Below are 72,089 nucleotides of genomic sequence, written 5' to 3'. Positions count from 1 at the left end.
CCCATCGACTGGAAGACATGGGATGTATTTTTCTAGGGATGGGGATTCCATGATCACTTCAGGAGAAGGATGGAGGTAGTTGGAGTCTCCCTCCTAGGGGGACAGAATCATCTATCTGTCATCTGGACTGAGAATCATGAAAAGTGTGCTGCTTGTCTGGAGCTAGAATTCAGAATATGATGGAGAGTCTGCAGAGACTCCTCGAGCCCTTGGACTGCTACCACTTTCCACTTATCCATGTGGGCATGAACGCTACTTCCAAGAATGACCTTGAACGGATCACTGCAGACTGTGTGGCTCTGGGAAGAAGGATAAAACAATTTGGAGCACAAGTGGTGTTCTCGTCCAGAAAAATGGAAGTAAATGTGTGGTTACGCAGGTGGCATTGTCACACCCTGATGGCCCCCTCCCTCAAGGGGTCCCCTGGGGTAGGCAGATCAGTATTGTATATATATTGTTAACGCTGTTGCAAGCATTGCAAGGCATTTTGGGGAAGGGTCAAAGGTACGTGAGTGGGGAGTGGAAGTTTCCTTTGCAGATCACGAGAGGCCGGGGAGGGAGAGGGGGAAGGAAAAAGAGATCAGAGAACGGGTTAACTCAACACTTCAGCTTGCTCTGTGTGAAGATAAGACTCTGGCCCCGGCCCAAGGTTATGGGCTCGACAAGAAATCAGCAGCTGCCCTGTCGTGAGAAGAAGAGAACTAAGTTGAGCAGAGCTGCAGAGATAGCAGCGAGAACAGTGAGAGCAAATGAGATGGTGACAGCGAAGGCCAATAGAAGGGAAAACAAAGTCTCCGGAGTTGGGATGTTTGGAAAACAGAGGAGGCCACAGCAAGCCGGTTTGGACTGGCACAAAGAGCACCAAAAGCAGAGGTCCCTGAGTGGAATGCCCCCCGAAGGAGCCCAGGACTTAAAACCCTCCTGAGAGCTGGAACAACTCGGAGATCAACAGCGGATCCTTGGACGACCTGGGTCCAGGACACCACTCCCATCCACCCTTCCCCCCCTCTTCTTCTGATGTTACACCCAGGCCTGGACAGTCTCAGGTATTGTGTGTGTGAGTATGAAAATGGGTTAGCGCTTGGGGCACTAACACTTTCTTTCTTCCCTGAGTGACATGGGAGCATTCCCAGCACTCTCTGCTGTTATTTTATTATTTTATTCATAAAGCTTTAAAACTTAGCCACTTGATGTGTTCCGTATCTCCTCCCCAAATGATCCTAAGGCATCAGCCTGATCAATTGATGCCCCAGGCAGATTGGTAACGAAAATCTGTCACAGTGTCGGTGAGAGGGCTTTGGCTTCTTAGACATGAGCTGATGTTCCAAGAAAGAGGATTACTGTGCTGGGATGGGCTCTATCAAACACTGAGAAGAGCATCTTTGGACATCGTTTGGCTAACTTGATAAGGAGACATTTAAACCAGGTCCTGTGAGGGGTGGCTGGATTTTTGTCACCAATGGACATCCAGACTCAATGACAGAGGGAAGGGGCTAAATTTCTGGAGAAGGGACTAGAAATCATAAATGCGTTAGAAAGGCAACAAGAAAAGCAACAGGGAAGTCTGCAAAATATCTTCGATGCCTGTATGCAAATGCAAGGAGTATGGGGAACAAGCAGGATGAACTGGAAGTCATGGTATATGAAGAAAATTATGACTTAATTGGCATTACAGAGAGACATGGTGGGACAATTCCCCTGACTGGATTACCAATGTTGAGGGATATATCTTGTTCTGAAAGGATAGGTAGGGGGAAAAAGGAGGAGATGTTGCACTGTACAGGGCTGTCTCTGGGGGGTGTGGGGCCCAGGACGGAAGTGATGGATTTGTCTGTTTCAGGACCAACTGCACTGGCCAATTACACCAGCCCGCAGGGCCCCCAAAGCACGGGGCCCAGAGCAGTTGCCCTGATTCGCCCTACCCAAGGGACGTCTCTGGTGCCATATATCAAGAATATATACACTTGTTCCAAGGTCCAAGAGGAATTGAGCGACAGACCTACTGAGAATCTCTCGGTGAGGATGAAAAGGGAAAAGAACAGTAGGGATGTTATGTTGGGGATCTATTATAGACCACCAAATCAGGAAGAGGAAGTGGATGAATTATGGTACAAACAGGTAACAAGATTAGCTAACACACATGAGCTAGTATTAATGGGAGATTTTAACTTATCGGATATCTGTGAAGACTATTAAAGCAAAACATAATATGTCCTGAAAATTCTTAGTGTGTATAGGGGACAACTTTCTGAATCAGAAAGTTGATGAAACAAGTAGGGGTCATCCATTTTGGAACTGGTTTTGACCAACAGGGATGAATTAGTTGCAAACATGAAGATGGTCGGGAGCTTGAGAGGAAGTGGTCATGATCTGATGGAATTCAAAATCCTATTGAAAGGAGGATATGAGAAGAGCAAAACAAGAAATGAAACTGGACTTCAGAAAGGCGGATTTCAACCGACTCAGAGATATAGTAGGCAGGGTCCCATGGAAAGATCAATGAGGAAGAAAAGGAGTTGAAGGGGGCTGGAAGTTCCTAAAAGATGTAATACTGGAGGCTCAACATTGAGCTATTCTGACACAGAAGAAAGAAAAGAAGAGCCACAGAAGGCCAATGTGGCTGCACAAGGAGCTTTTTAGTTATCTAAAAACCAAAAGGGATATGTACAGGAAATGGAAGGAGGGGCATGTTACCAAGGAAGTATATATGGGAATAACATGAGCATATAGGGATAAAATCGGGAAAGCCAAGGCAAAGAATGAGTTACACCTGGCCAGGAATGTTAGAGACAACAAGAAGGGGTTCTCCAAATATGTCAGACAAAAAAGAAAGATCAAGGACAGTGTGAGTCTGCTGTTCAGTGGAGAAGGTGAGCTGGTAACGGAAGAAGATAGGAAAGCAAAGCTGCTCAATGCCGACTTTGCTTCAGTCTTCTTACAAAAAATAACATGTGACTGGATGACTAGCGAAGTTACTACAGACAATAAAGGGGAAAGGATGCAGAGAAGTAAAGAACATATCAGAGATCTTCTGACCAATTTAAATGAATTCAAATCAGTGGAGCTGGATGATATTCACCACAGGGTACTGAAGGAATTAGTGGAAGAAATCTCAGAGCCACTGGCAATAATATTTACAAACTCATGGATGACAGGAGAGGTCCTGGAAGACTGGAGGAGGGCTAACATAGTGCCCATATTTAAAAATGGGGGAAAGGAGGAGCCAGGGAACTATAGACCAGTCAGCCTGACTTTGATACCTGGGAAGCTACTAGAGCAATGTATAAAACACTCAATTTGCAAATTTTCCATCTAGCAAGGAGGAAAGGCCATTTAATACAATTTAACTCCTACTGTTTGTTATAGCTCATGTAATGCAGCTTCCATTATGTGAAGCACTAATGGCAACACAATATCAACTGCTCTGTGACGATGCTTTGCATTATGCTGCCTCGGTGGAAAATTGCTAAACAAATCATGTGAGCGGTCAAAAAGTACAATTAGCTTGAAGATCATGAATAATTCTTGTATCACTATATAATGCAGCAGCTGCAGGTTATGTCACATTGTAGTTGGAGATGCTGTACGGCCAATTCACCAAAGGAGAAAGGAAACAGGGAAGCCAAAAGAAAAGCTTTAAAGACATCCTCAAGATAAACATCAAGAGATGTGGCATCTACACGATACACTGGGAGACAGTAGCCCAGGATAGGGATAACTGGTGAAGACTTGTCAGAGAGGGAATGTCCACTTTTGAGGAAAATCACCTTGCCCTGGTCACAGAAAAATGCCCGAAAAGAGAGGAAAGACGACTGTCACGCAGCAATCGTGGCCCAACCCCATCTTCCAACACCACCTGCAATGTCTGCCAATGAGCCTGTAGCTCAAAGATCAGACTCCTCAGTCACCAAAGGACCCACAAAAAATAAACACCTGTGAAAGAGATCATCCTCGACCTTGAGGGATCGCTGACAAATTGGAGATGTAAATGTTTATGCTGGGCACTTGGATATTATGCTGACAGTCTCTATATGAGGAACTAGCTAGATTAGATGGACAGGCAGTCCACAGCTAGTGATAAAATTCCCATTGATTTCAATGGGAGCTGGCTCAAGTGCTCATATTACAGAGTGGGCATCTGGGTATATAAGCAGTTTTGTAGGTATATTGCTACAGTGTTTAGTAAGTCAGATGTACACAATACCATATAATAAATATCAGCACTAGGATATTCTTATATTCACATTCATAACAACCAGAATTTCAAGCATAGCTTCATTTGCTTTCACAGTTGCTAGGATGCACAGAGGTGGAAATGGAAATTGCAGAATCATTGCTTTCATGCTGGAATTTATCTAATTTCCTCAGGGTAAAACAATTGTCCAGACATCAGCTAAATCCTCTCTCTAAATCACCAGTATCCACTAGGCTGTTCACACTCAGAAGCCCTTGTATAAGGTGCTTTGTCCTTTCCACTCCTATTTTGTGGAGTGGAGGTGGTGTTAGCACCCCTAGTTTAAATATTCAGTATCTTGCAGGGTTAAGGACCTTAATCAGGCTTAATAGATGAGTAGCTTTAAGAAGAAAATACATCTATATTAGTAATATTGATAACTGGAACTTTTGATTGTAAGATTAGGATTAAGATTTAGAGGATGAATCCAGTCTGATTTCCATGGTAAATCTAAATAACTGAACATTAACTGTGATAAGAACAAAGAACCCCCCTTCATTTTATTTATGTGTGAACTTAATTATTTACTTTATGGAATTCCATATGAATCATAGGCAAACAAAACCAAATGTCAAAGCTCAAAGAAAAGTGGAGCAATAATCATATACAATCTAAAGCACAAAGATAAGGAAAAATATGAAGCCTGTATCCAAATTAAGGTTTTGGATAAAGTCAAAATTATTAATAAATATTTCAAGGAAGAAGTACAGGCAATGATAGTGGAGAAGGACCATAATTCATAGAACTCAGTGGAATGTCCAGAATTACAAGAAGGTCCTGTTAGTGGTCTCACTGCCACACCTATGTCAGGGGTATTAATCAGCCAAGTACAATTCATGCATATCCCTGTGGTATTAAATTTGTCTAATTGGCAAATAAACGAATTTAGTTACTGTAAAGACACCAAAGTGGCATCTTTTTTCTCAGTACTCCTTGTGGATAAGATCACTGCTTATCAACAATGGGTACAGGACATTGCTAATTTGGGTTTGGAGATACACAGCAATCTGTATGCTCCTAGAAAAAAACAAAAAAACAAATCCTTTAGGAATTTTAAATAGGATCACAAAATTGTTTGGCACAGGAATGTCAATTTGAAATAAGGTAAATTAAAAAAAAATCAAAAAGCATATCAATTACATAATCCAAAAAAATAGTGTGACAAAGTTCCTGCTCTACCTTGGCGGGTCTCGCGCTTATTGGCGGATTTGCTCGCCTTGGAGCTTCATGGCAGCCCTCAGCTTGGCCGTTTTTCTGAATTCACAGTCCAGGTCGACGACTCCTGTGTCTGACCAGGAGTTGGGAGGATTTGGGGGGAACCCGGGCCCGCCCTCTACTCCAGGTTCCAGCCCAGGGCCCTGTGGAATGCAGCTGTCTGGAGTGCCTCCTGGAACAGCTGTGCGACAGCTACAACTCCCTGGGCTACTTCCCCATGGCCTCCTCCCAACACCTTCTTTATCCTCAACATAGGACCTCCCTCCTGGTGTCTGATAATGCTTGTACACCTCAGTCCTCCAACAGTCCATGTTCTTACTCTCAGCTCCTAGTGTCTCTTGCTCCCAGCTCCTCACACGCACACCACAAACTGAAGTGAGCTCCTTTTTAAAACCCAGGTGCCCTGATTAGCCTGCCTTAATTGATTCTAGCAGCTTCTTGATTGGCTGCAGGTGTTCTAATCAGCCTGTCTTAATTGTCTCCAGAAGGTTCCTGATTGTTCTGGAACCTTCCCTGTTACCTTACCCAGGGAAAAGGGACCTACTTAGCCTGGGGCTAATATATCTGCCTTCTATTACTCTCCTATAGCCATCTGGCCAGACCCTGTCACAATAGCTAATCAAGTAATTGATCCAATGTTAAAAGGAATTTATGGCTTATCAACTAAAAACAATTTACAGTGTATAATATACATAAAATCACCAGATTGTTTAATAAAACTCAAAAAAAAAATCCAATGAATTGGTAAACTATAATAATGATCATTATCTTGGAAAAAATTGTGTTCAGCATATACAAAATATGTAATCAACACCATTAAAAATACGTTACAGTCTTGAAAACTAAAAAAGGTACCAAAATGCATTAAAAACCAACACATTTTGATTTGGTATTGCCCACCATATGTTCAAAAGCGTGGAGGAAAAAAAGTTGAATGCCAAATGAAATGTAAAAAAATATAATTCGGGGCAATTGGAAACTTGGAATCTGTGACACCACATCCCAATCATAATACATGTTATTTAAGGAAACCTTGTGACATGTCATGATCCTTGTATGTTTCATTCACTCTATCGTTACCAGTGTTCAATCCAAATAAGAATGTGTTTGACCAATTAGCTACTGAGCAGTCCATAGGCCATCTAAAAGATGATATTTACAAGAAACAAATGCAAGTATCTTCACTGATAGTGTATCATCACAATACCTAAACATGGAGAGTTCCACAGATGGCTTGTTGCTCTCAAAAGGAGCATCAATCGATCTGTAGGTGTAATGTGTTTAAGATAATAACTCCACTATGCGGTCAACTTAAAAGGTACCAATGAGATTTACTGGCAGTAACAGCAACACAAATTTCATGTCCAGTACAACTAGCTAAATGGAAATCTCCTATAAAACAAATAGGCTATGCGGGAAAAGGGCAGTATTGCATGGTAACTAATCATAAAAAATTCTATCATGGTCAACATAGATATATGGTCACAAATCCAAATATTTGTTTCAAGCCACAGGTGCCTACAACAGTTGTTCACACAACAATATCTCCGATAACCATTTTATTTTTAAAAGTGGGTATTTTAAGTAACCCTGATCATCAAAACTTGACTAGACAAAGTAGTCCAGTTTTTCATGCATATATACCACCACTAACCTTACAGCTAAAACAATTGTTAAAAAAATTCACATTTAATTAAAATTAGTAATAACGTGAATAAAGCAAATCAAGCAGTTAAAATTTTAAATAGTGGCATTTCACAAAATAGTACACCTGAAAAAATGGAAATTACATGAAAAGAAGAGATTATTGGTCACAGTATTCTTACTATGTGAACCATCCTTGCTGTATGTTGCATGAAAGAAAAACTGAAAGCAATGCGCACAAGAGGGGTTAACTCCTTGCCGCATATGACTCCGCCTGTTTCCTTTCCCTTGTTGTCAACTGTTACAGCCCCTGCAGCAGCTAGAGCTAATACAAAAAAGTATATAAAAAAGTAGAAACTTATTAAAAAATGCAAAGTATAAGTCCACATCAAGTTCCAGAAGCTCCATATAATTATAACTATCTACCACAATGCAAAAAAGTAATTATTTCACCAGTTTAAAAGGTCCCTAAAAACCCTTAATCCTTATAAAATAATGGCATGCAAATAAAGCTGTTAAATTTATACCTAAAGATTATATGTAAGTTGCATATAAAATTTAAGTATTATATTAATTAAATTTGCTATGTGCTATTGTATTAATCACTGCTGTCATATATATGTGACAGGGCTCTTATTATCTAATCATCACTTGATAATGAGATAATTCTCACCATCAAGGGGAGGAATCAGAGTAGTAGCCGTGTTAGTCTGTATCCGTAGCCAGTGATTTTTTAGTATCCATTTATCGTGTGATGTTATAATTAATCAATATGTTATATTCATTCATTGTATGTTAATTAGAGTTGATTTGTAGAATTATAAAAGTATAAGATTAATCAGTATTTCAAGGAATCAAGTATTAGACATAAGTGAGACAAGCTGAAACGCAGGATCTGTAGGCCGAAGCCTGCCAAGACTCTAGCTTAGCTATTTTAGGCCTTCGAGACAAGAAATGATCGCGCAAGACAATAACCAAGAAATAACCCCAAAATGATGGGAAAGAGGCACTAATTGGTAACATTGTAAAAGCATAGGTGGGAAGATTAAAATTAAATCATAAAATGCTGTAACAACAAATATTGTTTCTAACACGTGCTCTAACTGCAAACAAAGGTGGTACATAAATGTTGACAAGAACCTACCCAGCCTACTGAATTTGGGGTCCCTTGTGTTTCCAGGGGACACAAACCAATAAGAAAGAGAGGGTTGACATTTTCATGTACATGGGCAGAATTTAGGTATAGACAGAATCACAGTATAAAAAGGGGTGCCCAGAGCAGGGAAATTGGGCTTCCTATGGGAAACTCCAGCAGGGACCAGTCTCATATTGATGGTCAATCCATAAGAGAGCCAACAGACTCGAACACCATCTGGGAGGATGAGAGTATGTCTGTGGATATAACTGGTTCATTATACTTATCTATAGGAATTGTGTATGCTGTGACATTTATAGCTTTGTGTATGCTGTGACATTTATAAAATTACAAAAAGATAGACGCTCTTGTAATTGTGTGTGTTATTTGCCTATGGTTTCATGTGTTCCTATGAACTCTAAATCTAGAACCAACAGAGGTGACGCTGCTGAACTTGAGACTGTAGCCACCAGCGCTGAACCCACTGAGATATGATTAACATTAAATAAAATAAAAGGCTACACTCGTGTCCTTCACGTTGGAAGCCCTCTGACAACTGGCACCTTCAATGAAGAGGCCAATAATTAAATCCTTCCATGTCAGGACTGAGGAACATTAGCAAAGCAGCATGAAGAGCACCTGAAAATGTCTCTCTCTTCGGTTAAGACCCCTCTCCATGACAGGAGTGGATCTAACTCACACTGCAGCAAAGAGAAACAGTAGCCCAGATGACTCCTTGCATGGAAATACCTATGATATGAGCCCAAAGTGTGATGAAAACTTCCTGAGGAGAGCTTCACAATGATCTGGATAGATCATTCCATTAAGGATCCTGGGGTTTATCCCCTGTAGAAATAGAAAGGAGACTTGGCCTGAAAACCCTAGAGAAACTTGGAAACCTCCGCAGGGAGGCCTGGTGCTTCTGTACAAATGTTCAGCGCCCCCGTATATCTTTTCTCTGAATCCCTAGCAGCATGGCCATACTTTGCAAGGGTCTCTGGTATCCCACCAAAGAAGGATCTCACAGCATGGATTGACTTTCTGGAAGAGTTCATAGAGCTCCTGCTTGAATAAATTGTTTAGGTTCATTCCCCCTGTGTTTGGTCAGGGAGAAGAATGATATGTCCCTTCTATACCTATCCCCTCCCTGCCTGTAGATCCCCATGGAATCTGCTGCAGAGTCCAAGGACCTGGGGAATATTATCATAGAGGATGCCTTCATGTGGGCAGATCTGCATGTGAAGGGTGGCCTCTGTGCACGAATCTTGGTGTATAATCCATCCCTATGAACTCACAAACAAATCTGTAGCTTGTTCTAGGCCAAAATGGTATAAATAGGTGTAACACTGGCTATTAACACATCCACTGTCAGTCTGCAAGACATTATGCGTGCCAATTACCCTAGATGTATTGACAATGTGAACAGCTGTCCCAAAAGGTGACTAGAACTGCCAATCTTCTGGCTCTGATTTATTTTTAATTTCAGCTTTTTTGTGTCTGGTCTCTTCATCTTTATAGCTCCTTTTGTGCAGCGTAATTTCCCACTTTCAAATTATATTGTATCAGATTATGTTTGGCTTCTAAGAAATCAATAAACATACTAATTAAAAAATTTTTTGGATAGCTACACATTCTACAGCCTACCACAAAATACTGAGTCCGACCTCCTCTCACAGCTGGTACATCAGAGCAGTCAGAGACTGCTATTTCCCAAGCCCGGCTACACCAGACTTTTTTTTTCCTCTGAACAATGCCTCCTGTCTCTGCAAGTAGTCTGACAGCAATATGCCATCAGTCTCTGTAAAGTGACTTCCCCCCCAGGATTGACATCAGTTTAGTGAAACCCCCTGTTACCAGTGCTAGATGTGGGTCAAAACCCCGGTATTATGGGGAGGAATATTATTGGATGTGAAACAGCATTTGTCTATCAGCCAAATAATACCCATGCAATGTAAAGCTTTCTTTCAGGCGATCAATCATGTTAACATTAGGTTTCAGAGTAGCAGCCGTGTTAGTCTGTATTCGCAAAAAGAAAAGGAGTACTTGTGGCACCTTAGAGACTAACCAATTTATTTGTGCATAAGCTTTAGCTCACGAAAGCTTATGCTCAAATAAACTGGTTAGTCTCTAAGGTGCCACAAGTACTCCTTTTCTTTTTGTTAACATAAGGGATGAGCAACAGGAGCTGGATTCCAGCTCCCTCAATTATTTGGATTCAACTAATCTTCCCTCTGCCTGCACCAAAGTTCAAGGATATTCAGATCTAAGGTTTGGGGATCAGGTCACTCTCTGAGTAAGACAATCTACTTCTGCTCCAGGTAACATAAGTTGTGTGTGCTCCAGGGCTTAGTGGATTAGTTATAGATACTGCAGTCTTTCAGTTCTAAATCATTAGTTTCCAGGAAGCCTAGGTCGACTGTGATCAATCCCATTCGATACCTGCTTGAGGACTATTGAAATGAGTTGTACACCAGACCACAGTGGAGAATTATTATTGTCATGCTCCCAAAAACACAATCATAGTTGATATTCTTTGGCAGACTGCATTGAGAGAAGGGCTGACTGAACACAGGAGATGAACTACACTCTGACCCACAGGTCCAGGCTACATTAGAGAATTGCCTTTGTGGTGATGCCTATCATTTGGCACCGAATGGGCTAGTGGCCACTTGTGACTACTTGGATCAGTGCAACTACTAACTTATGCAGAGTATCTGATTCTATTGGTACTTTGTCCTCCCTAATTCTTACACTGTGAGCTCTCTAGGGCACAGACCGTCTGTGTAATTTACATTGAGCAATTAGTACAATGAGGCCCTGCCCTAGGTGCTACTGCAATAGACATAATAAATTATACCAGCTGAATGGTTGCTAATTGAATCAGTGGGATAGCACTATTTGAATCACCAGTGGAGCAGTAGCCCCACACTAGTCATGCTGGTTTGGGTTAAGGATCATTGCAGTTTTGCCCTGCATTTCCATTTCCATAATACTACACGGTATTGCATTGGAATTGCCTCTCTATGCTGTACCTATGCTAGAGTTTCTGAGGGTGGTCCATTCATTCAGGGCTGAGACACACTAGGTGTGAAGAAATGCGCACTGCTACCATTACATGCTGTGCTTGTTGTAGGGCTAAACACAGGACTCAGGTCTCCAGCGTTGCCATTCCCTCCCCTGTCATAAGCCCAACAGTCACTTTAAAAATACTGTTTATAAAAAGAAAAATAAATTGAAAAACAATCCAGCTGTACAGTTAGCTGCTCCAGTCCTCTCAGAAACTAATTCTCCCGCCCTCAAAAAATCAATTTATTTGCAAGAGGTTGGTTTTACTCTGTTATTTTTTAATGCTCTGGATACTCAAAACTTAGGAGCTATTTCTCCTCAACTCTGCTTTGAGAATTAATTAGATTTCCAAGAATTTCAAGAGCTAAAAAGCATGACTAGTTACTAGAAGAATAAATCTGAATTTAAGGACACAGAGGAAGCATGAAAACAAAACTTCTGATACTGCAGAACTCATACATCAATTGCAAGTATTTAACCAGAAGAATTTGCTTATTTCTATTGAAGCTTTGGAGCAGGTGGCAGTGGGATCTTGCCAATTTAGGGGGCATGTGGTGATGAGGCTAATTTGCCTGTACCCGACAGAGAAGAACAGCTCGGTCTAATAACATTTTTCTTAAGAAAAAGAAAATGGACAATCTCTGTCTTTACCACAGATTGAAGAAATAAATCAGAATTACTAGCAAGTTGTTCTTGACACAGATACAAAAACAACAGGCTGGAGACCATCTCCTCTGCTTGTAAACTCATGCTGTGATCTTGTCAGCTCTCAGGAGCTATGCAAGGTCAAGCTGGGTTAGTTCTTACAGAGAGATGTTTAAGTAACACCAGGGTGCTGCACAGTGCAGTAATTGTGCCCACAAGGCTGGGTAGGACAAAGAACGTCTCTGACTGAGCCACAAGGTCCCATCCCCTTGAGCCTCCCAGTGCTTACTTTGTTGCTGTCTGTCCTGTGTTCAACCTATCCTTTCCAGGACTCCCCCAGGTTTCCCAGCAGCAATCTTTGCCTGGTGTTTGAGGTCCACATTAATCTCCACAGTAGTGCAGAGACCAGCAATGGGATGGGAAGAATGGCTAGATCCTCTTCTATCAATGATTCTTGGCTGCTGGTCACTGGTTCAGCCACTGCCACCGGTTAGGGAAGCCGTCAGGGCTACCCAAGGCTCCCATGGGACTTGTGGCAGGCAACAGCCAAGGAATAGTGAGGACCCAAGACTGCCCAAGCCATCCCCTCTCTCTTGGAACACACCCTGCCTGCCCATGACACACCACAGAATACCCCTTGCATTGGGGATGCCATAGGAAGGGAAGAGTAGAGACACATCTGCACCTGCTGGGGATGCCCAATTTGCCATATGTATTTTAAGGGGTGTGGGGAGGACACCTTACAGCTGCTGTGCAGCATAAAGTGGCTGCAGAGCCCCTATGAATCGCCTTGTCTCCAAAGGCCTCTCTCCTCATCAATCCCTTCATCCTTCCTCATCACTCCCACCTCCCCACCACACCCCACTGGTTTTACCTCTACCTCTGCCACAAAATGCTCTCGCTCTGCCCTCCCTTCCCTCCAAAATTCACGTCTCTGTTGTCCTTAAACATCCCTGTTCTCCTTCTCCCTGTCTCTCCTATTTGTCATCCAGACCCCTTCACAATCTTCTCTCTCCCTGGCATTCTCCCGCATCACCAAATCCTCTTCTCTGCCCTTCCTTCCCAACAAATCCCCTGTGCTCCCCTAGTTTCCGACTCCTCTCTCCCCATCCAATACATCCTTCCAAAACTGCCTCACAATATTCTCTACCCAGACATAACCCAGCCCCACCTACCTGTCACCAAAAGCCATCCCAAACCCATCCCACTCTCCTCCTCGCGTTTCTCGTCCTCTCACCTTCCTCCACATATTCTAAGTTTCTCCTTCCTTTCCTTTTCTCCCCTTCTCTCTTCCTTTCAAAGGGCCAAATGTCTCCTCTCTCTTTCCTCATATCCCATATTCATCTCTCCCTGCTCCCAATTATCCTCCTTTCCCCCCAAATGCCTCATTGTGTCTTCCCACACTCCTGTCTCCCTCCCCATCCCACATTCCCTCCTACCTTTCCTTCATATGCTGCTCTCCCTTCCCTTCCAAGATCTATTCTTCATATCCTTCATGGTGGGAGAGAAGGAGATGGTGCTTCAGCTGGGCTGGAAGCCAGCAGCTCAGTATCTTCTCTGCACCTGGCTCAGCTTCCTGCCTATCTGAAATGCTCCCTCAGCTCTGCACTCATATCTGGTGGAGCAAGGCAAGGAAGGAGCTGAGCTGGCTCTAGTGAGCCAACTTCTGCCTGCCCTGCAAGGGGACTCAGCACAGGAGACTGCAACTGCCAGTTCCTCCTCCCTGCCCAGCCCTAGGCAGCCAGCAGAGGAAGGGAGAGAAAGCCAGTGCTGTGCTCACCATCAGCTTCTGAATCCTCTCTCTCCCTCTTCTAGCTGGGGGCTGAAAGTTGGACAGGAGAGGAACTGGAATGTATGAAGGGAGGTGCCTTGTTCCCTATCAATTACACTCATGGCGCTAGAGGAAGTGCTGTGTGTGTGTGTGATGTAGTAGGTGGAATTTGTTACTCTGAGTCAGTGCTAAGTCCATGGCCCAGTGTGGTGGGAGGGACACTATGCTGCTCGAGAGGGTCTCCTTCAGATAAGGTGTAAAATGAAACTCCTGCTAACATTAGTTATCATTAAATCATTAAAGTTTCCATGCATCTAGTCATTACAGTAGGGAGCTTCAGCAGAGTTACAAACTGATTTACCTCAGCTGGGCTCTGCCCCACCAGAATTCCTCACCACAAAAGTTCGGCTATCATGGGGCAAGCTCCTGAGGAAGCTTGTAGAAGGAAAGTAATATGGATGGGGGGTGTTCAGCTGTTGTGACCTGCACTGGATGTGCTATGTTTGTCTTTCTTCCACAGGACAGAAGCGACTTTGTATGTACAAAGTGCAAACTGGTCTCCATATTGGAAGAGAAGGTTCAAGGTCTGGAGCAACAGGTATCGACCCTGCGTTGCATAAGAGAAACTGAAGATTTCCTGGACAGACGTCAGGATATGCTTCTACGGGCACAAGGTTCTGAAGATTCAGAGCAGGCTGCACAGCGGGGACAGGAGGCCGGTGAAGAAATTTGGCATCATGTGACCTCCAGAAGAAGAAAGGGGAACGTCCATGTACCAGCAACGCAGATACGGGTAAGTAACTGTTTTCATGTTCTCTCCACAGGTACCAATGCGGAGAGTGGACCAGATGATACGTCTGAGGGAGGGGAGCAGAAGGAGACTCCGCCAGTTGGAAGGCATGAGATGCACTGTCCTAGGGTTGGGGGTTCCACGACCACCACTCCCAAGAGAAGGAGGCGGGTGGTGGCGGTTGGGGACTCTCTCCTCAGGGGGACTGAGTCATCTATCTGCCGCCCCGACCGGGAAAACTGAGAAGTCTGCTGCTTGCCAGGAGCTAAGATTCTCGATGTGACGGAGAGACTGCCAAGACTCATCAAGCCCTCGGATCGCTACCCCTTCCTGCTTCTCCATGTGGGCACCAATGATACTGCCAAGAATGACCTTGAGTGGATCACTGCAGACTACATGGTTCTGGGAAGAAGGATAAAGGAGCTTGAGGCGCAAGTGGTGTTCTCGTCCATCCTCCCCATGGAAGGAAAAGGCCGGGGTAGAGACCGTCGAATCGTGGAAGTCAATGAATGGCTACGCAGGTGGTGTCGGAGAGAAGGCTTTGAATTCTTTGGGTATGGGATGGTGTTCCAAGAAGGAGGAGTGCTAGGCACAGACGGGCTCCACCTAACGAAGAGAGGGAAGAGCACCTTCGCGAGCAGGCTGGCTAACCTAGTGAGGAGGGCTTTAAACTAGGTTCACCAGGGGAAGGAGACCAAAGCCCTGAGGTAAGTGGGGAAGTGGGATACCGGGAGGAGGCACGAGCAGGAGCGTGTGAGAGGGGAGGGCTCCTGCCTCATACTGAGAAAGAGGGGCGATCAGCAGGTTATCTCAAGTGCCTATACACAAATGCACAAAGCCTGGGAAACAAGCAGGGAGAACTGGAAGTCCTGGCAAAGTCAAGGAATTATGATGTGATTGGAGTAACAGAGACTTGGTGGGATAACTCCCATGACTGGAGTACTGTCATGGATGGATATAAGCTGTTCAGGAAGGACAGGCAGGGCAGAAAAGGTGGGGGAGTCGCACTGTATGTAAGAGAGCAGTATGACTGCTCAGAGCTCTGGTATGAAACTGCAGAAAAACCTGAGAGTCTCTGGATTAAGTTTAGAAGTGTGAGCACCAAGGGTGATGTTGTGGTGGGAGTCTGCTATAGATCACCGGACCAGGGGGATGAGGTGGACGAGGCTTTCTTCCGGCAACTCGCTGAAGCTACTAGATCGCACGCCCTGGTTCTTATGGGAGACTTCAATCACCCTGATATCTGCTGGGAGAGCAACACAGTGGTGCACAGACAATCCAGGAAGTTTCTGGAAAATGTAGGGGACAATTTCCTGGTGCAAGTGCTGGAGGAACCAACCAGGGGCAGAGCTCTTCTTGACCTGCTGCTCACAAACCGGGAAGAATTAGTAGGGGAAGCAAAAGTGGATGGGAACCTGGGAGGCAGTGACCATGAGATGGTCGAGTTCAGGATCCTGACACAAGGAGGAAAAGAAAGCAGCAGAATACAGACCCTGGACTTCAGAAAAGCAGACTTTGACTCCCACAGGGAACTGATGGGCAAGATCCCCTGGGAGAATAACATGAGGGGGAAAGGAGTCCAGGAGAGCTGGCTGTATTTTAAAGAATCCTTATTGACGTTATAGGGGCAAACCATCCCGATGTGTAGAAAGAATAGTAAATATGGCACGCGGCCAGCTTGGCTTAACAGTGAAATCCTTGCTGATCTTAAACACAAAAAAGAAGCTTACAAGAAATGGAAGATTGGACAAATGACCAAGGATGAGTATAAAAATATTGCTCGGGCATGCAGGAGCGAAATCAGGAAGGCCAAATCACACCTGGAGTTGCAGCTAGCAAGAGATGTTAAGAGTAACAAGAAGGGTTTCTTCAGGTATGTTAGCAACAAGAAGAAAGTCAAGGAAAGTGTGGGCCCTTTACTGAATGAGGGAGGCAACCTAGTGACAGAGGATGTGGAAAAAGCTAATGTACTCAATGCTTTTTTGCCTCTGTCTTCATGAACAAGGTCAGCTCCCAGACTACTGCACTGGGCAGCACAGCATGGGGAGGAGGTGACCAGCCCTCTGTGGAGAAAGAAGTGGTTCGGGACTATTTAGAAAAGCTGGACGAGCACAAGTCCATGGGGCCGGATGCGCTGCATCCGAGAGTGCTAAAGGAGTTGACAGTTGTGATTGCAGAGCCATTGTCCATTATCTTTGAAAACTCATGGTGATCCGGGAAAGTCCCGGATGACTGGAAAAAGGCTAATGTAGTGCCCATCTTTAAAAAAGGGAAGAAGGAGGATCCTGGGAACTACAGGCCAGTCATCCTCACCACAGTCCCTGGAAAAATCATAGAATCATAGAATATCAGGGTTGGAAGGGACCTCAGGAGGTCATCTAGTCCAACCCCCTGCTCAAAGCAGGACCAATCCCCAATTAAATCATCCCAGCCAGGGCTTTGTCAAGCCTGACCTTAAAAACTTCTAAGGAAGGAGATTCTACCACCTCCCTAGGTAACGCATTCCAGTGTTTCACCACCCTCCTAGTGAAAAAGTTTTTCCTAATATCCTACCTAAACCTCCCCCACTGCAACTTGAGACCATTACTCCTTGTCCTGTCATCTTCTACCACTGAGAATAGTCTAGAACCATCCTCTTTGGAACCACCTCTCAGGTAGTTGAAAGCAGCTATCAAATCCCCCCTCATTCTTCTCTTCTGCAGACTAAACAATCCCAGTTCCCTCAGCCTCTCCTCATAAGTCATGTGTTCCAGACCCCTAATCATTTTTGTTGCCCTTCGCTGGACTCTCTCCAATTTATCCACATCCTTCTTGTAGTGTGGGGCCCAAAACTGGACACAGTACTCCAGATGAGGCCTCACCAATGTCGAATAGAGGGGAACGATCACGTCCCTCGATCTGCTGGCTATGCCCCTACTTATACATCCCAAAATGCCATTGGCCTTCTTGGCAACAAGGGCACACTGCTGACTCATATCCAGCTTCTCGTCCACTGTAACCCCTAGGTCCTTTTCCGCAGAACTGCTGCCTAGCCATTCGGTCCCTAGTCTTTAGCTGTGCATTGGGTTCTTCCGTCCTAAGTGCAGGACCCTGCACTTATCCTTATTGAACCTCATCAGGTTTCTTTTGGCCCAATCCTCCAATTTGTCTAGGTCCCTCTGTATCCTATCTCTGCCCTCCAACGTATCTACCACTCCTCCCAGTTTAGTATCATCCGCAAATTTGCTGAGAGTGCAATCCACACCATCCTCCAGATCATTTATGAAGATATTGAACAAAACCGGCCCCAGGACCGACCCCTGGGGCACTCCACTTGACACCGGCTGCCAACTAGACATGGAGCCATTGATCACTACCCGTTGAGCCCGACAATCTAGCCAACTTTCTACCCACCTTATAGTACATTCATCCAGCCCATACTTCTTTAACTTGCTGACAAGAATACTGTGGGAGACAGTGTCAAAAGCTTTGCTAAAGTCAAGAAACAATACATCCACTACTTTCCCTTCATCGACAGAATCAGTAATCTCATCATAGAAGGCGATTAGATTAGTCAGGCATGACCTTCCCTTGGTGAATCCATGCTGACTGTTCCTGATCACTTTACTCTCGTGTAAGTGCTTCAGGATTGATTCCTTGAGGACCTGCTCCATGATTTTTCCGGGGACTGAGGTGAGGCTGAGTGGCCTGTAGTTCCCAGGATCCTCCTTCTTCCCTTTTTTAAAGATTGGCACTACATTAGCCTTTTTCCAGTCATCCGGGACTTCCCCCGTTCGCCACGAGTTTTCAAAGATAATGGCCAATGGCTCTGCAATCACATCCGCCAATTCCTTTAGCACTCTCGGATGCAACTCGTCCGGCCCCATGGACTTGTGCACGTCCAGCTTTTCTAAATAGTCCCTAACCACCTCTTTCTCCACAGAGGGCTGGCCATCTACTCCCCATGTTGCGATGCCCAGCGCAGCAGTCTGGGAGCTGTCCTTGTTAGTGAAGACAGAGGCAAAAAAAGCATTGAGCACATTAGCTTTTTCCACATCCTCTGTCACTAGGTTGCCTCCCTCATTCAGTAAGGGGCCCACACTTTCCTTGACTTTCTTCTTGTTGCCAACATACCTGAAGAAACCCTTCTTGTTACTCTTGACATCTCTTGCTAGCTGCAGCTCCAGGTGCGATTTGGCCCTCCTGATTTCATTCCTACATGCCCGAGCAATATTTTTATACTCTTCCCTGGTCATATGTCCAACCTTCCACTTCTTGTGAGCTTCTTTTTTATGTTTAAGATCTGCTAGGATTTCACCATTAAGCCAAGCTGGTCGCCTGCCATATTTACTATTCTTTCGACTCATCGGGATGGTTTGTCCCTGTAACCTCAACAGGGATTCCTTGAAATACAGCCAGCTCTCCTGGACTCCTTTCCCCTTCATGTTAGTGCCCCAGGGGATCCTACCCATCCGCTCCCTGAGAGAGTCGAAGTCTGCTTTCCTGAAGTCCAGGGTCCGTATCCTGCTGCTTACCTTTCTTCCCTGTGTCAGGATCCTGAACTCGACCAAATCATGGAGCAGGTCCTCAAGGAATCAATTCTGAAGCACTTAGATGAGAGGAAAGTGATCAGCAACAGTCAGCATGGATTCACCAAGGGCAAGTCATGCCTGACTAATCTAATTGCCTTCTATGACGAGACAACTGGTTCTGTGGATGAAGGGAAAGCAGTGGACGTGGTGTTCCTTGACTTTAGCAAAGCTTTTGACACTGTCTCCCACAGTATTCTTGTCAGCAAGTTAAAGAAGTATGGGCTGGATGAGTGCACTATAAGGTGGGTAGAAAATTGGCTAGATTGTCGGGCTCAATGGGTAGTGATCAATGGCTCCATGTCTAGTTGGCAGCCAGTATCAAGCTGAGTGCCCCAAGGGTCAGTCCTGGGGCCAGTTTTGTTCAATATCTTCATTAATGATCTGGAGGATGGTGTGGATTGCACCCTCAGCAAGTTTGCAGACGACACTAAACTGGAAGGAATGGTAGATACGCTGGAGGGTAGGGATAGGATACAGAGGGACCTAGACAGATTGGAGGATTGGGCCAAAAGAAATCTGATGAGGTTCAACAAAGAGAAGTGCAGAGTCCTGCACTTAGGACGGAAGAATCCAATGCACCGCTACAGACTAGGGACCGAATGACTAGGCAGCAGTTCTGCAGAAAAGGACCTAGGGGTTACAGTGGACGAGAAGCTGGATATGAGTCAACAGTGTGCCCTTGTTGCCAAGAAGGCCAATGGCATTTTGGGATGTATAAGTAGGGGCATTGCCAGCAGATCGAGGGACATGATCGTTCCCCTCTATTTGACATTGGTGAGGCCTCATCTGGAGTACTATGTCCAGTTTTGGGCCCCACACTACAAGAAGGATGTGGAAAAATTGGAGAGAGTCCAGCGGAGGGCAACAAAAAATGATTAGGGGACTGGAACACATGACTTACGAGGAGAGGCTGAGGGAACTGGGATTGTTTAGTCTACAGAAGAGAAGAATGAGGGGAGATTTGATAGCTGCTTTCAACTACCTGAAAGGTGGTTCAAAAGAGGATGGCTCTAGACTATTCTCAGTGGTAGCGGATGACAGGACAAGGAGTAATGGTCTCACATTGTAGTGGGGGAGATTTACGTTGGATATTAGGAAAAACTTTTTCACTAGGAGGGTGGTGAAACACTGGACTGCGTTACCAAGGGAGGTGGTGGAATCTCCTTCCTTAGAAGTTTTTAAGGTCAGGCTTGACAAAGCCCTGGCTGGGATGATTTAATTGGGGATCGGTCCTGCTTTGAGCAGGGGGTTGGACTAGATGACCTCCTGAGGTCTCTTCCAACCCTGATATTCTATGATTCTATGATTCTATGAATTACCTTCCCAGGATACCGTTGATAGGCAATGTTTTCCCACATGCAAGCCCTGAGGCCCAGATCCTCAAAGGTATTTAGGCTTCTAATTCCCACTCATTTACTTTCAGAAGATCTGGCCCTGAGTCCAGGGATTTAAAACAAAGATAACTTTTTTGGGGGTGTGTGAGGAAAATGGGGAGTGGGGAAAGAAGGGGAACAAAGTATAAACTTGAGCAAGCCAGCAATTAATAGCTCAACAATATCTATTAGGTGACACTTCCATCCATGAGGGTATCTTGGAAAGACAAGTAAGTCCTCCTCTCACAATTGTGAGTTGCTAAGTAGGCAATGCATTAGTTACTTCCATCTTCCCCTTCTCCCCACTCACTGTTTGTTGTCTAGGATTGGGGGAGTCCAAAGATTTGGGCAGATCCACCTCTGAAAACACTGTCAGTGTCAAATCCTGACCATAAAGTGAAAAACATCATAATCTTGCAAAGTGACAACATACATGTTAATAAGAGACTGCACTATATTGCCTAGACCCAGTCACTGGACTTGGGTCAAGGGTACAATGATATTAACACTTATCACATGATAGGGGTCAATATCCATTGATTCCAGTCACTGCTGTTACAGGATACTGAAGCTTGAATTCAGAAGATAAGCTAGAGAAAGGAGATGAAACAAATGGATTTTATTGGATAAACATAAGCACCATGAGAGATACTAATAGGATACCCACAAGAATGAATGAAGAGAAAGCTATTCACACAACCCATAGGAACACTGTTCAAAGACCTCAATGTTAAATCAGTGCTTGGCTAGGACATCAGCAAAGCTGATGATTTATCTTAAGAATATGAATGCACTGTATTATTTTCCATAATTTCTTTGGTACATGCATACTTTCCATTAATAAAATCTTGTTAGCCCAAACATTTAGACACAATACACATCACATTAATAAGTATCATGTGCTCAGTATTAAAATAATAAAGTGTTGGGAAGTTATGTTAACTGAATGATTTATGCTCTTCGCACAATTCTGTTCACCCATGTCAAGCATGCCACAACACTTTGCAAAGCTAAAGTCAGCTTTGGCATTAGAAAATGTGTCAAAGCAAAGATGCATGAATATTCTGTACCAGCTACAGTTAGGGAGTACTTTCATGGCTCATCAACACTTGGAATATAATATTCAAAATGAGATATGTGAAAGTATAAGGAGGTACCTTTATGAATCAGTACCTAGAATGCTAGTATATTAAAAAAAAGGATAAAGAAGGTACAGAATAAGAAGTTAAGGAGCTGTGCCAAACTAGTGGGTTGAAAGTTAGTGACCTAGAGAGAGTTTTATAATTTGTAAAATCATCCTATAAATACTGCTAGCTGCAATGTGTATCTTTGAAGCACACCTTCTGAGTAACATGAACATGCTATGAGAATTTGCTTCCCAGAAGAAGGGTACATATGTCTCCTTTTTGTATTGTACTGCTTTGCCTTAAGACAATAAATTTGCAAGTTTGGTTATTTGGTCTCTTGAACATTTTTAAGACCAAACTGCAAGTATAATCCAATGATTGGCTTATATCTTTAAGTCAATAATGCTGTCAACTTTTGCAGCACGGAAATGGTGAGCCAGATCCTCAGCTAATATAAATTGGAGTCACTTCTTTGATTTCCGTGGGAATGGAGCAGACATATGGTTACAGGGACTTTAATAAAGGTATTTCAACTTGCATTAGCTGCGGCTCTGGCTCATGTGTTTTTCAACATGAAAGAAATCCAGAGTGGTGTGCTAGATGCCCCTTTTTAGAAGCCCTAGGATTTATATTTGACAAATGATTCCAGGCAATATCAGATAGAAAAACCCAATAAATCCTTCCAATATTTGTAATCATAAGCCAAATAGTGATTGTGAGCTCTAATTAAAATCCTAATTACCAGTGCATATTACTGTGCAGCAGGCCAGGGTTTTGTACTCCCACAGAAGCCTATGGGAGTTTTGGCTGAGTAAGGACTGCAGAATCAGGCCCTTGTAAAGGAATGATAGGTGGTGCGGGCAGTCTCTCTCTTGAAATTCCACATGAAAGGAATTACCTTCTGAGCAAATGCCTTGAGGAGCCGGGGGCATGCCAAGAATTTTTACTGAATTTGTAATATTGAGTACTACATAGGAGTTGTGACATCAAAACCTAGAGTCTGTGTTACCATTGCTGCCTACCACCCGCAGCCAATGTGCTTTACATGCATACTTACCACAGCCGACAAAATTATATCAAATACAATACACTATGAAAACAGTGAAGAAAGAAGGAAGAAAATCAATGAGAAATTTCTTTTCACAACGATTCACAGAGCTGTTACTCAGCCCACCCCCAAACAAACAATAATTAGAACTTGGGTAATTTTGTGGCTGTTGTAGTCATTGTGTGTGTTTGTAAACAGCAGTGATTGAAGGCTTTTCTTTTTCCTTTTTGCAGAGACATTGAGAAAAATGCTTTACGGAACAGATGCTTAACCTCTTTTTTGGAGAGCCAGCAGGTTTATAATCTCTAGCCAACACATAGGGGAACCAGTGCCAAAGTCATGCCTCTATCACACCTACCTACAGCTCCTTTTGTGGTGTATAATACAGCTAGAAATGGTAATATGCCCCTGCTCAAGCAGTAATATTTTCTCTGCACTCTGTACCTTTCTACCCACATACCAGGGGGAGAATTTCAATCTAAATAAGTAGTTTGATTTTGTGTAAAACGTATGGAAGCTGCAAACTTTTCCCAGTTTGTAACTGCTATTTCTCCGTTCTATTTTCTCCTTCCTAGCAAATACCTGCCGAACAATGGCATTTGCAATGGGGGAAGAGCATAAGTGGCTACATCCCAGCTTACCCTAGTGAGTTTATGGAATAAACGTGTATTATGAATTCCTCTCCTTTGTGTTTGATCTGGCAAAATAACTCAACAGGAATTCTACAGAGAAGCCTCCAACATCTCTGGGGGGTTGATTGGAAACTTTGTGAGCAAGATAAAAGTCCAACAGGTTCATAAGATAAGTCACACTTCTGGTTTAGTTATTTCATGTTTAAACTGCATGAGCTTGTTATGAATGTTATTCAATGGCTATTAGCCAGGATGGACAGGGGTGGTGTCCCTGGCCTCTGTTTGCCAGAAGCTGGGGATGGGTGACAGGGATGATTTCCTGTTCTGTTCATTCCCTCTGGGGCACCTGGCATTGGCCACTGTCGGAAGACAGGATACTGGGCTAGATGGACCTTTGGTCTGATCCAGTATGGCTGTTCTTATGTTGTTATGAATTTTAGAACACAAAGTATAGGCCTTGTCACTGAGCTTTTACAGTTTGAACTATAAATATCAGCTTCCCTGAACTCTCTACATAAATGTAAAAAGAACACACTGATGGATAAGTAGCTTCTTGAGAATTCTTATGCATTTTTACCCCCATCAAACCCTAAGAATGGGGACACGGGGGCAAAAAACTGAAGAAAGATACAATCCAATGTTGTTAATAAAGACAGGTTTCTCCATCCCTCCCCGCCCCCAAGAGAGAGGTATTTAATCAAGAGTCCAATGAAGAAGAGCAGCAGTGGTTTCCAAGGAAACTTAACATGCCTCTCTGCAAACAGAAATGCATCCTGAGGTTTAAGGAACAATTTTTACCCTTTGAAACATGAAGTTCATCATTGCAAATATGAACAGAACTGGTCCTAGGCATGTGCAGAGTGTGTGCTACACAGGGACATATATTTGAGGTCCCCAACTCATATACTGAGGGAACATGCTTAGGGTAAGCACTGACCAGAAGACAGGGCTTGATCCAAAGCCTGTGGAAGTCAATGGGAATATGACAAAGGTAGCACTTAGTCAATGGATCTTCCTGGAGTTATTAGGAATCTGGCATATAAAGGTAGACAGTGGCATGAAATGTATTCTTTCTGCTCCCGCTTGCCAGGAAACTGTGTCTCCTTCTGTTATAAGTGGATCCGGCCACAATTATCCATGTGTTCATCAGCTTCCGAATGGGCTATTATAACTCATTGCAGCTGGGGCTGAAAATGGAGTAACACAGAAATTCTGTCAGGGCCAAGACATGGGAGGCCAGTGTGCCCTAGTCAGCTGCTAAGTTGCAATCCAGAGACAAGTACAGGGTCAGGAGGGAGCGAGGTCAGAATGCCAGGAAGTCCAAGTCAGGCATGAAGTTGTAGGCAGATAGCATGGTCGGAGTCAAGCTGGGTCAAGGTACCAGGAAATCTGGGTCGGGCACCAGGTTACAGAGAGTAATCAAATAGCAAAGTCAAGGACAAACCAGTATCAAAGTCCAGGCTCTATAATAAGCAGGATCTGGAGAAGAAGCAAGCAGGAAGTCTGTGTTTTTTCTCAGACAGCTTCCCCAGCATGGCTTCCTGGTTTATATACCACTATTGGCCAATCAGTGGGTTATGAAGGGCTGCCACACAGGCCCCAAGGGGTGGTACTGCCTGCCAAGTCAAGTTTTACATTGTCCTCCCTGATGGTGAAGCAAAGGCATCAGTGGTTCAGAATCTCTGTCGTCCCACGTTTGGGTCCTGCAGATTCTTACAAAGTCTGACTTCTGTAGAATGCTGCAACCCTCTTTCTCTACAGGAATAATTGAAGAGACCACATCATTCTGGAGCTGTGCGCTTTCCATGAACTCCCAGTTTGTTTCCACTGCCAATTGGAACAGCTGGGATTGTCGAAGTTATCTAAGGACACTAGGAATGCACTGGCACATGTTTAGGAGCTTTCCCAAATTAGGCCCTAAATCTTTAAGGCCTTCAACGTGTTTGCACCTGACTACATTGCAGAACCCTGTACCATTCACAAACACCTTCACGGCTGTGTTTGTCATAGACAATTCAGCACAGAGAGCCCAGAATGAAAGCCAGGGACAAGGTGTTCTCAGCTGAAGGCCCCTCATTATGGAATAACCCACAAGAAGAAAGAAGGCTGAACCCACACCTGGCTATTTTCTATGACCATTGCAAAATTCACTTTTGGCAAATGTCTCCCCACATTACCAAATATAAGGAATTATAACAGCTATAAAAGGAAAAGAAGCAGAGAAAAACAAACAACTTTCCCCCCTCTGCCCCCGGCTGAATCTGGAATAGAATGGAGAGCAGAGTCTGCTGTAAATGACTCTATGGATATCATAATGATTGTATTTGGTGTTCAACTATTACACTGATGGGTGCCCCAGATACAAAAAATGGAGAGGGACATGAAGGGGAAAGAGAGAAAATGGTGAAGGGGGAGAAAAAATGATGGAACAATAAAGGAGAGAGAAGATGTGGAGATGAAAGAATGAGTGCAAAGAGGTTTAACAAAGAACAGAGAAGAAAATCCAAGCACAGGATTAAAATATGTGAAAGATAATAGGAGATGAAAGGGAGAATGACTGTCAGAAAATAAAGAAAGGAGAGGACTAGAAAGGTTTAGAGACAATATTTTTTAAATTGGGAAAGAATAAAAATAAGTATGAGGGAAAACATGGTCCCTGAAGAAGAGTTGTAGAAAAGTTGCACCAAGAACAAAGGCAGACGATAATAGCCCTGATAAGGCTAGGAGGGTCTGGAAAAGAAATTATGATGTGGATGGGGAGCCTGAGGAGTAGAGACTAGGATTGAGTAGTCAAGGGGAATGGGACTGGGACAAGGACCAGGAAACCAGTGCTGGTCAGGAACAGATTGGAGAGTTCATAAGCAGGAAGTACACATGTGAAGGCAATGGCAAGAAGAATCTGAGCCCATTAGAACACACTCCCCTCCACAGCCTGGAATGGAAACCAAGATTCCAGACTCTCACCAGTCTCCTGCTGTCCACAAATATCTGTGAAACCCACTGCTGAAGCATCTGCTTTTAGCAATAGTAAGTTGTCATCCTCTATCAGTTTCTGTTAGCTCAAGAGGCAGAGGCCTGTGCGCTCATGAGCCCTGTGGATGTCAATGTGATACTACATGATAGAATTTGTGTTTTCAGTTTACTTTAAAAAACAAACAAACCCTAGGAAATAGCACACACAACAGCTCTGTTGAAAGAACATTTTTAAGGTTGCAAAGTCAGCCACTCAAAAATAAGAAAATGCCAAAATTAAGGTGGCCTGTGCTACCTTAATTCCCTGCTGCCCGCTTTTGTGTATGCAGCTATAAGCTGTGTCTACCCTAGAAGGTGTTGGCAGTGTAGTTATGCCAGCAAAATTTTAAGCTTAAACTAGGCTTTAAAATAAAAGGGGATGGTGGGAGGGGAAACTGTGCCATGAAACATATTTATTTAAGGGAAAAAATAGCTAAAGTACCAAACTTGCCAATTCCGTATTAAACTGTCCCTCTAGAAATGATCCTGCAGCAGCCATTCTGTAAATAGAGAAGAGAATGGAAACCTAGAAATATTAAGGCATGTTGTTTCCTTGATGCATGAAGAACTCCCATTAACTTTAATGGAAATTACCCCATGTCTTGCAGAGAGAATACACTTAATAGTTAAATTAACTTTATGGCAGATGCTAAGTATAAAGAGAGTTACCGAGGAACTCATGATGTGAACTAATCTCAGTCTCCTTTATTTATTTTCCCTATGACTTCTAGTAGCTGATAGCTTACCTAGGAGGAAGGATCTCAATGCTCTTTCTTATATACTGGTACTTATCTTCTGGATGCCAGAGGATAAAGCAATATTCACCTTTCTTTAAGGCCAGGGGCCTGATCCAAAGCCTACTGAAGTAGACGGACAGTCTCCTAGCATATAGAGGCTGAGGATAAAGAATAAAGGACAATTTAGACCACACAGCGGGACACCTTTTTCAGCAACATGTGTGGTACAGAAAAAAGCAATACCGAAAAGCAAGATGATTCAAAGTCTTCTAGTGTTGTTTTTTGTTAGACCATAATGGCAGCCTTTGCAAAGAACAAGATAGGAAATCTCACTGCTAAGACTACTACAATACAGTTGATAAAATAGCTAGTGCAACAATTTTCTAGTTTAGGAAAACCAAAACCTTAAAATGTTCTTATTTAGAAACTAGTCCCTTTCCCAGTGCATCCTGAACCCAAGGCCTTGTGTTCTGTGTCCAGAAATCTTTCCCTCTTGAATTATGGTCATTCTGCAGAGGACATCTTTTTGGTGCATTTGTATGGAACAAAAGATGGAAAAATAATGTAGATGATCATTTTGACCTCATCAGGGTATTTAGTCAATTAACATGCAGCTCCTACTTATTGCACGTACAACCTGTTTTAATTGTACTTCCAATAAATGTTGATTGTCTACCATTGGCATGTAAATGTAGCTGTCTTTTTAAGCAGAGTATGATACATGAAGGGGGCGGAGTCGCTGGCTGGGTGTCCCTTTGACGGACACCCAGCCAGCCAGTTAACTGTAAAATCCCTCTTGGTCTGTTCTCTGCTTGCTTTACCTGTAAAGGGTTAACAAGCCCACAAGTAAAAGAAAAGGTGTGGGCACCTGACCAAAAGAGCCAATGGGAAGGTAGAACTTTTTAAAATGGGAAAGAAACTTTCCCTTTGTCCGTTGCTCACTGGGCTGAAGAGATGGGGTAGCAGGAATGCTGTGTAAAGTTTGAAGCAGATATGAAAATCATCGGATCATATCTAGAACTACTTTTAGCAACCCAAAGACCAGATCAGAATGTATAGCTAGACATGATCAGGTTTATTTCTGTTTATTTTTTAAGGCTTGCGGATCTCCTCTGTGCTAACCCCAGATGCTTTTGTTTGCTTGTAACCTTTAAGCAGAACCCCCAAGAAAGGTATTTTGGATGCTTAATTTTTGGAATTGCTCTTTTAAAATCTAGCAAAAGCCTAAGTTCCAAATGTATTTTCTTTCTTTTTGTTTTTAATAAAATTTACCATTTTTAAGAACAGGATTGAATTTTTGGTGTCCTAAGAGGTTTGTGCATATGTTGTTTAATTAGCTGGTGGCCACAGCTAATTTCCTTTGTTTTGTTTCTCAGCTCTTCCCCAGAGGGGGGTGAAAGGGCTTGAGGGTACCCCACAGGGAGGAATTCCCAAGTGCTCCTTCCTCGGTCCAAGGGGGTTTTTTGCATTTGGGTGGTGGCAGCGTTTACCAAGCCAAGATCAGAGAAAAGCTGTAACCTTGAGAGTTTAATACAAGCCTGGAGTGGCAAGTATTACTTTTTAGAATTCCTGCAGGCCCCCACTTTCTGCACTCAAAGTGACAGAGTGAGGATGCAGGACTCAGCCTTGACACAGAGCTATCCTTTATTTGCTGGGTACAATCACAATTTGTGACTTTGTATGTATTTATCTCAATTTTTAAAGCACTTTTGTTTTATTCTCTTTCAATATGGCTTTAATAACTGCAGATGTAAAGCATGATATCTGCTGTACACAATTAGCTAATAGTTTATATATTCCAATGTAATGGTCAACATATGTGATAATTACACTAAGACACTATAACTATTTCCTACATGAGGCCCACGTTGTCAATTCTTTACTCCTGTGGGTGATCAGAATATTCACACAAGTAATTCCATTGACTGAACTGGGAATTTGTCAGGTGAGAAATTTCTGATCAATGGGAGTAAAGGGTTTACAATCTGGCCCTATATTAATAGTCGCTTTCACTATACCTGTTCATAGAATATCAGGGTTGGAAGGGACCTCATCAAGTCCAACCCCCTGCTCAAAGCAGGACCAACCCCCAATTTTTGCCCCAGATCCCTAAATGGCCCCCTCAAGGATTGAGCTCACAACCCACGGTTTAGCAGGCCAATGCTCAAACCACTAAGCTATCCCTCCCCTTGAGCCTTGTTTTATATGGACTTAATTTTCTGGACAAATCCTGCCACCTTTGCTCATGTGCGTTGTTCCAATGAATTCAGAGAGCTACTTGCATACATAAGGCAATCAGGGTTTGGCAATTTCTGTTTTCTATGTGGAAACATACATGGTCTAGCAGATGCAGCTTCATTACAACTTCTTCCCACTTTTATATTTCTTACATGGATGTAAAATTGAGTGCAATCTCTTGCGGTTACTTTGCTCTTATTTAGTCATAGGAAAAGCAATTCCACAATAGATACATGGAAGTTTAAATTAGGCCTGGCTGGAAAACAGCAATTCCATTTCATGAAAAATGTAAGCGCAGAATAAAAAGGAGACTTTTTCATTCTTTTCATGGGGAAAATTTTTAAAAAAATGAAGAAGTAGAGAGCACAACCCATCCTAGGATGGACAGTCACCTGGTGATTAAGGCACTCACCTGGGAGATGCAGGTTCCAATCCCTGCTCTGCCTGATTAAGAGAAGGGGTTTGAATTTAGGACTCTTACAACGCAGGCAAGTGCCCACTGACTAAGATATTGGCAAGGCTAGACTCTTGCTCCCCATTTCTGCAAAACATTTATGTTTCAATGAAACAACATTTTTGATGGCATAAAATTGCATCAAATTTTTGTGACCACTTCTAGTTTAAAATAGAAATCAATCTTTGAATCAGGAGAGCTATTCTGTGAACTTTTTATTGTAAATCTGTATTGCTATGCACAGTGCACCAGTCAAATTAATTTCATTTCTTTACATGAAAAAAGAGTGCAATGATGCATTGCTTTGGGAAAGGCATATAGCTGTTTCTCATTTTTCATTTGCTGATAGCAGCTTTAAAAGGTTATCTGGATTTTATTAGAGCCCAGATTATTCCTCTTTTTCTCCCTCCCTAGTCATTTTATCTCAGATTAGAAACTGACTTGAATCTGATCTCACTTATATCTGTTGTAGATTGGGATGAAACCATCATCACCTTCAATAAAATTACTTGTGATTTACACCATTTTAACTGAGATCAGAATCAGTCCCAGTAATTCTAGCCTTATTATTAGTTTTATTAATATTTGTATAACAGTAGCATGTAGAAACCATAAATGAGATCAGGGCCCATTGTACTAGGCACTGTAGAAACACACAAGTGGCCCCGATCCCGCAATTAACTATATGTGCTTGCAGCCCTGTTTCCTTGCGGAACCCCATTGAAGTCAACATCCTGCACACAATCACATGCAGGATTGGGGCCTAAATGGATGAAACAGAGGGTGAGAGAAAGGTAACATTATTACCCAGTTAGATAATTCTAAATTTTGACTGAGATCATAAATATATGAGACTACTAAGTATTTATAATCAGGGCCAGCCTTAGGCAAAATGGTGCTCTGGGCAAACTTGTATTTTGGTGTCCCTGAGCCCTGAGGGCACCCACTCCCTGAGACCCCACAAACTCCCTACTCCCCCATCGTCCCTGGCCCCCACTGCTCCGCACCTCCCCCATTACCTCCAGGCCCACTGCCTCCCCGCTGTGCTTAATTTGTATTGAAAGAGGTGCCAGGGCTCAGCCCCAGCACAAATTAAGCAATGGCTGGGTGACTGGTGCTGGCTGGGCACCCAGCTCTGAAGACAACGCTGCCTTCAGCAGCAGTGCAGAAGTAAGGGGGGGGCATGGTATATAGGGTATATTGCCACTCTTACTTCTGCACTGCTGCCGCAGCTTGCAGTGCCTGGTGCTGAGCTCAAGGTGGACTCCATGCTAGCACAGGGGGGCTGCATCTTGCCGGAGCTCATGGCTATCCCACAGCTCTCTGGCCACATCTGGCTCACATGGGGACCCATTTCCGATTTTGGGAGTGGGGGAAACTTTAATCTGAAAACTCTAGATTTTTTTGAAGATAATAATTTAGAAATTATCTGACAGAAACACTTAGGGTTGCCAGGCATCTGGTTTTCGACCAGAATGCCTGGTTGAAAAGGGATCCTGGTGGTTCCGCTCGGCATTGCTGACCAAGCTGTTAGAAGTCTGGTCGGCAGCGCAGCGAGGGGCCAGGGCTAAGGCAGGCTCCCTGCTTGCCCTAGCTCCATGTGGCTCCCGGAAGTGGCCACCAAGTTCCTACAGCCACTAGACGCATGGGCGGCCAGGGAGGATCTGTGCGCTGCCCCTGCCCCGAGGACCGGCTCTGCTGCTCCCATTGGCTGGGAACCACAACCAATGGGAGCTGCTGGGGCAGTGCCTGCAGGCACATGGGAAGCGCATGGAGCCTCTCTGGCTGCTCATGCATCTAAGGGCTGCAGGGACCTGGTGGCCACTTCCTGGGAGCTGCAGTAAGTGCCGCCGGGACCCCTCACCCTAAACCCTCTCATGCACCCCAAAGCCCTGCCCCAGCCCGGAGTTCTCTCCCATACCCAAACTCCCTCCTGGAGCCAGCACCCCCCAACACCTCAACACCCTGTGCCAGACCCTCCGAACCCCAAATCCCTCATCCCTGGCCCCACCCAGAGTCCACACCCCCAGGTGGAGCCCTCACCCCCGTCCTGCACTGCAATCCCCTGCCCCAGCCCGGTGAAAGTGAGTGAGAGTGCTGGAGAGCAAACAACAGAGGGAGGGGGATGGAGTGAGCAGGGGCATGGCCTTGGAGAAGGGGCAGGGAAGGGGTGTTCGGTTTTGTGAGATTAGAAAGTTGGCAACCCTAGGAACACTGTATCTAATTCCTATATAAAGAAAAAAAATATGTACAAACACCAATTAAAGCCACATTTTAAGTTTATATGTAATTTTAGAATAATAAGGAGATAATATAGCGAGATATTCCCAATCCCAAACTTTGAGGTACCAGTTCTGGAGCTTTAACACGGATATCAGAAACACAGATTTGATACATTGTACACTATCTTTTGTAGAGATAAATAAAAATAAATAAAATCTGCTTAAATCTGCTTACTTTCTCTAACAGACACACTCATTGGTACTGCCATTATCTAACTTTATTTTAGTCAGTTGTTTTTCACCTCACTAAAAACGTATTTACTTAATTTTAACATATGCAATTAAGGTTTTTTTCTCTTTTATAAAGAACAGGAATTTATTTTTCTAATTATTTTGGCATTTATGTTATGTTTATGATCACAATCATGCATGTAACTCACTAACGTTTCACTCCATCATTACTATTAGTATCAGACTTTGAACCACATTTATTTTTGTACAAACTGTAAGTTATTTTACAGGTATAATTAAAAATACCATTTGAAAATAACTGACCTTCATCTGCACAGTGTCTGAAGTTATGTGTTTAGCTAATTTTCTGAAACTGGCACAAGCTAAATTTACATTCTAGAAGGATACTATTATTTGATTGTACCACTTTAAATAATGAATGACAGAGCACAATATGGTAATAAAAAGTAATAATGATAATTACTCCAACCAGGACAGGTTAGGGATTGTAGAACTCACTACTCAAAGAATTAAATTTAAGCATTAAATTTAAGAGAAAAAATATGAAAGGCACAGACTAGTCAAAAAACCAAAATAACAGGACTGTAATCCTTAACGAACATTGAAAGAATAAAATTACAGCGACTATGTGTGCCTTGCACATTTCTACAGGAAGAACCAAGAAGTAACAACAATAACAACGTGTGTGAGAGAGAGAGAGAGTGTGTGTGTGTTGGGGGAGTGTGTGTGGGTGCCTGAGTAAGTGTGTCAGAGCGCTGTCTCTTTAAGAAGAGCATTAGGAGCCTGAACAGCAGGGCCGGCAGCACTCACTCTGGAGCCAGAGACACCAGCACAAACACGCTCCCCCCGACCCTCACCCCAGCTCAGCAGAAACCAGATACACAAGCAGGCGGCGGGGGATACCCCACCATCAGCACCCCCTCACATAAACCCCGCTCTGCACAGCAGACAAGCTCCAGTTCCCAAGCAGATTGGCCAGGGATGGCTCCATGGGCAGGGGGGGCAGGAACAGCAGCAGATGGCAGTGGAGGAGGGACACCCCTGCTTTGGAGGAGTTACCTGGGTGATGCAGCTGACCCTGCAGGAGCTCGGTCCCTTCACCATCTCCAGAAGCTGCACTGCCTGACTCGTTGCCTCTAAACCCCCACAGGTGGTTGGCAGGTAACATGGGCGGGAAGTATCAGCACGACCGCACCTGAGCATCCCTCCAACCCCTAAGACAAGCCCTGGTGGGTCCAGCCAGCACAGATGCTGCACAGGGTGGGAGGAGACTCCAGCTACTTCCTTTCCTCCTTCTCTCTCAGCTCCTTCCTTGACTTGGTCCAGAGGGTGAGCAGGGCGAGCCTGGTAAATTGCCTCCCCCTCTTGAGGCAAGGGCAAGAGGAGGTGGGGGGGGGAGGGCTGATCAACCATCCTCACCAGGAGCCCTGAACCATATGCTTTGAGAATGTGGGCATTGACCTAACTCCATCTCGCATGCAAAGCGAGCACTCTACTGCTTGAGCTAATTCCCCAAGCCCATTGCCCAGGTGCCAGTCAAACAGGGAAAGGGCTTTAAGCAGAGCAGCGTCTCAAATGGGGGAGACACCAGCAGTTGGGGAAGGGGTCCTCGGTCCTGGGTCCCAGCCCCGCACCTCGGCACAAACGCACACACTGAAACACCCAAACAGTCCTAATGCTCCCAATGTAAAAAGGAGTCCCTCGGTGGCTGAGGAGAGCAAGGCCAAAATAAGGCTGCCTGGCCACCCACCATGCTCATCAAGAGCCCTTAACCAACTGCTTGGAGAATGTGAGGATTGACCCCACTACCTCTTGCATGCAAAGCAAGCACATTACCGCTTGAGCTAATTCCCCACAGCTAGCCAGACTCCCAGGCACCAGGGAAAAAAGGCAAGGGCTCCATGGCCCGAAGCACAACACAGCCTGAGATGGGGGGCTACCCAGAGTTGGGGAAGGGGCCTGAGTCCCTGCCACGAGCCTTGGCACAAACACCAACGCTCCCTCCCTGGAGTGTGTCGGGGGGTGAGAGTTAGCCCCTGGAATAAGCACCAAACTTAAGAAGACAGCGCAGGGATAGATCACTTGATGATTGCCTGCTCTGGCCGTTGCCTCTGAAACACCTGGCATCAGCTACTGTCAAAAGACATGATACCGGGCTAGATGGACCACTGGTCTCACCCAGAAGGGCCGTTCTTATCTTCACCACTTTCCTCTAACCCAAGCAAAGCCAGGAGCACGCCCAGCTCAGGAACTCTAGCAGAGCTCACACAGGCTCCCTGGCCCCTGGCACAGCATACAGCAAAACAACCCTGCCTCCACCAGGATAGACACCCACAGACTCACTGGTCCAGACCAACGCAGTCCTGCCCCGCTTTGGCTTTCTCCAAGCCGTCTGTGTGCTCTGGTCCACAGCTGCCATGCTGGCTGAGATCAGGAGGCTGTGTGGTTTACATGGTCTCAGCTGAGGTGGTATCATGTGCCCCCCCGCCCCCCGCCCATCTCCTCATTCCCTTCATGGACCCCTGGGATGTGAGTAATTCTGTATTTGAGTGGCACTCCCTCCCAGCCAATCAGCTTTGTGTAGACTAGCAGGGAGGGACGGAGTGGGAAAGGGATCGTGCTCTAGTGACAGCTCAGCAAGAAGGGGGCAGGTCCCCCACTACAGCAGAGCAGGCTGGAGAATATGTGTGTCGATGTCACTACTTCTCCCATGCTCTTCCATTTGAGCTAACTTCCCCAACCTGTCTCCAGCCTCCCAGCCACCAGAAAGGGGAGAAGGGCCTTGGACGAACAGCTTTCTGCTCCGCAAGGGCTGGCTTTTTGGGAGGCCAAGCAGGGAGAGGGATGGAGGCTTCTGGAAGAGCTCATCCCGCTGACTGTCAATGGCTTCTAAAAGAAGGGACTGTGGCTCCCTTGCCGCTGGAGAATGCGGGTACTGATCCCACTGCCTCTCGCATGAGAAGCGAGCGAGCGCTCTACCACTTGAGCTAATTCCCCTGTCTTGCTTGCAGGCCTCTTGATCCACTCATGTCATACCTGAGTCCACACCGTCACTGCACCAACCGGTGGTTCCTTCCAAAAGGGACAGGCAAGTAGTTGCTTCCTGTGGGTCAGCTAGCTCAGCTGGTCAGAGTGTGGTGCTAATAACACCAAGGTCATGGGCTCGAGCCCCATGCTGGCCACTCTGTGTGCAGGATGGAGAGAGGGGCTTCTGCTCTTTTGGATGACTGCTAGGGGTCGGAGAGGCCGAAAGAAGATGGGCTGAGCCGCTTGCAGGGAGCAGGCAAGAGCCCTGGTGGGGGAAGGGGCTGGCCAGCCAGCGCAGAGACTGGCAGGACGAGGATCTGCCCACCTCCTTTCCTCCCCTCTCTGGGATCCTTGCTTGACCAGCTGGCTGAAAAACATGAGCCCAGGGAGGGGAGAAGAGGAGAAGGTTGAATCTGGCCAGCTGCCTTCCCAGCTCAGAGGAGATGAGGGTTGAGCTTGCGGCCCAGGAAGCACAATCACAGGGCTGCTGGCTCACCCCCATTGTCCCTGCTGGCCCGAATTCTTGCCGGCCGCCATCTCCACCCAAATGTACCTGAGAACGGATCACACTCTCCAGCCCCAGCCACAGAGGAAGGCTTAATACTCAGCACCCCGAGCTAGGGGAGGGCTTCAGAGTCAGCCAGCACAAGGTGAGCTTGGGAGTTCCCTGGACCCCAGCCTCCCACTGCCCACAGGCAGCCCCCCAAGCCCACACTGGAGCCCAGACAGGAAGGAGCAGGAGGCTCCAAATGGGAGCCAAATGGCTCCAAATGGGAAAACACCCACACTGAAACACCCAAACAGTCCTAATGTTAAAAGAAAAGAAAGGAAAAGATTTCTAAATGGCCACCCTGCCAGAATTGTACAGCTCCGCAAATGAAACCAGTGGGAGGGACAATACACAGAAAGGGGGATGGAAAGCTGCCCAAAAGCTACAGCCCCATCACTACTCCTACTAATCACACTTCTTGCAACAGCTGATGAACTTTCAGGTGCTTTTTGCATTGGAGCCCACACCAGGGGAACACCTTGAGAAGTTTCCTGTGGGTTGCCTAGTTCAGCTGGTCAGAGTGTGGCACTAATGAAGCCAAGAGGGGGCAAAGGAGCCCCTGGGTGGCTGTGGGCCTGGGGAGGATGGCTTTTGATTTTCAGCCTGACTGCTACAGACAGCAAGGCCAAAAGCCATCTACCTGGCCAGACGACCCACCATGCTCATCGGTGCCCTTAGTCAACTGCTTGGAGAATGTGGGCATCGACCGCACTGCCTCTCACAGGCAAAGCGAGCACTCTACCGCTTGAGCTAATTCCCCACAGCTGGCTTGACTCCCAGGCACCAGGGAAAAAAGGCAAGGACTCCGTGGCCCTAAGGAGAACACAGCCTGAGATGGGGGGCTACCCAGAGTTGGGGAAGGGGCCCGAGTCCCTGCCACATGCCTCGGCACAAACACCAATGCTCCCTCCGTGGAGTGTGTCGGGGGGTGACAGTTAGCCCCTGGAATAAGCACCATGCTTAAGAAGACAACTCAGGGATAGATCACTTGATGATTGCCTGCTCTGGCCATTGCCTCTGAAATACCTGGCATCGGCTATTGTCACTAGACGGGATATGGGCTAGATGGACCATTGGTCTCACCCAGGAAGGCTGTTCTTATCTTCACCTCTTTTCTGTAACCCAAGCAGAGTCAGGGGCAAACCCAGCTCAGGAGCACAGGCTCCGTGGCCCCTAGCACAGAATACAGTGAAACAACCCTCCCCCCTGTGGTGGAAATTACACCCCAGCTCAAGTACAGACATACTCATAGTCAGTACTCACATTCTGGAACGTCTTCTTCATGTTTCATCCTTCTTTGTACTGCCTGGGCCACATTAATATATCATTTAAAGTAGATTTAATTTTGAGTAATTTATTATGTCAAATGCTTATACCATCTACTTCCTTTTCCATGAAGTCAGACACCCAATCTGGAAATAACAGAACTGGAGAGGTATTTACAACAATTTAGGATTTTCAGCACAGTCAGTCAGAAAGATTGCAATGAGCTTCAGAAAGACTGCACCCCTCTGGATCCATCCAACTGCAGCTTTCTAGTTTAGTTTAGTCTAGTGAAGTCTATATGGGTATGTTCACACTGCAGTAAAAAGACCCACACCCCACCTGAGTCAGCTGAATCAGGTTCATGGGTCTCAGGCTCTGCAGCAAAACAATTGCAGGGTAGGTGTTTGGGCTGGAGCTCAGGCGCTGAGACCCTGCAATGAGAGAGGGGCTCCGAACCTGGGCTCCAGCCCGAGCATCTACAGTGCAATTTTATAGCTCCGCAGACTGAGCCCTGTGAGCCCAATCAGCCAATCTGGGCCACTTGTGGCTGTTCCGTGAGTATTTTATTGCAGTGTAGACATACCCGAAAGCTCTTGTACAGACCCCATCATTGTGATAGCTGAACACCTTCCAGTAGTGCATTAAGAGATGAGATTAACATCTGTCATATGTGGTTTGTTCTCCCTTATCCTCGCCCCAAGGGGATAGTTATATGTGGAATGTTTTAGATTGGTAGGTTTGTATATTGGTATTGTGTGTGTGTGTGTTTGCAGAGGGATTGGCACAATGCCTCACTTTTATAAAAATGCCCACTCATCGTCTTCAGCTGGTTAATCCAAACACTTATTTGAATTTTTATTATATAATAATCCTGTTTTACATGAGGCACAGGAAGATTATAGAATATTTGATGTAAGAAAAAGAGTATGAAAAACTTTTCTGCACTTAATAAGAGCAGTTAGCTAAGTTAATACTAAATCTTTCAAAAATGCCAAAGCTGAGTAAGCTTTCATTTTCTGCACGTGCTTTAGAATATATCCCTGTGCACGTCTACTATTCATATCACATTTTTCATTCATTGTAATGATTCAAATATTTCTTTAATTGAAAAATAGCTCCACTGCAGGGATAGCACCAGAGATTTTTACTTTAAAAATTGAAATTAATTTAAAATTAATAACTAGCTGATGGCCCATTCACATGGTAGGGTATAATTAATAAATCATGTGCTGGCTGAGTTTGATCTCCACGGTCCTGATCCTGAAAACACATAGGAGCTGAATTTACTGCGTTTGGCCAGTTTCACTGAGTTGGATATTGCTCACATACGTAAGTGTTTGTGAAATGGGGATAGGTGCGGCCAGATTTCTACATCCAAACACAGAGATTGTTGGGGAACAGTTGTATCTTTGTTGTTGTATCTTGCCACCTCCTTAACCCCAGTTTGGGTGTTGATATTCTCAGTTCATAGCAACCGTCAAAAAAATCCAACTGTCTTCACCAAAAGAAGGGAATAGAAAGAGGGAGTTGACAGACAATACCATTCGTTAGAGAGACGAAGTGGGTGAGGTAATACCTTTTATTGGACCAACTTCCATTGGTGAGAGAGACAAGCTTTCGAGCCACACAGTGCTCTTCTTTGGGTCTGGGAAAAGGTACTCCCAATGGCAAAGCAAAATGCAGGGTGGAACAGATTGTTCAGCATAAGTAATTAGCACATATTGTAAGGGACATATTCAAGGTAGATTGGCATGTTAACACCCCTCCAGTTATAGGACAAAAAGAGGGGATTAGTGGGTTATAGATTGTTGTGGTAAACCATAAATCCAGTGTCTCTATTCAGTCCATGATTTTTAAGTGTCTACCAGAGTAATGAATTTAAGCTCTCAGGCTCATCTTTTGAAAGTGTTGTGCAGGTTTCCCCTGAGGATGAGGACTGATCACTTTGTGAAAAGTGTTCACCCATACGTAGGGCCCTACCAAATTCATGGTCCAGTTTGGTCAATTTTATGGTCATAGGATTTTCAAACTCATAAGTTTCATGATTTCACCTATTTAAATCTGAAATTTCATGGTGTTGTAATTGTAGGGGTCCTGACCCCAAAAGGAGTTGTGTGCGTGTAGGGGTCACAATGTTATTGTAGGGGGGTTGCGGTTCTACTACCCTTACTTCTGCGCTGCTGCTGGCGGCGGTGCTGTCTTCAGAGCTGGGCTCCCGGGCAGCAGCCGCCTCTCTCCATCTGCCCGGGAGCCCAGCTCTGAAGGCAGAGCAACCACCAGCAGCAGTGCTGAAGTAATGATGGCCTGGTATGGTATTGCCACCCTTACTTCTGTGCTGTTGCCTGCAGAGTTGGGCCTCAGTCAGCAGCTGCCACTCTCTGGCTGCCCAGCTCTGAAGGCAGCGCAGAAGAAAGGGTGGCAATACCGTGACCTCCCCTAAAATAACCTTGTAACTCCTTGCAACTCCCTTTTGGGCCAGGACCCCCAATTTGAGAAATGCTGGTCTCCCCTGGGAAATCTGTATAGTATAGGGTAAAAGCACACAAAAGACCAGATTTCACGGGGGATGTGGGTGGGGGAGACCAGATTTCACAGTCCGTGATGCATTTTTCATGACCGTGAATTTGATGTAGTGTTGTGTATTTGACTTTTATCATTTTCCTGAATGAGTTCATTTGAGAGCATAATGATTGTCTGGTTTCACCAACATAGTTGTTATTGGAGCATTTAGTGCACTGGATGAGGTCTACCACATGTTTAGAATCCATGGATCTTGAAAAGTGTGTTGTATGGGGTTTTGATCAGTGTAGATGTTTGTAGGTTTTGCATCTGTTGTTCTGCAATGTCCTGGTGCTGCTTTGAGATGGTGTGTCCTGGTCTGTAGGGAGCTTGCTTCTAATGATGAGGTTGGGGATTGTTTAAAGGCCAGAGGAGAGGGTTCAGGAAGATTTCCCTCAAGATGGGGTTCCCATCGAGGATGGGTTGTTTAATGATCCCCCTTATGTGTTCCAGTGTGGAGTGGTAGGTGACAATTAGGGATATGGGGAAGGGGTTATTTCTTTATTGAAGCAAGTTCTCTCAGGGTATTTGGGTGGCTGATTTCATGATGTGATCTCCTTCTCTGGTGGAGTGTAGTTGTTTGATGAAGATGGTTTTAAGTGTGCTAAGGTGGATATCCCAGACTTGCTTCTTGGAGCATATTCTTGGTGGTATCTGAATGCCTGGCGGTAGATAACATTTCTTGGTGTGGTTGGGGTGGTTACTAGATCTGTGAAGATAGGTGTGGTGATGTGGGTTTCTTGTATATGGTTGTCTGTATACAGACATTGTTTCATTGTTGAAGCTGATTGTGGTGTCCAGGAAGTTGATACTAGTAAGGGAGCATTCCAGAGAAAGGATAATGGATGGGTGGTGGTTGTTGAAGTTGTAGTGGAAATCTATGAGGGAAGTTAAGCTGTTTGTCCAGAGGAAGAAAATATCATCGGTTTTATGTTGCATTTGTCCAGAAATTCTTCTTCAAAGTGACTCATTAAGAAGTTGCCATATTGGAGTTCCCATGCTTTGGAAAAGGTGCTTGTTGTTGAATGTAAAATTGTTATGGGTGAGGATGAAACGAATGAGTCTGGTGATGTGTTTGGATCTGAGGGTTTGGTGATCTGAGGGTTGTCCATTTTCTTATAAATATTTGAAGCAGGCAGCTAAGCCATCCTGATGAGGAGTGTTGGTGAATAGGAAAGTGACATCCATGGTGGCTTGGTGGCTTATTACAACAATCTGTAACACACTAATCCCCTCTTTCTGTCCTGTGACTGCAGAGATGTTAACAGGCCACTGTACCTTGAATGGTCCCTTACAACTAACTACTTATGAGCTAACTACTTATGCTAAACAGTCTGTTTCACTTTGCATTTAGCTGTGACTCTGGGAGACCTGAAGAAAAGCTCTGTGTGGCTCAAAAGTTTGTCTCTCTCACCAACAGAAGTTGATCCAATAAAAGATATTACCTCACTCACCTTGTCTCTCTAATATCCTGGGACCAACACAACTACACTACACAATACCACTTGTTAACTTCCTTGCTGCTGGGAGGAATGACTGGACAGGAGATGCCAAAATATCAAACACCTTGAAGGAGGATTTTTTTTTTAAATCTGGCTTAACTAAGCCTAGGCTTAGTGAACTAGAATGAGTTACCTTAAAAAAAAAAGTAGCGTGCTGTCACCTGGAAAGAATGAGAGTCTTGACAGAAAACAGGTCTAAGATTTTATACTGAAATAAAGCAAATTTTAAATGACCAGATTGAATGCACTGGGAAGAGGACTGTCCAGGGAACGTCTCATTTGAATGAAGAGGATGGTCTCTGAAGATTTTTAACAAAAGATCTTAATGTGAGGAACCTTACTTACATTTTTAATGGGTATTGACTAAATCATTAAAGTAGATACATAGAAAGAGGGAAGAGAAGGCATATCTTAAATAGGAAACAATTATGTATGAAATCACATTGAATTAAATGTAAGCAGAGTCAGGATGAGCTCTACCCTGACATCTGGTGGCGAGTCATGGTGGGTTGTGGAAAAGAACTTCAGGGGCTGATCTCATTTGCATAGGCACACCCACCCTGCCTAGATGGTCACTTTGGCTGCTGTAGGAGCCCCAGTTTCTCTGTTATTGGGACAGGAATAAACTGTTATTATCCTGATCATGTGAATCAAGGACAGTGGAACTGTACTTGGCCTTTTGTTATGATGGAGGGACTCACCATCAACTAAGCAGCACTCGCTAGGCAAGGGTCATGGATTCCAAAACCCAGTGAATGGAGAGAAGCTGGGGACAGGTATTAATATACTTGGTGGTATGGGCCTTACATGCTAATTGCACTTCCTTCTCTCTCCACTGTGGAATATCAGAGCTAATTTTGATTCTATTAGGGGTCTAGTTACAGGCTGCTGAGCTGAATTCACTTTAAGCTAATGGTGTACTAGTACTGAGGTTCTCCTACTACAAGCTGAAATCACAAAAGAGCTAAACTTACTAAGAGCTGAAATCACTGAGTGTTGTGTTAAGCAGCCTGAACATATATTGTGGAGCAGTTTGCGGGATGGCTGGCAGAGCAGTTTGTTGGATGCCTGGAGCAGCTCATGGGGGCAGCTGGCAGAGCGTAGCCCCATGGAGAGGTGGGGCAATCAGCTTTGGACCACGTAAGGTGCCCCTTAACCCACCCCCCATCTCCACCCAGGTTGGAAGGTAAAACTCTGCAGATAAACTTTCGAACTCTGGGGCAGCCTTTGGGTTGTTGGACTTTTGGGACTTTGGGTTGCTGGACTCAAGAACCAAAGGGAAAGGACATGGCCCAATTTGCTTGGGATGGGTTTTTTGCTCATGGGTTGTGTTATGAATCCTGTTGGTGGTGTTTCCCCAACATAATGCCACATTGTTTCTCTCTGTTATTAAAAGGCTTTTTGCTACACTCAGACTCTGTGCTTGCGAGAGGCGAAGTATTACCTCTTGGAGGCGCCTAGTGGGGGTGGTATATATTTGTCCCAGGTCACTGGGTGGGGGCTTGAGCCGGTTTTGCATTGTGTTATTGGAATGGAACCCCTAGATACTGAACCCGGCCCTTGTTGCTGCCAACTATGACGGGCAGAAGGGTTACATAAAGGGACTGTATGAAGCCAGGCATATAGAATTTTGTTATTTACAGCTGAAGTCACTGAAGAGAGAATTTCTGAGTAAGTTTCTCCTATTCTTCATGTCAATTGGAAGAGTTGTAATGCCAGCAAATTAATTATTGATGTCCCACAATGAGTTGTCTCAGCACAAGAAACCTCCATTTTGGGGCAATTATGCACAATTATTTCATTGCAGCTTTGATTCCTATTTCCTTAGTAATGGATTTGGAAAGTCTCCTAATAAAAGGTCAGATTTATATTTTACAGAAACTGTAGTTAATAATCAGTTATGGTTTATGAATTAAAAAACAAAACAAGCAAAGGGAGCTAGAAATCACCCCCCACTTCTAGACCTCCCTCCCCCCACATTGCATTTTATCTACATGACTATCCGGCCCACGTTCATTTTTTTCTTGACTCTTATTGGCTGAAATAACATCCTGTAATAGCTTTGTTCCATTGCTTGGAAAAAATGAGGCAATATTGATTGCAGCTATGTAGGTACACTGTTCAAATTTTCACCACAATTTCATTGACTTTCCTATCGTTGTAGCAAGATTTCACAATTCTTGCCCTCAAAACCTGCTGCTGTTTATGGGAGAACACAGACATCCTTTGCAAAAATGAATCCATTCATTAGGAGGAAATAATTACAAACTTCCTCTCACAAATAGACGTGTGAATTCCAATCCCACCGTACGTTCAGTGCACTGTCCTGATCTGGTAACATTTTAGAGCCACTTTGCATAGGTGTAAATGGCTATACATAGTGCAAGGCAGTGGAGAATCAGACCCATTGTGCTTATTTTCAATGATTGATCAACCTATATCATTTAGGTTTTAATTTAGGATATTTCTAGACAATTTGTTTTTTTCCAGAATATAAGAGATGTAGCAGTTTCATCATCCCCTATTCACCTTGTTTCAAACACACTTACTAATTTTAAGAGTGTGCTGAACTTATCTTTTTTTCTTCAATTAATTCATAAATGGAAGAATAGAAAGGTCTGATCCAAAGTCTGTAGGAAAGATTTCCATTGACTTTAACAGGCACTGCATCGGGCCCCAAACAATGAGATGTATAACAAAAGCTTCTAGAAAAAGAATCAGGTAAAACTTGCTCACTTTTGGGGAGCGGTGTAGGGAAGGGAAATAACAATGTTCATAATCATACTGCACGCACTGTACTCCATTCTCAGCTATTGTTTAGTATTCCCTGCAGACGGACTACAGCCCTCAGCATTTACCGGAACTGTTTACCAGAGCCAGAGTCATTCACTTTAACAACAGCTCTGATACCTGGCCATTTGGGAAGAATGAATCTCCAGCTAGGGGGAGAATGTGAAGATTTCTGCAATCTTTTGCTTTTTTAAAAAAAGTCATTATAGAATGAGGAATAATACAAAGCTTTGTCTGTTTTAAGCAGGCACAACAATTTAAAGGATAAGAAGGATAAATAATTCACTTTTATATTTCTCGCCTCTCCCTAGATTGCTTAGAACAATCTGCAGGCATTTGAAAGAAAATGAAATAAATATTTTAAAAATGCTTTAAATGTAATCACCTTGATATTTATCTTCATCCTAATTTCTAACACATTAATGAATAAAAGTATTTGAAGACATGAATCCATTGGAGAATGAAAAAGAAGTGGCATCCACTGTATGTTTCAAATGCCCCATTTTTATTCACTGTGGGTGGTCAATGTATTTACTGATAATTAACAGATAGTAACACATCAGGTGACTCTGTTTTTTTCCTATTCTAGGTATAGTGGAAACAGTGATTGCATTGGTATCAAGGAATAAATAGTGACTTTTTAATGGTGTCTATTATGGATTACAATGTTGAAGTCTGTCAAGGTTCGTTTCCCCACTCTGAACTCTAGGGTACAGATGTGGGGACCTGCATGAAAGACCCCTTAAGCTTATTCTTACCAGCTTAGGTTAAAAACTTCCCAAGGTACAAACTTTGCCTTGTCCTTAAACCGTATGCTGCCACCACCAAGCATGTTAAACAAAGAACAGGGAAAAAGCCCACTTGGAGACGTCTTCCCCCAAAATATCCCCCCAAACCCGACCCCCCTTTCCTGGGAAAGGCTTGATAAAAATCCTCACCAATTTGTACAGGTGAACACAGACCCAAACCCTTGGATCTTAAGAACAATGAAAAAGCAATCAGGTTCTTAAACGAAGAATTTTAATTAAAGAAAAGGTAAAAGAATCACCTCTGTAAAATCAGGATGGTAAATACCTTACAGGGTAATCAGATTCAAAACAGAGAGAATCCCTCTAGGCAAAATCTTAAGTTACAAAAAGACACAAAAACAGGAATATACATTCCATCCAGCACAGCATATTTTACCATCTATTAAACAAAAGGAAATCTAAATTTCTAGCTAGATTACTTACTAACTTAACAGAGTTTGAGACTGCATTCCTGATCTGTTCCCGGCAAAAGCATCACACAGACAGGTGGTTTCCCCTTCTCTTTATTTTTATGACAAAGTCAATGGGCATAATTTGCAATAGATTACAGGAGACATCATTAAAATGAACATTCACAAATATTTACCACTCTGGAGCATGAGATTTACTCCAGTGCTTTCAATACTAGTTGAAGAGGAAAGACTGTGGTACCTTTGATATCACAGTATGGTGACTGCAGGCAATTGCTGCCCTTTCTGTGACCACCACCCAGTGCCTTAGCTGCAGCAATACCTTGCAGATTGGTCTCTGAAGTTCTTTCAAATGAATTTTTAAGAAACTACATAAAAATAAAAAGTCTGTTCCTGAGGCAACTCCACCTCAGCTAAAAGCTAGAGATAGCAGTTTTGCGTCTCCATTCCTCCCAGCCCATGACCTCACCAACACCTTTTCTCCGCACAAATGCATGCGCACACAGTGTTGTTTGCCGTTTAAGATTGGAGCTCCTCACTGGAAAACCATGGTGCTGCTGATGCACTGACCATGCTGCCCAGGAGAAGCACACCCCAAAATGTTTGTATTTAAAATAATCCCTTATTAAGCACATAAATGCTTCACAAGTGGTTAATATCCTGATATTGTCACTACACAAGCTCCCTGCCTGAGGAAGTCACACGCACAAAAGCCATCAAGCCATGAACAGGAAATGAACGAACGGCACAATCATTGATTCCAACCTAGGTCAATATCCCATTATCACATACAAATAAGTAGTGCTGGTCAAACGTTTCTGATGGAAAAAGTTCTCTGTTGGAAAGTGCTGATGCAAATAAATCAAAAAGTTTGGTGGGAATGTATAATTTTATTGATCTTTTCATGGGACATAATTGAAATGTTTCATTTCAACTATTATTTTTACTTTTGTTATATTATAATATGTTCATTGAAATAAAGTTGAAATGAAGTGTTTCACCCTTATTGAAAAGTTTCAATAAGATTTAAACAAACTGTTTGTGGATTATTTCACTTTGTGAAAAAGTCTTAGATTTCCACTTTTTCCTCATGATTCAGGATGAAACCAAATTTCAAAATCTCAATCTTCCATAGGATGGACATTCCAAATTTTGATCAGCACTACAAATACTACACATTAGTAAATAATTTACCATATTAAGAATCAAATAAAATCCATAATATTTTAAAATTATAAATTGATCAAAAGTACATTCCTTGAATCATCATGATCCTTTAGGGCCAAAGCAAGGTAGATAAACGCACAGTGAAAAAAACAGTCCCTGTATTATAAAGCATTTAATGAAGACATATTATACATGTGTTTGGATACACTTGTCTATTTTTGGTGTGCCATAGCATTTTCTTTTTTAATCTCAAGTACAGTTCCTGCTCTATATATTTCAAGCAAATTTCTCTTACCACCTGACCTTAAACAAGTGTATTATTATTCATGTAACCATCAGGGGGCATGCTAGAGAACGTATACCTAGCTTACTTTAGAGTAGATCCTATGCAAATATGCATATGTAGGGGAATTCTAAACACTTATTTACAGAAGTGTTTGCAAGTTCAAAATCAGATCCAAAGATCTACATGGTGCTGCACAGTGTGTTATCCAGAGTCAAACTTAGCCACAGTGTGTACATAAAAACCAGCAGCTGGAAAGATCTTCACAGCTAGTCAAACTTTACATTCAACAATTTTTTTCCAGTGAAAAATAGCTTTTTCCTCAAAACTGAAAATTTTCACAGAAAATTGGTTTAATGTTGTCTGCTTTTTTTATGACCCCCTCCTGCAAGCCTGTAAATGTATCAGGTTTTGGAACAAAACATTTTCTGGTTATTATTCCCCTACTCCATGTCTTCCTTTTCCAGTGACAAAATGTAGAGGGGGAAAAATGGAACCCCTCCCCCCAAAATTTTTATTTTGCAGAGGTTTTTTTGTTTAAAAAAGAAACTAGACATTTAGGGGTGTCCCCCCTGAAAATGTTCAAAATCAGAATTGTAATTTTTCATCCAGCTCTAGTCTTGACTTTGACATCACTGGGGTTACACAGTGTATATCTTAGGACAGAGCTTGGCCCTCTGAATTGAGAGTATGAATAGCATAGGCCTCTTCGTGCCACACCCACAAAGTGCTAGAAGGATAGTATTGTGTATGACATATTAGCCCAAGACTCAAGGGACAGGTGTTCAAGGTCCAGCTGAGTCAGACTTCCTATGTGAGATTGGGCAAGCCACTTCCTCTCTGTGACGCACTTGTAAAATGGGGGAGGGGAGTCATTTTATAAGCAAGGCCACAAAGAACTCTCAGTGGGGTACTACTATAAGCCTAAATTCATTAATGCCTGTAGGTAATCCAATGCCAGTGGGCTCATTCCAGTACGTAGATAAATCCTGAAATACACTGCACACTAGCATCCTCTCCACTAAACTGCCCTTCTTTGAGTACACTTGCTTCATTCAATTGTCGTCTTATCCCCGGCTGGCATCCTCTAGATTGCTGTATGTCAAAACAGTCTAGTATAGCTTCAGATAATTATGCATACCTTTTAACGCCTCCTTCAGCTACATCTTGAGAGGCTAGAAGAAGAGACAGCAATGCTAAAGGTAGCTTTTCTTTCCCATTTGGTAGAGGAAATCTTCCTACTGACAAAATCGTCCTGGTTCTTCGTTTCTGTCCCAGACTATTACCATCATGATTTTTAAAGAAGCAGGTCTTTAGTTCAAGAGAAAAAGAAGGAAGCCAGTTTAGTACCTGGGCTGCTGAGCTTTCTACTCATACAAAAATGAACACCAACCTCGCCAACATATCAGCAACCCTGCTTAAATGGAGCAAAGTGAAACAGCCGTAAAGACTAAACAGCTGAGTCATCTTAGAAAGAAAAAAGGGTGCTTCAGTGCAGTCAAGGTAAAAGAAAACCCCCCTTATTAGTCTTTCCCTCTCTGGCGAAAGGAACGAAAACAAAAAACAGCACGGAATAAGAGTTACCATAAATAATGGCATAGAGGCCTTAGCCAAAAATCATATTAAGTCTTAACCCAGAGCTTCCTTGGCTAACCCCCCTGCTTCTCACATTTCTGGGGTATTCTAATCCTGACTCCAGTGACTCAGGCTCCCATTTGCTAACCAGCTGCACCTATGCTAATTTGGCTGCTGTAATTAATAGTCCAGCCACCATCCCCCTTAGCTCTTCACTATATGTACCTGCAAATTTGTCCTTTTTCTAGGAAGGATAAAAAGAACAAACAAATGTTGCAGTGAGTAGCAAAAAGAGGAAACAAAACAAAAGAAGAACATACTTTCACTGTTTTCATATCACATTTACTCATATGCTCACACCAGACAAATCAAGGAAGCCCAGAACAGAGGTGAAAATCATGGGGAGAAAAAAAGCCCAGCCAGTTTCTTACAGAGACAGATCACATTGTCATGGAAATACTGCACACAGTAAGGGAAACACACTCAGCTTACGTCGGGGCAGAAATGCCAGTTTCATGAAAAGGTGAACATATTTTTACGAACAGCAGTTTCAGTGGATAAACACCACCACATTTTTCTAATCACAGGGGTGTCACAAGCAATGTTATTCTTCCTCCTTCTACCATGGCACTGCAGCGTGATAAACTTTTGCTGTGCTCACAGTGTCCTGGAGTCCCCCTGCACAGCCTGGCACACTAGTCCAGCAGAGATGCCGAATGTCGGATGGGACGGGGCATTTTGCAGGAATACAAGTCCATTCCATACTCAACACATACAAGCATTAATGTGCCTAGCTACACTCTGGATCCAATTCCCAGCCTTTCTGGAGAAGCGTGTTTTCTTTTGTGTCAAGGGTACTGTCAATACTCAGCTAAGTTCCCTTTCTTTAAGGAACCATGGAAGTAGAAGAAGCAGATAGACACTCTATGTCTACAATAGGTGTGGGCTATAGCTGCTAAAGATAACAGCATACACTTTCATTAGAGAAGAGAAGTCAAAACACAAATGGGACATAAATGATGGTGGAGAAAATAGGGAAAAGATAAGGGCCAAAAACAAGTAGAGTGAGTAAATTCTAATGAAAGGGCTCTTTTCATAGGAGGGAAAAGAGATGCTAGGGAGAAAGCAGACCCACTACTAAGTGAGATGAAATATTATTAATGATGACTCAATAATGGCTAATTCAATACTAAACTCCTTGCTGAAAGCAGATATTTAAAAGAACAAATAAGGACAAGAAACTCAGACAATGATGAAGCAATGAAAACTCTGTAAAAACAAAATAAAACTAGGAGTACTTGTGGCACCTTAGAGACTAACAAATGTATTTGGGCATAAGCTTTCGTGGGCTAAAAGCCACTTCATCGGATGCATGTAAGAACAGTTATTGATAAAGAGCAGGTTAGGGAACACTAGGGAAAATAGGAACAAAAGTTGTGTGTTTCCTCTGATGTTCTAAACCAGGAGGATTGTGCTCTCAGTTGCAGTAGCAGAACTGGGGAGCAAAAACTGGAATTTCTGTTGCCCAGAAAATGTTACCTTTCCAAAATGGTTTATTGGAATCCAACATGGATTTTTTTCAAAATTCCAGGCAGAGAGCTGGCTAGCCAGCAAGCCAGCTTCCCATTTGAGGAGCTGGCAATCCAGGGAGCTGGGCAGCCCAGGAGCTAGCTTGCTGGTGAACCCAGAGAGCCAGAAAGCAGAGAACCTGGCTAGGTAGGGAGCCTAAGAAGCCAGGCAGCCAACTAGCTGGAGAGTCTGGGTAAGTGGGGAGCCTGGGAGCTCAGGGAGCCAGGCAGCCCAGAAGGCAGGGAGCCAGGAAGCCTGCCCACCTGACAGGAAGGCAGGAAATGAGGCAGGTAGCCTGGTTGGCTAGCCAGGCTGGTTTCCACTGAACATTTTGACAGAATCTACATGTACCCAAAGAAAATTTTGATTCCATCTAATCAGCATTTTCAGACAGAAAAAAAGTTCCATTGGAACTTTGACAGGCTTTCTACAGCAGTGTCTCACAGCTCTATTTGAAGATGAGTAGGTTCAGCCAGTCAAGAGGGTCCTCCTTGTAATTGTGAAACCAGATTTTTCCCGTGTGGTTTCCTTAAATATTATTAACCTAGTAGAGCTACATGCACACAGGTTCCTCCCTTAAATTCTGTCAACAGGGTCATCACTGTGACCTGGTATGCCTGGGGCAGCCCTCACTGAAAATGCCAAGGTCAGGGCAGGTTGTAAAAAGATCAGATTTTCCCCAAACTGGGGGTTAACAATGAAGTTAGACCCACCAACCAGTCACAAACTGTGCTCCTGATCCCCCACACTGGTTATCAAGAAGCTTAAGAAGAAATCACACAGCCCCCTTTATTGCCTTCCAGTTCTCTGACTCCCAATCTGCACCTAGGTCCAGTTCAGTGAAAAGTTATTTGAAACTCTGCTCACTATACAAAATGTTTTTCTGACCCCAAAAGGCCACCATATTTCCAGGTCAATATTAGTTTGGATCTTACCCAAAATACCACACTGCCCATCAATCCTTTAGTGTCTAAAACTAAAGGTTTATTATAAAAGAAAGAAAGAAGAGAGCTGTTAAATGGTAAAGCAGTCAGATACATACAGAGACTTCAAAGTCCATATATCAGGTTCTTAGCAGTATTAGTGAGTTTGCTGGCTTGAAGGTCCCTCTGGAACACATCCACAGCTTGGATGGGTCATTCAGTCCTTTGTTCAGAGCTACAGTTTGTAGAAAAGTTACTTCAGAGGTAAGAAGCAGGAATGAAGACAAAATAGACATGATGCAGCTGCCCTTTATATTCCTTTTGCCGTGTGGCATGTACTTCCTGTGTCCCAAACACAAGCTTCCCAGCACATTGCATGGAAAAGCCTTAGAGTTCTCTGTCCACAGGCATGCCCCTATAATCCTGCTGACTCCTAAGGTGTATCCGCTGGCTCCTTTCAATGGGTTCATTGTACCATTGATGACCCTTGATGGGCCATTGAACAGGCTAGGCAGTGCTGATGCCAATCTGTCTGGGGGGGTCACCCAGAAACACAGCACAAGTTTGGAAATAGAGATACACCATACATATCTATAACTTACAATACAAAGGTGATACAAACAAGATCATCATACTTGGCTAATCATAACATTTTCACAGATTCCAGATATGCCATGTAAGGTAAGATTCATTTTATAATATTGGTGTTAACAATATCATAAAGTGTCTCCCATATGCCATACAGCATCACAATCATTTTATTTATTTAACCATCACGGCAGCTAAAACATACACCTACTTCCCCTGTCCTGCAAAGGGAGGCAGTGTTGCCTTGGGGAAAAGAGAACTGGACTGGGACTAAGGAGCGAGGTTCTATTCTTGGCTCTGCCACCGACTTACTGCTTGACTTTGAGCAAGTCACTTCCACTCTCTTTGCCTCTATTTCCATCTGCAAAATGAGGATAGTGATACTGCCCTCCTTTGTAAAGTACTTTGAAATCTGCTGATGAAAAAAACTACAAGAGCTAGGTAATAATAATAATAAATAAAGTGTGACCACTGTAATTAGACTGCAGAATTACATATCTGATAACTTTATTGTCATTATTAAAAACCTAATTAGACTATGTTCCAACTTATATTCACTAATTTGGAACTGCATTTGTGATGATTCACTCAGTCAGTGTTTCTGAAGTGGTGGATCGTGACTCCCAGGGTGGTTGTGTAAGGAAATAGAAGGGGGTGAAATGGTTGCAAATTATCATAATAAAATTTTCAACCGAAAGCAAAGAAATCTTGCTCCCTTGTTCCCATACACCCTTACTCTTCAAGGTCAAGTATTCTTTGTCAGTTTCTCAAACACACACACACCAATTATATAGGTGTTTCAGTGTTGTCACTGCAAGGATATTGAAGCACCATTTCACGGAAACAAGAAGATAGATAAGTCAAGAGTTAAAAGGCAACATGGTGGCAAAATTGACAGTATTACTCATACTTAACAATGAACGCCCTGATATATGCCATTAATTCCAACGGCAATCTATTCAGAAACACATAAAAGGCAACCAGAAACATGGATCATTGGCATTTGAAAACAAACATTTCGTCTTCTTTGAAAAGCTGGAAATCTCAAGCATAGTAAAGAATATATTTCTGCATCCCATTACAATATACATTTCCAATAGTTGTTCAGTTTCTCCTTTCAAAATAAATTAGCAGTGCAGTGATACTAATATATGTTCTTCAGAAGGTTTTCGGTTCGAGACACTCCACCAGCTAAACCGCCTGAAATTTGGTTTGTTCTTGAAGTCCTCTACAAACATTTCTCACGTCTGAAAAAAGAGAAGATAACACAGTAAGTGTATGCTTGACTGTATGCTCTTCATGAACAACCACATATCCACTTTCATCTATATCTCATGTTACCTGCAAGAAGAACTCATGGAATGGGCTGTTTGTTTTACACACAAAGTAGCCCACATGTCATGGCAATTCCATGTAAAGAACAATAATAGACACTGCTGTTGGAAAGCTCGAAGTAAAAGCCTCCTCCTTCCCATATCGCTAGTAATCTTTAGAACACCATCCCATCCCCATACTGCCTTCCAGCTACTGAGGCTATCAACTAAAGTACAGTCTGCTGCAGTTTCTGCTCTCCTTCCATTTGTAAATATGCACAAAGTTGTTCATGAAAATAGATGCTTGGATGCACCTTTCAAAATAAGGCAAAAAATGTTAGACTCTAGTATTATTCTAAGGGGAGAGGCCATTTAAGAAACCTCAAATGTAGTTTGCTGCTATAAGGCTCAGTCACATCCGTTTGGCACTGACCCATGGCAGGGTAGTGTGGCGCTCCACTACCTTAGTGAGACCTGCAGGTAGAATTCATCCTCATGGTGTCAGAATTCCTGCCAGAGATCTCCAGCTTGCACGATGAGTGCACCCTTCAGGGTGAGCAGCACATACGTGCCCTGCCAGTTTTGCCGACTATTACAGAAGTGGGGTTGTGGTCCTGCCTCCTCCCTGCACCCACAGCCTGTTCTGAAGGAGGAGCCAGAAGGGAGCAGTCCCTGTTCCAGAAGAGGGGGAGGGAGGGCTGCAGTGGGGCTCAGCTATTGTGCAGGAGCATGACAGGGGACTTCAATGCAGGGGGTGGAGGGAGAAAAGGGCACAAGAAGACTACTGGAGCAGTCAGACACAATATGGCCCTTAAGGTTAATAGGATTTTTTGTTGTTGTTTGTTCTTCAAAGTACATCACATGCTACCTTAGCAAATTTTCTGTGTCTGTTTGGAAGGACACATTGGAATTTATTCTCCTGCCACTTACTCCAGTGTAAATCAGGAGGAACTCCACTGAAGTTAATCAACTTAGACCGGTGTTAAACGGATGTAAGTGATAACATATATACCCAGGCCCATTATCTATACAGAAAGGCAGTATAAAATGAATTAATGCCTAGTGCTGGATATTATTGCATTTATATTTTTAAAACTATGCAAGTCTCATGACAGTGCAGAATAATCTGTTTTCACTGCCTGTAATTCATACGCTTCAATATAGGCACATTCCTAATTAATATTAAATCCCACATTGTATTCAATGCACTTTAGCAAGTAGCTGCCCCAGAAGGAATGGCAAAATGATGCTGATCTTCAAGTTTTCAATAATTTGATTGTAGATTTGTTTTCTTTATGGGGCAGAATAAGCCATGCGGTAGAAGGAGACGAAATGGACTTGTTATGCTGGTTATAGCGAGGCTGAACAGCAGAGTGTGCACTGCAGGAGAGATGACAGTCTGCTCAGGGCTTTTGCCCAAAAACCTTTGACTTAAATGAAAGCCAAAATATCAGCCTGTGAGTGACTGCTCTTCCGGTGGTTGCTGACTGAGTTTGTCTTGAGTATCTGTGTGAACAGAATTAAGCTGGCAAAGTCACCCAATCACATGACCTATGGGGCTTAAATGCCAGGAAGCCAGGAAATGGTAATTGAACAAGGGGGAATGGTTTCCGGGAGTTTGTCAAAGAAATTGGTTATGACATTGCTTTACATTATTTTGACTGAAACACCACAAGTGCAACATTTCCCTGCTCTCGCCTTTGAAACCGTAGCTCCCTCTCAGATTTCAATTGCGTGCACAATTTAACTATCTTTTTAAATTATTTTTTTCTTAGAGCCAGATTGGCTGACACTGATTGAACATAGGTTTCAGTGGGTGTGTGACTCTAGGGTATGATATAAGCATTAATGGCCAGATTTTTAAAAACCCTAGGGATAGTCTTTCAGGTGTTCAGCACCCACATTTGGGGCCAGATTTTCAAAAGTGCTCAGCCCCCCACTGCTCCCATTGTCACAATTATAACTAGATTTGTTGAGCTCTTTTGAAAAATTCACCATTTATGTTGATGCTTACATTGGAATTGAGCTCTTTTGTGAAGTCCGCCTCCAGTGAGAGCTGAGCTCTTTTGAAAATATGGCTTATAATCTTTTTATTTTTCTTTCGGTTGGGGTGAATGAGGTGTCCCAAATCAGTGGGTGCACAGTGCCTCCTTCTGCTTGCCCTACCAATGGTTGGCACGAAGATGCCAGATGGTACAGAGAGGAAGATCTCAAGGGGTCTCCTCTGCAAGGACTGGACATAACGGCAAGTTGTGCATTCCCATGGCAACAATGTCTAGCCAACAATGCTGCCAGCCACACTCTCCAAAAAAGGTAAAAGATGGTGAGAGAGGAAGGGTAGCCATATCTCTTGAGTCCCTCTGCACGGGCGAGGAGTAACAGTGGGTCCACACATGACAGTGCTTCCTAGACCTCTTGCTGTGCTTTCACTGTGAACTAAATACTCTTGCTTCAGAACCACTCTTCAGCACATTTAGCAGATGAAAGGACTGGCTCTTTACTGTACAGTTTTTGGTTTATGGCCAAAAAATGTTCTGGTTTTGGCAACTGTTGCCTGAAAGGTTGGTGGTTTTAGTAGTTCTCAGCTGAAAAGTTCACTTTTTGACCAAAACGAAATTTTCTGTGGAATAAACCTCCATTTTCTTCTGACCAACTGCAGATAAAACCAATGGGACTTTGCATGATCTTAAAATTAAACATGTGCTTTCTGAACCAGAGCCCTAATGAATTGAACGCAGTGGCAGCTTTACCTGGGGTCAATGTGTGCAATTGCAGAGAGCCCCCCCATCTCAGGTTTAGCCCAGCCATCTCTGTCATAATAGCCAGGCAGCTGGGCCACATTTGAATGAGTGGCACACTGATTGTGTCCAGCAAGTCACCAAGCCCAGAGTGAGGAGCCAGGCCCAGCACCATGGGACCCCTTGCTGTGGGGTGGAATGTAAGGTGGGCTCACTCTCCAAGCCCCACCCCCAGGCCTTCCCCTCTCCTCCGAGTGGGGATTATGGTTGGTGGTGCTGTGGCAGAGGATGCTGCTGCCAGTGGTTCGTGCCAACCATTGGTAGGGCAAGCAGAAGGAGGCACTGTGCACCCACTGATTTGGGACACCTCATTCACTCCAACCGAAAGAAAAATAAAAAGATTATAAGCCATATTTTCAAAAGAGCTCGCTCTCACTGGAGGCGGACTTCACAAAAGAGCTCAATTCCAATGTAAGCATCAACATAAATGGTGAATTTTTCAAAAGAGCTCAACAAATCTAGTTATAATTGTGACAATGGGAGCAGTGGGGGGGCTGAGCACTTTTGAAAATCTGGCCCCAAATGTGGGTGCTGAACACCTGAAAGACTATCCCTAGGGTTTTTAAAAATCTGGCCATTAATGCTTATATCATACCCTAGAATCACACACCCACTGAAACCTATGTTCAAGTTTAAAAATGCTTTGAATCCCTCACAATGTAACTGCATAAATCTAGGACAGGCTACTCATTCTTTGCCTTTTATCTCATTTTGATATCCCATGGCTTGTATTCCAGCTTATCTCCTTAACTACTTATGGAACTTCCAGCTCATCCATTCAATTGGATCTCAGCATTATGTAGAAGATTTATAACACAAATCATGTCTCTTACCAGCGTACAGTTGCACCGAATGTATTGTCAGCAGATGAACTGCTTTTACAACTGGTGAGTCTGCATCATTTTCAATATTGATGTTGAGTCTACTTTTAAAGATTAAAGAGAACTTCCAGATGTTTAGTAGATCAGGTTGCCCTATCATCCTTTTTGTTTATCTAGGGGTGTTTTCCAAGTCACAAAGGGCCGTTAGGTCAATGGGAGTTGAAAGCCTACCTGCCCTTTGAACTCTTCCCCTTATTTATTAGAAAAGGGATGTATCCCTTTCTGCAATGATAATAACTTTGTGGTTTGAAGGGGGCAGGAGGCTCTTATTTTTTTAAATAGAAATAACCTTGTTGAACATTCTGTATACTTGGAAGATCCCTATGAAAAGAAAGAACTAGCTCAGCAGAGAGCTCTTCCAAGTTCTTCTGGCTCTCATACAAACATGTCAACAGTGCGTGCGGGTGTGTTCAACTATAAATGCTACAAAGAGCACTAGTCGCAGTAGGTTTCATGAAGCCTTATAGAAGGCTAAGGATGTGAACTAAGGACATGACCCAAAGCCCACTGCGGTCAGGGAGAGAGTCTTTGTTTTGAAGAATCTCCCCGTAGAACATAAACAAACAGGCACCTAAGTCCAGATCTGGGAGGTAGGCACCTTAATAAATCTGAGAATCTGGGCCCTAACTCCAAGTAACTTCTAATTGGAGTTGGATGCCTCACTGCTATTTGTGCTTTCCAAATCCCCCCTAGATGTTTAGGATTAGCTCTCATTATCCCCCCAGTGAAATCAACAGAGCTCTCTGAAGCTGAACCATTTTTGGCACCTGTACTCTAGAGAGCTTTCCCACTTGTGCATTCATAGGCTGGGGTGGTATACTGTTAATTACATATAGTGGGCCACATTGGGATCTCACCTTATATTAATGAAGATCCGGAGTCACTCCACTGGCTTCAATGAAATTACACTGGGATCAGACTGGTGTAACAAAATAAGAACATGGACTATTGTGTTTGTACTGATTTCCCTCTTTCAGTGCTATGTTTCTCACCTTTGGTACTGCAGAAGTAATAAAACAACAATACAGATATTATTGTACATTTATTCATCATTGTTTTTATATAATTACAATTGGAATTTATTTTTTCTGTATCAAGACTGCCAAATAATCGCACCGTCTCAGATATTTGTTTTGGTTCTTGTTGAACCAAAACTTCTGTTTCAACTTATTTTAAGCAAAGGATAAATACATCCCTACAGGAGAGTCAAATTACTAGGTGAATTTTAGGTTAAAATCTGAGCAAGGTGGATCGTTTTGCCCACTAGCATTAGATAGGGGATTATTTCAAGTCCCAAATCCTGGGATTTCAAATCACAGCTTTCTTGTGAAGCCCAGTGTTGGAGGTTGCCAAGAGTTGGCCTGTTGGTGACTCTCACTCACTGTACAGGAGTATATCATTATAGGATTCATATCAGGGTTGGATAACAGATTTCAGAGATTTTTATTTCACAGATATTAAGGCCAGAAGGGACCATTATGATAATCTACCCTGGCCTCCTGCATAAACACAACATAGAATTTGGCCCCGTAATTTCTGGAGGATGGAGGAAATGAGTTCTAGAGTCAATGACCCTTCCCTGAAAGCACCGTATTGTCAGTTCCATTTAAACCAAGATGCTATTACTTGGTGTACCTCAACTGCTTCCAGCTGCTACCGTATTAGACAGTGACAGAGATGAACTCTAAGTTACCATTTGCAGTCATCTATTGTCAATCACATACATGCAATCCAATCACTTAAACATTCTTATGCCAACAAAGTATCATAAAAAAAAATCAACATCCACTTCTATAAAATGACAACTTTAAAGAAACACTATCAGGGCAAAGGTGAACTCAAAGGTAGGTTTTGTGAAATTATATATTTACCTAATTTAAGATGAACAAACACCTAAAAAAACCCATATCCAGTTGAAGCATTTTAAAAAAAAATTAAACATTTCTATGCAGTACTGACAACCCAGATATTGTGGTGTGGCGGCTGTGCTGGTCCCAGGATGTTGGATAGACAAGGTGCACCAGGTACTATAAAAGCTGCCTTCACCAAACATGGACACTCCACCAGATAAGTAGATTGCATCACAGAAAGGGCCACCCAAATACTTCGAGAGAACGTTCTTCAATACAGAAATAAAACCCCCTCTGACTGCACATCCCTAGTTGTCACCTACCACCCCATACTGGAACCCATGTGGGATATCAACAAACAATTACAACCCATACTAAATGGGGACTGCATCCTGAAAGAAATCTTTCCTGAACCCCTTCTTCTGACCTTCAAACAACCCCTCCCCAACCTCATTATCAGAAGCAAGCTCCCCACAGGCCAGGACACACCAACTCAAAGTGGCACCAGACACTGCCAGAACACCTGCAAAGCCTGCAGACATATCTCCACTGCTACAATGATCAACACCTGCCATGCATGGGTCCTACACATGCCTATCACAACATGTAATATACCCCATCCAGTGCACTAAATGCCCCAATAGCAACTATGTGGGTGAAAGCAGACAACCACTGCATTCGTGAATTAACTCACTCAGGTAAATGATAAAAGACCAAAACACCCTATCACTTGTGGTGAACACTTTTCACAAAGCGATCACTCTATATCTGATCTGTCAGTCCTCGTCCTCAAAGAAACCTGCAAAACACTTTCAAAAGGTGAGCCTGGGAGCTTAAATTCATAACTTTGCCAGACACTACAAATCATGGACTGAATAGAGACACTGGATTTATGGCTTACTACAACAACCCGTCCAAATCCGAACCAACCATGGTAGATGCAGACATCTAATGCACAAATGGAAAATCAAGGACTCCCCCAGCATGTGAGTGTGGTTCCCCATGACAGACATTCGAACATATCACTACCTACTGCCCAATGTATAAACATGAAGGAGGCATCACTGCAATAAATTCTGCTACTCCTGATGTGGCAATTTGGCTCCGTCAGCTTCAGGTAACATTGTAGTTGCTGCTCTGTACCAGCCATACGAAAGAAGAGAACAATCTGTAACCCACAAATAACATCCCCCCCAAATGCTGTCTCCCCTTCTTTTCCTCCTTATGACTGGAGCGGTGTTAATGGACCACTTCATCTTGAATGGTCCCTTGAGATATGTGCTAACTAGGTATGCTAAACAATCCGTTCCACCTTGTATTTAGCTGTGACGCTCTGAGTTAGTTTCCCAGACCTGAAGAAGAGGTCTGCGTAAGCTCGAAAGCTTGTCTCTCTCACCATCAGAAGCTGGTCCAATAACAGATATTACCTCACCCACCTTGTCTCTAAAACCCACATATTACACCACCGGGCTAGTGCATGGGGACCTGAAAGTCAAATTGATGAGACCGACTATAAATAAAAATGACATGGTTTCATCTGAGGTATGTTGTCCCAGCCATGAGAAAAAAGTATTTGTACAACATAAATAACCAAACAAATTGGAGCTTTAAAATTCTTTCAGTTTTAATAATTGAAGGTGCTGTTTATAACCTATGCCGGAGCATTTGTTATATAAAAGTCCATGTTTTTTTAATCTCAGAGTGTCCCTATAGCAACAGGAGGTAACATGGTCTTGTTGTTAAGGCATTATACTTGGGAGCGAGGAGTTTTGGGGTCAGTTCTTGGTTCTGCTACAGAAATCTTGTGTGACTTTGGGCAAGTCATTTAATCTGTGTCTCGGTTCCACATCTGTAACATGGAGAAAATGCTTTCTATCTTTCATCCTTTGTCTGTCTACTCTAGCTAAATTGCAGGCACTTCAGAGCAGCATTTATGTATGTATACACTGCATAGAGCAATGGGTCTTGACCCCCTGAAAGGGACCTTCAGGTAGTACTGTAATATAAATAATATCACGCTGACGTCTGAATGACAGGCCATTTATCAAAGAGCAAAAATAGGGCCTGATTCTTCAATCCTTACTCATGAGAGAAGTCCTTATTCACACTAACCTTATTGATTACCATAGGACTCCTCCTATGAGTAAAAACCATGGAGAAAAGTGTGCCGATCTGGGCCCATGTATAGAAACTGAAGCAGACAATGTTTTGCCCCCATTTTATAGAGTAAGACTTGCAGTCATACTTTACTCTCATGTTACTGCTGCTGTATATGATCTAAGAGACAACTCACATTGGGAATGGTTCTCCTGGGAATAGCACTGTAAGGTGCACGTTGTGTTTAAGAAGTCTCTTACCTGAAAGTTTATAGATTCAGCAGAGATGGGGTTAAGCTATAGTGTAGCCATAGCCTAAGTCGACATAAATTATGTCGCTCAGGGGTGTGAATTAGCCATGTCCTCCTGAGCAATATAACTTATGCAGGCTTAAGCGTCAGTGTGGACAGTGCTATGTTGACAGGAGAGCTTCTCTCGCTGACATTGTTACTGCCTGTCATAAATATAAAGGGAAAGGTAATCACCTTTAAAATCCCTCCTGGCCAGAGGAAAAATCCTTTCACCTGTAAAGGGTTAAGAAGCTAAAGGTAACCTCGCTGGCACCTGACCAAAATGACCAATGAGGAGACAAGATACTTTCAAAAGCTGGGAGGAGGGAGAAAAACAAAGGGTCTGTGTCTGTCTGTGTGATGCTTTTGCCGGGGACAGAACAGGAATGGAGTCTTAGAATTTAGTAAGTAATCTAGCTAGATATGCGCTAGATTATGATTTCTTTAAATGGCTGAGAAAATAGCTGTGCTGAGTAGAATGAATATTCCTGTCTGTGTGTCTTTTTTTGTAATTTAAGGTTTTGCCTAGAGGGATTCTCTATGTTTTGAATCTAATTACCCTGTAAGGTATCTACCATCCTGATTTTACAGAGGTGATTCTTTTTTACTTCTATTAAAAGTCTTCTTGTAAGAAAACTGAATGCTCTTTCATTGTTCTAAGATCCAAGGGTTTGGGTCTGTGGTCACTTATGCAAATTGGTGAGGATTTTTATCAAGCCTTCCCCAGGAAGTGGGGTGCAAGGGTTTGGAGGATTTTGGGGGAAAAACGTTTCCAAACAACGTTTTCTCAGGAACCCAGATAAAGTTTGGTGGTGGCAGTGAAAGTCCAAGGGCAAAGGGTAAAATAGTTTGTACCTTGGGGAAGTTTTAACCTAAGCTGGTAAAAGTAAGCTTAGGAGGTTTTCATGCAGGTCCCCACATCTGTACCCTAGAGTTCAGAGTGGGGAAGGAACCTTGACACTGCCACTTGTAGAGGATGGAGAAATTAAGCTGATGGCAGAACTCTCTCCCGTCAGCTTAGTGTGGCTATACTAGAAAGCTTGCAGCTGCCCTGCTATAAGCTCTCTAGAGTATCCAGAGCCTTAGATCAAAACCCTGGATCCATGAGAACAGGCAATTAAAATGGGAACCTTGAATCTTACTTGCAGCACTGCCAATGGGACCCCTTGATATAATCCCTAAGGGTCTGAATTTTTCAGAGGTGCTGGGCACCCAGTGCTTTTGCTGACCTCCTATTTAGGGAGCATGCCTGTTTTGAAAATCAGACCTTAAGGCTCCTTCCTACTAGATGCTGATTGCTCCTGTGAGGGGCTAGGGAGAGCAGAGGGGTAATCTGTTTTTCCATCCTGTGAACATTTTCAAGATGTCAAAAAAAAAAAAATTTCCCATCCTGAATGGGACAAAGAGTCAAAATCATGAAAATATTTGTGAAACAAAAATCTGGAAAAAAGATTGGCTCAGGTCAGTCGAAATACTTTGATAATTTGAAAGTGTTTTATTTCAGTTTTGAACATTTTAATTATTTACTATAATTAGCTTTAATTTGGAAACAAAAAGTCATTTTCAACTGGAAAAAACAGAATTTTCCATTTTGAAAATGTCCAAACAAAATGATTTGATGGTTCAAAACTTGTTTCAAAAGGCAAAAAAATTGTCAACCAGCTCATACCTGCAAACAATTTTGGTTACATGAATCAGCATTTTCTGACAAAAAAGCAGTTCACTGGAAAAGTCCCAACCAGCTTTAGTGCTGAACACCTTCCACTCCATCTGAAACCCGAGTGTTGCACTGTGGTAAGCACGTTGGTAAGTTACACACTCTGCATGAGTGTTCAGTACCTTCCAGGACTGAACCATAAATATGTATGGCCCTAATTCAGCAAGGCGCTTAAGCACATGCTTAAAATTAAGCACAAGTAGTTCTTACTGAAGTCAACAAGACTACTCAATGCGATTAGAATTAAGCATGTGCTTAAGCACTTTGGTGAAGCAGGGGCTAAGTTCCCTATAATGTCGTATTTGTTGTGTTTTCTTGTCTAGTTTTGTTCTCTTAGATGTGTTTTCATTCTCTTCAGATCAAATGAAAGAAACAAATTTGCTTCAAGCTGTTTTATAATCCTCTCAACATTTCTTGGCTTGATGGTCCCAAAATATGATGAAGTTATACTTTAAGCATGAATCATGATTTTACTTTTCATTCATTTTATGATAACTTTCAGTTTTTGTATTTTTTCGCCAGGTATTTTTTTTTTAAGTGGGCAGCGAGCATTCACATAATACTTTGAGTTAAAAAAATGAACCAACAATACACTCTGTTTTAGGTACTTATATATCCCCATTACCATAGTAGCTGAGTCCTTCAGAATCTTTAATGCATTTATCCTCATAATACTCTTGTAAGGCAAGGAAGTACTATTACCTCCATTTTACAGATAGGAACCCAGGCACAAAGAGACTAAGTGACTTGTCCCAGGATACACAAGAAGTTGGTGCTAGAATAAGCAATTAAACCCAGTTCTCCTGAGCGCTAGACCAGTCCCCTAACCACCAGACCATCCTTTCTTAGCTACAGAGATATACTGAAGTCTATCAAAGATTTCAAACAGGGCCCAAATAGATTGTGGGGGGGTGGGGGAGGGAAATAGCAAACAAAGTCAACAGCATATGGTAGTATCTTTACCACTCGTTTGCAAGGTCTCTGTACACGAGTAGGTTTGTACTGTTTATTGAACTTATTTAGCATGCATGTATTCACCAAATTCTAAACCAAATGGTTCAGATCCAGCTTGCTTGCCTTATTTATATAATTAGTCCCCTGAAGTCAGCAAGACTACCTTTCTGAGTGGGGTGAGAAGGATTTGAAGATTTGAGGTGGGTTGATATGGCTCTGAGGATTTGACACTAATTGGTGCCTTTGAGATTTGGCTTTGAAGAGCACGGCCAAGGACTGACTCGTGGGTGGAGTTACTGAAATACCTGCTTGGTCCGAGAGTGGCTCCTTCCAGGTAACAATTGAGGCATATTGGTTTGGCACTGGGGAATCGGCACTACAGATACTGCATTTCTTTGGTGGATGTCATGCACCACTGCCATCAACCCAGGTTTTTTCACAATCCTGAAATGAATTTTTCAGAAGAGGAAATATCAGAACCCAATGTCCTACACATAGACAAAAATTACTATAAGGCTCAGAGCAAGATCCTGGCCCCTGGTCCAGTGGCATTTCCTCTGCAGTTGGCTATCCCCAGCTGGAAGAACATCCCTTTGGAGCTGTGTACAGCTGGGTGTAATTAGAGTAGTCTAAAGGCTACTCTAACTTACACTAGAGAACGGACCATTCCATAGCTTGATCCAGGAGACACAAAGGTGGGCAAGTCATCTTTGCCCTCATCACAACACTGGTCCTGTGCCAAAGTCAGCTGGGTCAGACCAAAAAAATCTGATCATAGCATTTAAATTTTGAGTATGAGAAGAAATGAAAAAATGAAAAAAAAATCAAGAAAATTTCCCTAAATTAACATTTACTTTTTCCTGCCTCAGCATGTGGGGTTAGACTGGTCCCTGCCAGCCCTACATTACTATGCTCTAGAAGCCTTAAATATGTAAAAAGCCATCATTGTGACAACATTTGTTTCAAAGATATTCAGCTTTTCCCTAATTTTCACAAGGCAGAGATTGTTATATTGCATATATTTGTTTTGCATTTTTTAAAGTTGCAATATGGAAAATGGGGATGTTGTTAGCACTTAATCAAGCAATATCGTATCTGATCATTGTTGACTCAATCCTTTATAAAGTAACTCAGCTATAGACAATAAAAGCCACTCCTGTTAGCATCAAACGTATCCTTACTGTTTACATTATTCCAATGTGCCTTTGGTGCTCATGAGCGTGAAGGATTATTAAACAGGCTACAAGGAGCAAGCATAGTACTTGCTGGTAATACACAAACATCTCCATTCAGCTCTGTCAACACAAGCTCAATCTTAAAAGCCATATGTTGCTCTAAATTCAGAGCCCCCACTGACACTAACGGGAGTGGACACTGAATTCCAAGGCCAGCTCACCTGAAATCTGTGGGACTAACCATGTGAGCAAAATTATGTTATTATTATTAAAGCATTGGCAAATTCACTGCTTCACTAAAGCACACAGCAATTTCAATTACTAAAGCACTGGTTTTCAGCACTGAGAGAGAGACACTGCCCCAAGAACTTGTAATCGAAAAGACAGACTCAGAGAAGACGGGATGTTCAGAAGAAGAAGTAACATATTCGTTGCGGTTGTGCTTATGTTATTAGCTCACATCTTCTGGACAGGTGCCAAGGTCTGGGGTCTGAGAGAAGAAAACAGCTCAACATGCCCTGTTATAGCCTTTGGCTTGTCAATGACCACAAGGGAACATCACGTTCTGAACCTGATCCCCAGATACCAGAGATTAATAATAGTCTCCTGTGCCACTGAGTTCTTCCAGAGAACAAGACTTATTTCCTAAACTTAAAAAGCCCTTTCAGCTCATTAAGCGCCCAATCCTGCTCCCATCAAAATCAGCTGGAGTTTTGCCTTAAATAGGAAGACCAGGCTCTAGAAGAGTATTACCCTTAATTCCACCTATGAAGGTGCACCTCACAATCCGATCTGTGTATTTCAAGCTGATCTGCAGATCTAAACGCAAACACAGTGCATTTTTAAAGATCAGTTATAAACCACCTTTCCAATCCATTCCAGCTAAAGTGCAGAGGGAGAGCCAGACTCTGTTTTTTGGGGGGGAAGCAGCATGCTAGATTTACAAGGCTTAGAACGAAATCCCGATAAATAAAAATCAAGAAATTCAACCCCCCCCCTCCCCCCCGCGCACCCCTTTGCAAGGTCCCACAAACTGCCAGCGCCGTCCCCGTTACTCACAGAACACACAGCTGGGAGATGAAACGCCGCTGTGGTCCGCTTCATCTCCCGCTGGGCTTCCTACCCCGAGCTGCGGTGGGACGGGCACTGTCAGAGCGGCCTCTAGCGGGCACAGCATTGACCTGCCGCTTCACACGCCGGTGTGCGGGGCGCGATCGGACCCGCAAAGTTAGTGCTGTGACCAGAAAAGACAATACAGCACCGAGGGCTGGCTTGGAAACGGCGCCAGGAGGACAGACTCTAGCCACTGCATCCCCCCCATGGCGGGGCGCCGAGGGGCGGCAACGCTGGCTGCAGAGTGAGGCGGAAGTATTGGGGGGTGGGGGGAACCCAAACAAAAACCAACCCAAGGCGGGTCCGCGCTAACGCGATGGAGCGGCCGCCGGATCGCAGCCGCCGCGTGTCGCCCCCTTCCCCGGCTGCAGCCCCGGGCGGCGGAGCGGCGCCTGGGCGCGACCAGGCAGCAGAGGAGGGCGCGCTGCCAGCCGGCTTCGGGGGCTGCAGCCTGTAGCTGCCAGCGAGCGAGGGGCGGGCGCGGGCTGCAGGCAGCGGCTGCTTCGGTGCTGGGACGGAGCATGCTCAGATCGCCCGGGCAGGCAGCTGATGGGGAGCCGCGTGTGAGATTACAGCGGAGCGAGCGGGCAGCTGCGGCTTCGCGCCGAGCTCGCTCCGGCGCGGGGCGAACGGAGGAGGCGCCGCCGAATGGGATTGCCGCCGCCGCCGCCGCCTCGGAGCTCTCCGCGCAAGGGGCACTCGCCACTCCGCGGTGCTGGCTCCCTCCTGACCCGGGAGAGCGGCGCGGAGGGGGGGTAACCTGCACCCCTGGGCGCCTCCTGACCTCCGCTGCCCGCCCCGGCAGGATTACAGGAGCAGGGGGAAAGCAGAGCCCGCCTGGTGCCGGCCGTTCCTGGGCTCGGCCATGTGCCTGGGTACTTAGCAAGGAGGAAAGCCTACAGCCGGGGGAGGGGGCAGGATATTTTGTTTGGGGGGGGCGGAGGGGAAGCCCCGCTCTCCAGCTGGCTGTGTGACAGAAGGAAGCAGCCTCCTCCCCCGTGGTGGGGATGAAGGCACCAACTTGGAGAGGCAGCCCCAGTGGCTTGGTCTCCGGGGCTGGGAGGTTGGCCCCCATGGCTGAATAGGACCCTCCCACTCCCACCATGGATCTGCTGGTGCTGATGAACATCAGTGTTGGCACCCCCAATGGCTCCCTTGCCTTCCCCTCCTCTTCGCCCCTGCAGCAGCCTCCCTCCCACTACTCCCCTGGGGCTGTGGCCAGTTTGGCAGCTGTGGTGGGTTTCCTGATCGTCTTCACCATCGTGGGCAACGTGCTGGTGGTGATCGCCGTGCTGACCAGCAAGGCGCTGCGAGCCCCGCAGAACCTCTTCCTGGTGTCCTTGGCCAGCGCTGACATCCTGGTGGCCACCTTGGTCATGCCTTTCTCCTTGGCCAACGAGATCATGGACTACTGGTACTTTGGCAAAGCGTGGTGCAACATTTACCTGGCGCTGGATGTGCTGTTCTGCACATCCTCCATAGTGCACCTGTGCGCCATCAGCCTGGACAGGTATTGGTCTGTCACCCAGGCGGTGGAGTACAACCTCAAACGGACCCCACGGAGGATCAAGGGGATCATCCTCACTGTCTGGCTCATCTCAGCTGTTATCTCCTTCCCCCCCTTGATCTCCGTGTACCGAGACCCCGAGGGGGACCTCTTCCCCCTGTGCAAACTCAATGATGAAACCTGGTACATCCTCTCTTCATGCATTGGCTCCTTCTTCGCCCCCTGCCTGATCATGGTGCTGGTTTATGTCCGCATCTACCGGGTGGCCAAGCTGAGGACCAGGACCCTTTCTGAGAAGCGCACGGTGCCTGAGGGCTCTTCCCTGTCTGAGAATGGGCTGAGCCGGGCCCCTCGGGGCTGCACGTCACTGAGGATGCAGCCAGGGGAGAATGGACATTACTCGGTGCACCAGTGGCGCAAAGCCTCAGAGCTGGAGGACATTGAGCTGGAGGAGAGCAGCACTTCAGAGAGCAGGCGGAGGCGGAGCCGGGATGAGCACCCCCGCAAAAGCAGTAAGAGCCAGTCCTTCTCATATTCCTACTCCTCCAAGCGCTCCAGCAATCGCTCCAGGGATCTCTTCTCCTCTCACCGCCGCAGGAAGCGCAGCAGTGTCTGCCGTAAGAAAGTCACCCAGGCCCGGGAGAAACGCTTCACTTTTGTGCTGGCTGTGGTCATGGGGGTCTTTGTGGTGTGCTGGTTCCCCTTCTTCTTCAGCTACAGCCTCTATGGCATCTGCCGGAAGGCATGTGAGGTCCCTGAGACTCTCTTCAAGTTCTTCTTCTGGATCGGGTACTGCAATAGTTCCCTCAACCCGGTCATCTACACAATCTTCAACCAGGACTTCCGCAGGTCTTTCAAACACATCCTCTTCAAGAAGAAGAAGAAGAATTTTTTGCACTGAGCTGGAGTGGAGGGGAAGGGTCTGCACTGACCTTGGAGTGGAGAGGAGAGGGGCCTGAGTGCTGGAGTAGAGTAGTGAAGAAGTGGGGGATGTGAGTAAGGGTGTGAGTTCACTGACCTTGGAATGGAGTGAAGTGGGGGTGGGGGAACCAGTGTTTGAGTTAAGAGGGATAAATGACGGAGGGGAGGGGAGATGAATTTGCATTTTGACCTTGGAGGGGAACCATAAAGAAGAGGGTGGGACATTATGTTTCAGGCATGATGACCACTGTAAAGGTCTCTGAGGTCTAAAAGCCAATCAAAGATGGGGAGAGGGAGGGATGGATTGGTGGTGGAGTGGGAGATTTATTAGCAGGTGTTTATTAGCAGTTAGAGAAGCTGGGACTTGTGCTGGACTCATCCCAGGAAGAAACCAGGTTTTACTGGTGAGGTGGGGGACAAGTGAGAAAGAAGATGCCAAGTAATAGCCACTGACAGTCTTTGATAGTCTGAAAGGATTTAAGTGTTTGCCAAAAAAAATTCTAAAGAACAATCCAAACTCTTTTCTAAATAAACCTTTGTACTCTAAACCTTTCTCAATTGTGGTTTTACATAGGGCTTAAGTGAAAACAGGTACTTGGGGCTTTCTGCCCTCTAGTGGCCCTTTGCATATACCCCTGAGAGTTTCTCTTCCTCTCTCCCTCAATACCCCTCAAAAGGGGCTAGTCTCAGGGGCTGAGTTTGGGTTCTGGTCTCATTCTCACATGTGCAGTTGACGGCACCCTGCTGTGCAGCTGTTCAAAGGAACAGCAATCCCCACACCACAGATGCTTTAAATCCTTCACATTTACAATCTTAGGGCAAATTAAACCCATTAGATTTACTTTTTAAAATGAGAAACAAAAGCAGCCGATGATCACTGAGATACAAGAACACATTTCTGTGGATGGATGGCTGTTCCAATCCTTTATTATTAATCTCTCATTTTTCTATTTGCACTTATAGTTTGAGTCCGAATTTGTGTTTTGAGCAATGATTAAAACAAACACTCCCCCCCCTCCAGGGATTTATGAAATCCCATAACTGCTGATGGGTAGGATGAGAAACAGGATGGCATCTGTGCATTCATCAACAGATTTCCAATTGCCTGTAAGACTCAGCCAACATTTAAAGAATCGAACAGTCCCTCTCCAACTGTACTGCTGCAAGGTGCGTCTGTCTGAGGGAGGAAATTCTGCTCTGTCTTATTATGCACATCATTCCCTCCATAGGCAGTAGGATTTGGCATCTGCCACATAAACCTTTCCCTAGTAAACAACTCCCTGAAATGGAAAGAGATCTAATCTAATACGGCAGGCACCTTGAAGCATCCAAATCAAATCTATAGCTTTGATTCATGAGATATCCACTTCCTTGCTGGCTGTTTTACAGGAAGGTGTCAACAGACCCTCTTTCCTTGGGATCCCTATGTCAAAAATGATAAACCAGTAACTTAGGCTGTTTTATCTGCTTTATATTATTACTGCTCAGTTCACTTAGACTAATCTTGGGCATAGATGCAGGTCTTCAGTGGTTCAGGTTTAGGTGTAGATTTAATAGACTGTTTCCCTTCAGGACTAACTCAAATGGCAGTTTTGCCTAAGTAAAGACTACAGCTTGTGGCCCACTGAGTTTGAATGGTTCAGCTGAAAACCAAATTGGGACATTTTCAAATTCAGGCTCTTTAACCTATAGCCTTTTGGGGGAAATAAGGATTCAAGTGATGAAAAGATTCAAACTTGGTTTAAATGTTCACACTCTGAAAGAAGAGGCATTAAGACTTGTTTTGAAGGGCTGTCCCACCTTTGCAAGCTACTGATGGTTAGATGAAAGCAGCCGTCTTGATGCAGGGCACACACAAGGCTGCTAATATTAGAAAATAATGGAAGTGGCGGAGATGAGAAAAATATAAGCCATTTTCCCTTCTGTAAAATGGAGAATTCATTTTAAAATGGTATGAAGGGGCGGTGAGGCAAACTCAGGTAGTCTGAGGGCAGCATGAGATGGCAGTGTGGGGCTAAATAAGTCAATAAACTATATAATTGTCAGAACAACCAAAGCAACACATGGTAAATATGCTACCTCGGAGATGCTGGAAAGCTTCATTAAAATATCCATTCTCACCACCAGAAAGGTTTGTATTTGTCACTGGGTGCTCAGGTTGGAGTGGCTTCTCACTCTGCAGACACATTTCACTGTTGCACTCCTAATTTTTAAATCAGATTGGCATGCCGTAAACAGTCATTTCCCTGTGTTTTTCTTTGTGAAAACAGACGGAGTCTGAAAGAGAAAAGATGGTTGACAGTTAAATTTGAGTGGGGGTGAAGTATGGATGGAACAGAGGACATATGCCTTAAAAGTAATTTCTTTGCCATAAAATCATTTTAATTGCTTGGAACGTGTAACAAACTGTGGCTTTATTTTCTGGTTTTTTTGCTTTTACATAACTGAATAAGGAAAGATTTCTGCAGATGCTGACCATCTGATCTGTACAGCAATGCACTTGAAAGCAGGGCATTTCCCTGTGGTTTTATTTTACCTTTATTTACAATTACTCATTTGACTGAACTCCCCCAAAGAATATTAATTTTTTTCTTTTGACTGATACATAGACTAATATTCACCCTGACTGGCTTAAAGATGTACCGCATAAGTCCATTTGTAAGTATATTTTCCTACAAATCAGTCAATAAAGTGGATTTCTATGAACGTTTTTTTTTAATGTAACTATTGAATATATTTCAAATAATTACAATAGGAACCAATTTATTTTTTTATGTACAGTATTCTGTTATCACTTATTGTGATGATCAGCATGTGCCTGTTAATATATTGTGTGTTAATATTTCATAAAAAGTTTACAGCTTTACAATTTACCCTGTAGTTGTGCTTCTACTGAAAGGGGATTTGTGTCCTTTAGCTTTGCATAGAGGAATCTTTGATCAAATCTGCTGAGCTGGTTAAAATATTCCCACTCAGTTATTCAATAGGAATTAAATATTCCTGTAAAGCCATAATGATTTTAACTACAAGCACCTGACCAGTGACTTATACTTGTTCATTTTCACTTTGCAGAAAAGTCCCCTCCAGTCTAGTGTGAGAAGTTTATATGATGTTTATAAAAAGTCTGTTTCCTGACCAGTGTAACTATTGCAGGATTGTAAGTTACCACCACAGATATCAAACAGACCTGGTTAGGATGAGAGCCCTGCAGTCCTTACTCAGGCAAAACTCCCATTCACTTTGGAGGGAATTCATTCATTTTGCTTGAATGAAAACTGCAGAAATAACCTCCATTTGCTACAATGGGCTTTATGCACAGGTGGTTAGCAGCATCAATTCCTTACATCAGTATCTAAAATAAGAATCTGGCCCCTAATTAATCTGTGTGATCTCCATTTAGGATTTGATGCAAAGACCATTGAAGTTAATGCAATCTTTAAAGTTCATGATCAAGACTGAGGGTGAGATTCTGATAGCCTTACTCACACTGACTAGTAATCTCATTGACTTCAGTGGAGCTACCCATGGATGAAAGAGATACTCAGTGTGAGCAACATCTCCATAGATAGATTGCATCTGCTCAGTAGATGCGGTTGATTGTGTAAATAATTATCCATGAATATTTACTTAATTATTGATGCAAAAAATTCCTCAGATAAATCACTGTTCAACCCTGGGATAGAGAGAGTCAGATAACATGAACAATGATTTACTTCATTGGTTGAGCAACAGACTCCACCTCACTTCCTTCAATAAGCCATATAAAGTTTATTTGATCCTCTCAACTTCTCACGGAACTAAGATGTTTGTCTTTTGGTTTCTGGCACTCGGTACTGTTTAGAGCAGCATCATAGAGGGGGAGTGGTTTTGTTCCATTTGTGGGGCACTGTTGGTAAAGTCAGGGTCATGGTATGTATTCCAGAAGCACGTTTCTAATACTGGATGCCTTACATTCAACTCTGTTTTTACTAACCTTAAACTCTGACCATGCATGACTTACAGTATTAGTGGAGACTAGGCCTAAGTCGATGTAAGTTACGCTAGTTAAGTTACGTAAGTTAAGTAACTTAAGCAGACATAACTTACAGCGACTTAAAGCAGTGTCTACCCTGTGCTATGTTGACGGGAGACGTTCTCCCATTGACATAATCCACCTCAATGAGAGGCAGAAGCTATGTCAACTTACTGCGTCTTCACCAGACCCACTAAATGGATGCCGCTGCATTGATTGCAGCAGCACCCATTTAGCGCTTAATGTAGACAAGGCCTTGCAAAGATTTACGTGACCCG

General features: G+C 43.8%; 1 protein-coding gene, 1 long non-coding RNA gene and 1 other non-coding gene across 3 annotated transcripts; 2 read left to right on the top strand and 1 right to left on the bottom strand.

Moving 5' to 3' along the window:
• Positions 1–35,274: 35,274 nt before the first annotated feature.
• TRNAI-AAU (transfer RNA isoleucine (anticodon AAU)) lies at positions 35,275–35,348 on the top strand. The gene has a single exon. It is a non-coding gene; the product is annotated as a tRNA-Ile (tRNA).
• A 9,785-nt stretch (positions 35,349–45,133) lies between these two features.
• LOC141986813 (uncharacterized) lies at positions 45,134–65,639 on the bottom strand. Its single transcript, XR_012639368.1, has 4 exons — positions 65,318–65,639; positions 63,389–63,527; positions 57,034–57,176; positions 45,134–52,431 (listed from the first exon to the last, which is right to left on the bottom strand). It is a non-coding gene; the product is annotated as an uncharacterized LOC141986813 (long non-coding RNA).
• Positions 65,640–65,767: 128 nt separating this feature from the next.
• On the top strand, positions 65,768–67,863 carry ADRA2C (adrenoceptor alpha 2C). The gene has a single exon (XM_074951769.1). It carries the CDS (start codon positions 66,475–66,477, stop codon positions 67,777–67,779), a length of 1,305 nt encoding a protein of 434 aa, XP_074807870.1. The 5' UTR covers positions 65,768–66,474; the 3' UTR covers positions 67,780–67,863.
• Positions 67,864–72,089: the final 4,226 nt, after the last annotated feature.

Source organism: Natator depressus, chromosome 4, assembly GCF_965152275.1.
Source record: "Natator depressus isolate rNatDep1 chromosome 4, rNatDep2.hap1, whole genome shotgun sequence".
NCBI classification, from domain to species: domain Eukaryota; kingdom Metazoa; phylum Chordata; order Testudines; family Cheloniidae; genus Natator; species Natator depressus.
This window is presented reverse-complemented; position numbering and strand designations above follow the sequence as displayed.

Coding starts and splice junctions, on each gene's coding strand:
- ADRA2C (XM_074951769.1), top strand. CDS start 66,475: ATGGATCTGCTGGTGCTGATGAACATCAGTGTTGGCACCCCCAATGGC.